The 72,089-nt window shown below is 36.4% G+C and overlaps 1 protein-coding gene, 2 long non-coding RNA genes and 1 other non-coding gene across 5 annotated transcripts; 3 read left to right on the forward strand and 1 right to left on the reverse strand.

The window, feature by feature from the left end:
• Positions 1-16,507: 16,507 nt before the first annotated feature.
• On the reverse strand, positions 16,508-17,960 carry LOC113329672. The gene is made up of 2 exons (XR_003349969.1): positions 17,671-17,960; positions 16,508-17,581 (listed from the first exon to the last, which is right to left on the reverse strand). It is a non-coding gene; the product is annotated as an uncharacterized LOC113329672 (long non-coding RNA).
• A 3,035-nt stretch (positions 17,961-20,995) lies between these two features.
• LOC113288954 (thioredoxin H-type-like) lies at positions 20,996-22,222 on the forward strand. The gene is made up of 3 exons (XM_026538117.1): positions 20,996-21,155; positions 21,603-21,725; positions 21,925-22,222. Exons 1-3 carry the CDS (start codon positions 21,000-21,002, stop codon positions 22,054-22,056), a joined length of 411 nt encoding a protein of 136 aa, XP_026393902.1. The 5' UTR covers positions 20,996-20,999; the 3' UTR covers positions 22,057-22,222.
• A 2,701-nt stretch (positions 22,223-24,923) lies between these two features.
• Positions 24,924-27,012, forward strand: LOC113329680. 2 transcript variants are annotated; one of them, XR_003349970.1, is made up of 3 exons: positions 24,924-24,977; positions 25,087-25,287; positions 26,885-27,012. It is a non-coding gene; the product is annotated as an uncharacterized LOC113329680 (long non-coding RNA). The 2 variants fall into 2 exon arrangements; XR_003349971.1 differs by having other exon boundaries at positions 26,892-27,012.
• Positions 25,574-25,656, forward strand: LOC113342448. The gene has a single exon (XR_003356666.1). It is a non-coding gene; the product is annotated as a small nucleolar RNA U36a (small nucleolar RNA).
• Positions 27,013-72,089: the final 45,077 nt, after the last annotated feature.

Consider the following 72,089-nt stretch of genomic DNA (forward strand, 5'->3'; position numbering starts at 1 on the left):
GATGCTCGACTCGGAGAGGTTCCGCGTCCAACCACTTGGTGAAATATTGCTTAGGTGAGGTTATGCATTCATAGCATTTTGCAATAGCTAAGTTGTTGGTGGAGTGAAGCCCTCGGACCAAAGTTGCATGTTTGAAATTGATAATATGGACGCATGAGGAGGAATAAGACTTGCCTGAGTGAGGAACCTTTTGATGAAAGCATGCACATTTTCTTCGGGTTTTTGTGTCAGCTCCATCAAGGTTTTGACTCCCTTTAGATGCTCGAACGATGGAGTATCCTCTATTCTTCCGAATCAGAGCTTTCCTCAACAGAGAAATGTGCAGTTGAAGGTGTTGGAATTACCTTTTTAGCATGAATCCACACACGTCCAATGATCATATCATATCTTGGATCTTATCGGATTATGTAGAACTTGGTTTATGTCCAGGTCGAGTTTACCTTCATTTTGAGAGTAATGTAGCCATAAGCATCTCTGGGCGTCCCTTCATGATCCATGATTGGGGTTGGAGCATGAATAGATTCTTGCCGAGTGATACCAACAGCTCTGAGAGTTTTCAGAGGGATAACATTCATAGCAGTGCCAACATCAATCAACACTCGTTTGAATTCGTTTCCTTTGAGATGGACTGTGGTGAGAAGTCCCCAGTCACACATTTCTTTGTCTGTTACTGAAGGCTCATGGAGTGTCTCCTGAATCGATAAACACTTCCCTGACACGATGTGATTCAATGCAGCAAACATGTCCTTCCTTTGAGCCTTTGATAAGTACAACAATTCACAGACATGCTCGATTAAGGATTGAACTTCTTCCTTGACAGGTGGTTCAGAGAGAGTGAAGGTTCTGACTGGGAGAGGGTCTTTATGTACTCCTTCAGTCCCAAGTTAAGCTCTCCTAATTTGACTTTTTCTTTGAATATGCGCTTCAAAATTCTGCAGTCACTTGTGGGATGATTGACGAATCTGTGAATGCGACAGTAAGGAGGAATTTTTATATCCTCTTCAGTTGGTTCTTTCTTGACATACGATAACTTGATTGCGCAGTCTTGGACCCAGACATCCAGTAGTTCAATCACCTCTTCAATGGGAAAAGGGAAATCAAGTGCTTCTTGATCAGTTCCTGTGCGTTGGGCAGGAGCTTGTGCGTCTCGGGTTTGATTATCCTTTCTTTGTGCTTTCGAATGAGCTGGAGAAGTATGCGTGTATTGTGGATTGGATTTTTGTTTGCTCCCTTATGCAACAACGTTTGTGGAAGGTTGTAGGTTGTACTGTTTGTTGATCAAACGTCTGCTACCTCGAGTTTCTTGTGGTTCTTCAGCTTTTGTAGCTTTAGCTCGCTCCAGTAAAGCAGGTGAGGTAGTTTCTGATCTATAAGCTGCTTCATGAAGTTCTGAGAAATTCTGGAACCAGAGATTTTATAGTAAAGCTCTGTAGACCGGGATCATTCCATTGATGTACAATTCTACAAGTTGCTGCTCTGTGACATTTGGATCATGACAGTCCAGTGTAGGATCAGATACTCGCAGCAATAATGCCTCAGCGAAATCATGACGTCAACAACACAACACAACAGCGTCGCAGAATAATTCCAGAAATGACATAATAAATGACGTCAGCTAAAATCATGAGAAAAATGTGATGATTCTGCGAAAATAAGAGAGTTTGCGAGATTAACATTCGTAAGGTTGCGAGAATGTCGCAAGCCATATCCGAAAATAAAGGACAGATTAGCTGTCATCCACTATGTATTCCCTATAAATAGTCGTTCAGTTGTAAAGGAAAGGGAGATCTTTTCTGAGTGAGAAGCAAGTAAATAGGAGAGAGAAAATCTAGAGCAGTGGTTATTCTTGATTCCTTTATCTTTTCTTGTAAGATTGTTCAAAGATTCATCAATAAAATTAAGATTGTTAATCTAAAATGAGTTGAATGTTAATGAAATCTTGTGAGAGGGTGTAGTGTAGGATTTCCTGCAACTACATAATGGCGCTAGAAACAGGGAGATTGAAGATTATTCTAGAAAAAATTGAAGATTAATATTGAGATTTGTGAAGATTTGGAGTGATTGATTAAGAATTTTACATAATCTCTTGCAATTCATTAATTGAAGAAATGGCTAGAAGAAGAAATACATCAGAACAACCAACTACTGTTAGAAGAAGCAAGAGAATTGCTGGAAGGGAAAGAAGTGAAATGGGAGAATCTACTAGAATGAGAAATAATGGAGAAAATCAAATTCAACCACCAGTTCAACAAACACTAACAAGGAAGGAATACAGATTATGATAGGGTGAGTATACACACTTGGCAATCAAATTCAGCAGAAGAAGTAAGAAGAGCAACAAACCAGAAACCATAGACAGGTAGAGAGAAATCAAGAAGCAGATGAAGGAATAATTCATGGAGATGAGGAAATTGGAGCGTTAGAAACGTTGAGACGAAGAATACACGAAGAAAGAAGAGCTGAGGCAGAAGAACGTGCAATTTAACAAGGCAAAATCACGAATTGAGGATGGAAAATATGAGACTACAGAGTAGAAGATCGAGAAGTATTACAAAATCATATTCAAGATCGACTAGAAGAGAATGAGGCGAAACTCACCCACAATTAATGCTGGAAACAATATTCAAGAAGAAATATCAAATCCTAATGAAGAATATCGCGAAAATGAGAAAGAACTGATGATCGTTACGTTCCACAAAATGAAACTTTTGATGATAGGCAAAATGGTAGAAATCAAGAGAATGGACAACGTCAGGGACGAAATGATCAAGATGGCGAAGGAATCGAGAGGAAGGAAGGAGAATTTTACATGAAGAGAAACTCAAAGAAATCAACAACGATTGAAGAAGAAATTGAAAGACATTATGCTGAACAAGCACGTTTAATTTGCGAACGTGAAAGATTGAGAGCGGAAATGGAAGAACAAGAGCTTCAGGAACAATTCGCCAGAACAATCACGACAACGAGAAAGAAGGCGTACACAAAACGGAATAACGGTAATATCAATGAAGAGTATGATAGAATACAGAGGATGGCTGAAAGACAGCGAATGGAATTAATAAGAAATGAACAAAATCATGAAGGGGAAAATGAGAGACATCATCATATGCGAATTCAAGATAGAGATGAAGAAGAGACTCGCAGAAGAAGACGAGATGAGGATAATGAAGAAAAATGCAAAATTTCGCGAGAGAAGAAAGACATGAACGCAGAAGAAGGGAGGCGAAATTAAAAAGACCAATGGATCAAAATTCAGGTGTAAATAAACAAATCTTGAAAGAGTTAGAAGAAATGAGAGGAATGCTAAATAATAGAGGAGAAGTAGGCAGAAGACAATTGGATGAAGCTATAGAAGAAGCTGCGAAAACTCCATTTACAAGGGAAGTACAACTAGGAGGAATACCGAAATGCAATTTGCCCGCATTAACCAGCATTTTTGATGGAACAACTTGTGCAATTCAACACATTAAAGCCTATGAGGTATGCTTAATGGGAAAATCATGATGCCGTATTATGCAAGTATTTCGCATCCAGCTTAACAGGGGAGGCGTTAAAATGGTTCGAAGGTCTACCAAAGAATACAATAACATCCTTCAATCATTTGCAGACTACATTCCTGGGGGCATATATAAGTAATAATTCTTCGCGACCTGGTATTGAAGACGTGTTTGGATTAAAACAAAGGATTGGCGAAAGTTTGAAGCACCTAACTAAAAGATGGAGGACTATGTGTAGCGAAATGGCTGGCCGTGTAGATGAGAGATATCTTATCTTATCATTTATCAATGCTATGTTTGCAACCAACCTATTGTATATCCAAATTTTCAGAGTCAAGAATACGATCACAATGACTGAATTGCGAGAACTTCAAGAAGAATATATTGCTCTAGAGGAAAGGCAAAATGAAATGGAATCATACCCAGTTGCGAACACCAGTTCACAAACAGCGAATGCAAGCTTATTACCCAAGCTAATAAACACAGTGGAATACTTCGCAAGTACAACAAGAAAGGTGACGTAACAATCAACAGAAACTGGTGGCTATGGGAAGCCGAGATCAAGAGGAGTATGAAGGAGAAAGAAATTTCTACAATCGTGGTGGAAATAACAAGATTCAAAGACTCGATCAGCCACAAGAAACTTATGGAGGTCAAAGACAAAACTATAATAGAGGACAAGGAGGTCACAAGGTAGTATGGGAAGAAATCAAGATGCCACCTCTAAATGCAAGTGTGGAGAAAATATGGGAAGCTATAATTTTGATGGAGAATATACCAACACCATGGAACATGGGAACGGAACCACCTCCAAACCACAGAAGTCATGAGTTTTGTTCTTATCATCATTTTCATGGACATACTACAAATGATTGCAGAAATGTAAAAAGAATTATTCTGAGAATGATAGATCAAGGAAAACTAAACCACTTTTTGGTAGGGCACCCACAATCTCAACCATTGCCACCACCACCAGAACATCACAAAGTAAACACGATGAAAAAGAAGGAAACATTCTTCATAGAAGTTGGTGCAAAAGCAAAGAATCTATTTGTCACTCTATCGTACATTCATACAAGACAATTGAAGATTTTCATGACAATGTTTTGAGTAGAGTGTTCGCAAGAGATAACGATGGAAGAGAAATTATGAATATTGCGAAAATCTCGCCACTAGAGGAATGGCAGAAACAGATTATTTCTTTTACCGCAGAAGAAATCCCCGAAGGTGAAGAGGTACATGATAATCCATTGGTAGTAAAATTAGAAATTAATCCAAAACCGAAAGAAGATGAGGATGATGAAGCTGAAGATTCATGGGCAATTAATAGGATTCTAATCGATACTGGAAGCTCTGTGAACATCTTATTTTATCATACTTATAAAACTATGGGAGGAAGAGATGATGATCTTATACCATCAACATATAAGATATATGGTTTTAATGGTACTGCCAACAAGCCTAAAGGGGAGGTTACTATGTTCCATTGAAGGGAATATCTTCTGAAATCCTATTCTGTGTCGTTGATGTAGAATCACCCTACAATGCATTAATTGGTCGACCTTGGCTACATGGGATTCTAGGTGTAGCTTCAACTTTCCACCAGTGCATCAAATTCCCTCACCCCAGCGGTGTAGGAATCATAAAGGGAGATTGGGTTGAAGGAAAGAGGTGTTACGAAACTGAGATAGAATCTTGCGAAGGAGAGCAAACAAGAAGGAAAATTGGCGACACAAAATCAAAGAGACACAAAGAAGTGAGAGGTTGATGGTGGATGCAATCGAAAAAAAAAGAAGAGATGTTGCGAAACTAATGCTAGCTCAGAATAAAAAATGGTGAACATACCACTACCAAGGAAACAGTAACAAAAATAACAAAGAAGCAGAGGATAGCAAAGGTAATGTATGAATGATTGATTTGTTGCGACACTCTCGCAATAAATAAAATTCTCAAAAATACATTTTATTGAATGACAAAATTGAGATTGCGAAATGCAAATACAATATGATGATGTCCAAGAATCTCGCAGAGATAATGAATTCTACAAAAGACAATCAGAGAACAATGATAAAAGAGAAAGGGGCGAACCTTTATGGCGTACACCCTAGTTCGCGAATACAATTTCGCAAGAGGAAAATGTAAGACCTAAAGTACGTCATATAAGGGGGTACCTGTTGCATGGCACAGAGAAAGGCTACACCGCCACCGGAACCTGAGTCATGGAGGTTTGGGGTCAATAAAACCCATCCGGGAGAGGCACCTTGTATTCTCAGCTTAAGCATATGATTTAGGTTGGGCGACTAAGATAATAAGGACTCTCCCAAGGAGTGCAGAATCTGATCAAGGCGCCGAGGTACATGGTTGAGTCAAGAGTGCCACGGGCTTTTGAAGTGTACCTTGCCATTCTTGACAAGTCTTGGCTTATAATGCACTCGTCCCGAAGAAAACCCCACTTAGGGTGCAGTATCGTAACCATAATCCCTATAGGTAAAAGGGATAAGAGGCTGCGAAAACAACTGGTTATTGTTAAGACTGGATGGGAGGAGATAACCTTGTATGGTAGAAGTACGCCTCCTTGAAGGGGCAACCAGGGGGAAGATAAGGGCCTCACCCTCCATTAGGGAGCTGATAAGTGTCTTAAGACGCAAATGTCATGAGGCTTTTTACTCGCAAGGGTATTAAGGCTTGTCATATTTGTGCAACAATCCTGAAGAGGCAATAATACAAAAGAAAAAGATAAGACGAGATCAATGGGTTTTCGCATGAAAGTGCGAAGACGACCTGCGATTTCGTCGCAAGACGGCAATATCATGGGGCTTTATTTTCGCAAGAATATTTAGGCCTATCATATTTTCGTAACATTCTTGAAGAGGCCATAATACAAAAGAAAAAGTTAAGGCAAGATCAATGGGTTTTTGCATGAAAGTGCAAGAACGTCCTGCGATTTTGTCGCAATGACAAGAGGTGGCATAATAAGACCTTTAATTAGGAAGGCAAAATAAGACCACACAGGAATAAGATTTTGAAAATAATCGAAATTCACTTCGCATAAGATTGCAAAATTATAAATAAACAACTGCGAAGTTGAGTCCCCAAAGAAGAAAAATCTACAAAATCTCTCATTTGAGTACAAATAACAGAGGCAAGTATGGGAACGAATGAAATTAGAATATGTTATTTGTCTCCACATGATAGATTTACACAAAAATTAAAAAATTAATGATTATATTGATTAACCATATTGCAAGGAAGAAATTGTTTAATGAATGCAGGTCAAAATGAAAGAAACTCATATATTAAGGAATATGTAAAACCAAAAGAATTTGCAAATATACAGAAATGAGGAATAAATGTACAAGTATTACGGAAGATTGAAGAAAGAAACAAAGACTACTTCTTAGTTGATCCTTCATCATCTTCATCAGACTTGTTCCCTTCTTCGTCTGCATCAGAATTTTCATCTCCACCAGAACCTTCATCACTATCAGATTCTTCATCATCAGCTTCGCTATCAGAAATAATTATACTGAGAATGTTCTTTGGGATCTCCTCCAAGAGACAAGGATAATAAAAATGAGGAATATTATAGTCATCACAAACCATTTGAATAGTTTGATTGCGAAAATGCATAGCATCATTCTTGAAGTTCGCAACAGTGATCTTGATTTGATTATTTAATCTAGAAGTCGTTGCGAGAAGAAAGATTCTTTGCGAGTTCTACTTTTTCAGCTTCAAGTTCCTCAATCCTTTTGCGATATCTACTTTCAGAATCTGCGAGCAAAAGAGAATCAATTAATAACTTGATGAAAATTCATAAGAAACAAAAGATTAGTGTTGGAGAACAGTTAATAACCTTCTCTGTCAGAAATCATATCTCTAATCAAGGATGTATGCTCAACTTGGAGACTAACATTTACACCTAAATCTTTTCTGGCATCGTCTAAGATTTTCGCAGCCCAAGCAAATTCATCTTCATTACTTATAAGAAGACGAGAACGAATTTGGGTTTCTCTTTCACAGAGCTCAGTATTCTTGCGGTTAGCTTCATCTCGTTCAAGTTGAACTTCAAGAAGGGTCTCTTGGAATTTCGCCAAAGCTTTAGCACCTTGATCAGAGATGCGATCCTTATCATCTATGAGACTGCTAATTTTGGTTCTCAACTCATTGATTTTATCTTTAGAATTAAGAAAGAGACGCTTAAATCGGTTGGCTAAGCCTAAACTAGATCTATGGTCAATTTCTAAGAGGCGAAATTTGGATCTTAGTTCATTCAGGGAAAGAGATGAAATTTTATCATTTGAGAAACTATTTAAAGATTTATTAAGACGCTCAAGAAGGGTATCATTATCCAAGGCATTAGGAAATGAACGAAGAATGGTAGCTTCATCAGAAAGACCATAAATGTCCACAAAAAGGATCAATTAAATAAGAAACACCATTTATCATCTTTGGATTAGCGAGGAGTTGTGTTCTTACCAGAATTCCAATCAATGTCTTGCATGAGTATTTTAGCTTCATCAATGTTATCTTTCCTTTTCAAACGAATACCCCAGCGAGTATTCTCTTTCTTCATGGAGATCAATTCATAATTTTCAAAGAAACTCGCTACTGTGTATTTCTCAGCAATTATCTCTAGGTCTGCGAATTTAGGATCCCTAAGTTCTTTGGAGTACAGAGATCCTTTACCAGCACCACGGTTAGCGAACTCTAACATCAGACGGATGCAATCCCCACTCAATTGGAAGATAGCTCGCGAAAATCCCGAGTGAGCGAGAATTTCATAGAATAGAGGAATATCTGGGTCATAAAGAGGAATGGGGAGACCTGCGAGAATCTGACCTAGCGAAATTATGATTGATTGATCATCACAATATTGATTAGAGAAAAGTTTGATAGAAATAATTGACTTGGCACTTTCACCAGAATGGTAGAAAGTGTGAAACCTTTCTCAACAAGATCTTTTTGGACGTCTTTTAAATTTTTCTCATGTCTATGGCCACTTGGAGGCATATTTGAATATAGAGTATGGGAATGAATAAAAAGTAAGAAGATTAAAGAGGGAAGGATTACAGTAGCAGAACTTGCAGAAGAACAACAGAGTTGCAGAGATGAGAGAATAAAAAGAGAAGAGAAAGTAAAAATAAAGTGGAAAGAAGAGTATATAAAGAAGATATTTTACTCGAAGAAATAAACACCATTAAGACGAAAAGACGTGAGCGGTTTAAAAGCAGCGGTTACAGAAGACGTGTCAAGAAACAAATGGAAGAAAGAATACGTGTGATAAATGCAGAATATGAAGAGATGAACAGCTGCGGCATTTCTCACATCATTCTCTACTTTGCAGAGAAGATATGAGAAGAGGCAAGATGTAGGATCAGAATCTCGCAGCAATAATGCCTCACCGAAATTATCAACAACACAACACAACAGTGTCGCAGAATAATTCCAGAAATGACATAATAAATGACGTCGGCTAAAATCATGAGAAAAATGTGATGATTCTGCGAAAATAAGAGAGTTTGCGAGATTAACATTCGTAAGGTTGCGAGAATGTCGCAAGCCATATCCGAAAATAAAGGACAGATTAGCTGTCATCCACTATGTATTTCCCTATAAATAGTCGTTCAGTTGTAAAAGAAAGGGGAGAGATGTTTTTTGATTGAGAAGCAAGTAAATAGGAGAGAGAAAATCTAGAGCAGTGTTTATTCTTGATTCCTTTATCTTTTCTTGTAAGATTGTTCAAAGATTCATCAATAAAATTAAGATTGTTCATCTAAAATGAGTTGAGTGTTAATGAAATCTTGTGAGGAGTGTAGTGTAGGATTTCCTGCAACTACATCCAGGGCTTGAACTCTGAACCTTTTCACATAATCATTAGTATGTTCATTGTTACTTTGAAATATCCTTCCAAGATCAGAGAGAGTGACTTGCTCTGACACGAAGAAGTATTTTTTGTAGAAAGCATTAATCATTTTTACCCAACTGGTGATACTTCCTGGTGCGATGTTGTTGTACCAGGTGTATGGTGTGCCTTTCAGATACTTTGAGAATTCCTTCAAACAGACGACATGGTTGTGCTTGTGTTCACCCAGTAATTCCAGAAACCGAGAAACATGTCCTTGAGCATTGCATGTTCCATCATAAAGAGTGAACGTTGGAGAAGTATAAACTTTTGGCAGAGGAATCCTTTGTGTAGCAGCAGGGTATGGAGGTTGATGAAGGTGGACAAAGGACGTCCTATCTCTTCCACGATTATCCAAAAGACGTTCCAAGTATTCACGAGTGATGAAACTGGATGGCTCCTTCGCCGGTGGGTTGTCTGCAGCCTTGTGAACTTCATCATCATCTACTACATGAATTGGAGTGACTTCAGGATCAGCGTCCGAAGATGTTTCTTTAGATTTTCCCTTCTCCTGAATTTTCTCTGTCATCTTGTCTGTAAGAGTCTTGAGATAATTTCATAACTCCTTCTGAGTGGCAGCCATGTCAATCTGATTCTTGGCAAGAGTCTCTTGCACCTTCATGTGATCACCTATGACAGGCGAATTTTCTCTAATTTCTTTAGGAGATCGGCCGAAGATAGGATTGCTTCCGATGTTGGTTTCAGTAGGAGTGGTACCTATAGTGTCGTTGTTAGAAGCGGGAATAGTTTCTGGAGTCCCACCAGTATTGTTGCTAATGCTAGCATTGTTTGGGTTATGGTTTGTAACTGAACCTGACCTAAGATAAACCATCTTTGTGATAATTGGGATTGCAACCGAGAGATTAATCTCCCACTGTGGTCGCCAATTTGTAGATGGGGCAAAACGATTTGCTGGTTTTTAAGGAATTGAGGAGACGACCGTGCAGAGGAGACTTCTCGAACCGAGAAGACTGCTTAACCTCACACAGATGCACTGCAAAGGGAGTGCTTAAACTCGAGAGATCAATCTGTAAGATTGCAGCCTAAACCTAGACAATGGCCGTTGCAGAGTCAATTCGGTCACAAGAGAGGATGGGTCGATCTGTAGGAGGGAAGCTGAGAAATGTGTGAGATCAATGGTGATCAAGGATTGTGAATGTGTTTAAGATTTATGCAAGTTTTTTGTGAACTGTTGAGTTTGGATAAGTTCTGGTTGATTGATTGAATTCTTGAGAGTGATTGCTCGGATCAGAATTCTTCTGTTGTTTCAATCATGGGTTCAGAGACTTATTTGTATTGCAAGAAGTAGTAGACACATCGACCCCAGTAAGTGTGACGGTTTCTGAAGTCAAGGAGTGGTAAAGTGGAAATCGTGTTAGAACCAGTTACTCACCGTGCAGAGACTTGGTTGATTGTCCACCCACTAATTTGTTAACTCCTTCAACCGCTTGCACGACTTAGTCACATTCTCATCGTGGATGAACACACATGTCGTAGGCAGCCAGACCAAAACCCTAGTTAATATCCCCCATATGACACGATTGATGTCTCGTGGTTGTTGAATTGATGAGATGATGAGTCTTTGTATCGCTGAGTTGAACATGATTTACAAATATTCTAGGACTCATGAATTGAACATGTCTGTTGAGACAGAGGTATAATTTTCGAATGAATGTTGATAGTTAAGGTGAGCAAATATTGCTCATTCGATGAACTGTTGAATATTGATAGTTGAACCAATATTTCTAATCTGAAAAAATATTGCTCATCTAAGCAAATGTTGCTCGTTTGATGATTATTTGGTAGCGGGACCAAATAAAATATTAATTTAAGATACTGGAAACTGGACCGAGTATAATAATTGAAGTGTTGATTACGGGATCAACATAAAATTATTAGTGTTTGAATCTTATGAACCTTGGATTCGAAATCCTAATTTTGATCAATTGATGATTTATTGAAAATCAACCACTGAGTGAAGGAGGGACCGGCTACATGGGATGATGGGATAATCATGTAGCGCCCAGATGCTCGAGTGAGCAAAGACCAAAGTCTCTTGAAGACAAGTTAGTGAAAAGATGATTAAATGTCGGTTTAATCATTTATTAAAATAATGCTCGTCTGAGCGTTAGGCAATAAAACCTAATTATGAAGAAATGAGGGACCGACCAAGGGGTCATGGAACCGTCCCTGGTTGGTCATGGGACCGACTGACGATCGTTTGATGAAATTCCAAGTTATTTGGAAGAGTTTGAGCCTAATGCGAACAAATTAGGTCAAATGATGAAAATTTATGGGACCGGACTCTTGCAAGCCAAAGGGCCAACCTTGGTTGGTCAAGGTAATATGCTCATGTCACCATAGTATCTGTGCCTCAGTCCTGAGAATTTTGATATTTTCTGATGCGTATTTGAGCAACATTTAAGAAAATATGAAGAAATCAGGGTTTTTCTCAAACTGAGGAACTTCATAAGATGAAGGAAATAATAAAATAAGGAATTACAAGGTGTGGGACCGACCATGTCTAAGGCATGGTCGGCCGGCTAATGAGCCCGGTCCCATGACACCTTTCCTAATTTTATATTATTTTCATGATGTGAAAGAAATATCATGAAATTAAGGAGTTTGTTGAAACGAAGGAGTTTCCTTAAAACAATGGAGTTTCCATGAGATGAAGGAAACAATAATAACAATAATAAAATAAGGGGTGCAAGGTGTGGGACCGGACATGGCAATGGCATGGTCGGCCGGGTAGTGGCCCGGTCCCGTGACACCTTTCCTAATTTTATATTGTTTCCTTGATCTGAAGGAAATATCATGAAACTGAGGAGTTTCATAAGATGAGGGAAATAATAATAATAAAATAATGAGGAAAGATAAGGTATGGGTCCGTCCATGGCTAAGGCATGGTCGTCCGGATAATGATCCCGGTCCCGTGTCACCTTTCCTAATTTTATATTATTTCCTTGGTGTGAAGGAAACACCATGAAACTGAGGAGTTTCCTTAAAACGAAGGAGTTTGTTCAAATGAAGGAATTTTCATGAGATTAAGAAAAATAATAAAATATGGGAAGAGGCGTGGGTCCGACCACGGAGGCATGTTCGGCCGGCTGGTGGGCTTGATCCCTTAGCGCCTCAATTAATATTTTATTATTATTTTCTTTCCTATTTTGCATAGGTTCATCTTTCCTTCGTAAATTTTGAATGCTCGTTCGTGCATTTAGGTGCTCGTTAGTGCATTATTGCTGAGTACACTTGCACCATTTTGTCGGAGCTTATTCGATTGTGACTCAGATGCCCGTACGTTGAATATTTATTACTAACCCATGGAATTCTGCAAGGAAGATCCATAAATTGAAGTAATGAAATATTATGAAGAACGTAGAATATTTTCTAGGGATTCAGCTAATGAATCTAGTGACTAGAAATAATTAATTAATGGCTCTATACTAGCACGTTGTCTAGGAGCATTAATTATTCGAGAATTAAGCGACATGAGCTAGTTGAAGCGTCATATTTATTATGTATAGTTAGGGAAAACGTTGTTGCATCCTGAAGACGTTATTGCTCTATACTAGCAGGCAAGCTGTCTAGGAGCCGTCCAACCATTAAGATTCATGTCTTTTACATAGTCAGGAAAAACATTGTTGAATCCTGAAGACATTATGCTCTATACTAGCAGGAAAGTTGTCTAGGAGTCGTCCAATCGTTCAATTATATATAAAAGAGATTACTGAAATTGTTCAGTATTCATGAAATGTGTCGTTGCCTCAATTGAGAGACTGCATATTCATGTATGCTCTGAGAGACAGTATGCTCAGTCAGAGGTTCTTGTGGCATGAGTTTTCATGCTTTAATGAGAGACATAAGTCTCAATATTCATCTGACTACTGGATCAGGAATATGTAAGGTTACGATATCCCTTGCCAAAAATCCACCATCAACATCCGTCAACTTTTTTATTTTCCATTGGCTATTCGATTTCCTGGTGATCATTGTGAGATTTTCTGTGGGAGAGAGCTACATTATAGCAATGATAATATTTGGGGGTTAGCTTGTCTGCTACAGTTATTGAAATTGATTTCAATAGTGACAGAGCTTGTAGAGATGAATGTAAAGATTTCTTTTGAGAAATTTGGTTCAACAAAAATGTAGTTTCCGTCAAGTTATTTTCTCTACGTAGCATGAGAAGACAAACACAACCGCGTCTTGAATTGCTTGGAGCTTGAGTAAGTTACTAAAGGTTTCAAATTATGGTTGTATGTGATTGGGTCTTTGTGTGAAGGACGAATTACCAAATTTCACAACATTGGTGTATGTTTGAAGCAAGATTAGGAAATGGATATGCACAGGAGAGAATGTATGACATTGTGCATTTATTACGAGGGTAACAATGATATCTTCGACGATAGTCACAGTTCTATCCGAGTCCGAATTGTATTGTGGTTTGACTACAATGAAGTTGAAACTACATGCTTGCTAAGAAATTGGTAAAAGACTAGATTGATAATTTTGTCAAAGCCCGTTGAGGTTGCTGAAGTGGTGAAGAAGATTAATGTGTCAGCTGTCGAAATCTCTGTGAAGCTGGACATATGTTTTTGTATGTATGCAATGGTTCAAGATTTGATGAGATTTTATGGATGAGTAAAACTCAGTTGGTGATATATGTTCGTAGAATCATGATCCAATTGGATAAAGGCTCGATAAATCAAGATTCAGAGAGATGAGATTGAGATTGGCACGCAGTGGAAGCGATCCGTGGATTGGTTGTATTTGGTGCACAATCAGAGTCAGGCTCAATATACTTTGGTACATACAAGATGGTTAGTTTATTGGAAGCTAATATGGAGGCTGGTTTATTATAAACTAACGTAAAGTATCTCGTTAACTAGCTTTGGAGAACATGCTCGTGGAAAAGAACAAGTGTATGATCAGTTGTTTGAAGAAGCAATTGACTCAGCTGGAGTTTATATACGAAGATGAAGATTGTGGTTCTGCTAAGGTAATGCTTATACAGACGCTCAGAGACTACTGTGTTAGTTTTTCACTTGGTTATCGAGTAGTTATGGATGTCATCCCTGAGTATGGTGCACAACTTGGATTTAGTGTCTTAAGTAGAGCGGGACATTAACTCAGGTGGACCAAGGCAGGACAAGACGGAGCTGGTTTCATATGGAGCAAGCTTGAAGGGGCATCAATGGCTCAAGTGCGCATGATGACTGTAACTAAGTTCGATTGGTAGCATATGAAAAATTATCGTGTATGGTCCGATTGATTTGGCATGCAGTACACGTGGAATGGTGCCAATCAATATGGAGTTGTGAATATAAAATAGTAAGGTGTATCTCAAGATGTTGCATAACGAGTAATTGTATGATGATGGATGGTTGTTGAGATAATCAGAAATTTGTCACTGAGGTAGAGATTTGTACAATCACCGATAGGTTGGATTGTTGAGTCATAAGTTGGTGATGATCAACTTTGGTTTGCTCTCTTCTGGTAGAGTTCTACAGAACAATTTGAGTGAACTACATTTCGGTTTGATTCCTATTGAGGATATATAGGCAACCAGTGATGGTGCAATCGATTTTCATAATATGGAGGGAAAACAAGTTGATCGTCTCATGCATAAATGCATGATATGAGGTGGAGAATTGTGGGTTCCGTTGGACAAAGAGTTTGTTTTTTGAAAAAGTCCAAACTGGGTCGGTGAATGGAATTTTGGTTTGTCCTAAATTTAGCCGGTCAAGAGTTTATGGTAAATTTGTGTTTACTTATACACAAAGTATAGGAATTTAAACCAATTTAGGAAACCCTAACTTGTAGGATAAGTAATGTGAATCCTATAAAAGGAGGTCTAGGCTATGAGTTTTAGCTATGGAGTTCTCAAGGAAATTCTCATTAGAGATGTGAGGAATTTATCCCACCTTTTGGGGTGGATGTGAGAGATCATTGATGGTGGAAGGAGTAGATCATGATGGTGCTTATGGAATACTTATCGACGTTGGAAGATATATCGTTATGGAGTATTCGTATGGAGATGTTGGTAAGACATCTTGTTGAGGAGAAGATCATCTTGGTGGTGTTGGATTAGATTATTGTTGGCGTCCATTGTAATCTATGTCAGAGTGTGCAGAGAAGATTTTCTCGTTGTGATTGATAATGTGGTAAACATTATCCCGTATGGGTGAAGACACTACTTTGGATTTATAGGGCGTTTGTGAGAGTTCTTGTGTTCGGTCACATTGTGGTGAGTTGATTAATTGATTATTCAATTCTTGTGTAATTCTCAATTGGTGGTTTTATAATAAAGAAAGATGTTGTAGCCGTTTGGTGGATGTGGGCAATATACACACATTATGTTTATTGTTGAACCACGTTAAATCTGTGAGTACTTTACTTCATGTTGCTTTTGTTTATGGATTGCATCTGTGTGGTTCTCTTTCTCTTCTTCTTATCCTAGATCGTAGTGAGGTTCATGAAACAATCCGAGAGATCAAGTGTTTCTTGTTAGCTATTTTGTTTTTGCAGTATTAGCATGTAGATGTCGCTGAACCCCAACATTACGTACGTTGGGAAGCTTGATCTCATCCGTGTTGTAGAAGTTCCAAATGTCTTTTACTTTAAATTTTAATAGTTTGCAAGTATCTTGGGGTTTCTCAGGCCCATTTCCTTTAAATTTTGTTGTAACAAAAGTATTTCTCTTAATTTAATTTGGACCGGAAAGAAAACCAAGTTTGCCAATACGACGGCCAATACTTTGAACCTTTTTGTACCACTAGTCTATGTGACCGGTAAGATTTATGTTTTTTTGTAATTTTCTTTTTGTTACATCGAAAAATAATATAAAGAAACAAAAAAAATATCCGTGAAAACTTATCTTTTTCAAAAAATATAATAACATATAAACTAAGTTTTATTAACAATATCTTTGTTTTAAGAAAAGACATATTTTTACTTTTTGATTTTTACCTATAAAAGCCAAGTTGAAAAAACTAAAAATGTCACTTTTGAAGAAAAAATTCGGATCCATCTTTAAAAATATTTTAATAATTCTCGAATTTTTCCAAATAAAAAACATAGCATAAAATATTTGATCAATTACCTATTTTGCTGGGCTGGCTTCCAACCCTAATGATTTTAAAATTTTGATATTAAAAATGGGATAATTGGCTTTTGATACTCAAGTTTTGTCCGACTCTAAATTTTGGTCTAACATTTGTCCAACGTTAGGGCTTGGTACCTGGACCCAACGTTGACTCAAATTGACTGTCTATGACCTGATTTTAATTAATTTTGTAAAATAAAAAACAGTAAAAATACAGAGTTTACAAGTCTATCCCTGTAGCGGGACTAAGATCCAGCGGTTCAAAAAATAAAAGTCTACGGCTAGGATGACCAATTAAACCTCCGTCTTCATCCCCAACTCGATGTTCTTCTTCTGCAACAGTCATTCGCTTCAATTGCAGCTCTACCATCACTGATCAATTCCAGTAACACCCACTCTCTTCAATTGCAGAAACTTCTAAGTTTCTTCGTTGTAATTTATTAACTAACTACAAAACCATAGCAGTAACTTGATCTTCCAAATCCCTTGATTTCAATATCAAGGGAAACGACAGCTTTACAGATTCACCCAAATCCGTTTTTACCCCTGAAACTTCATTAAATACAACTACTTCTGATCCTTGACTGCCGATTCCAAACTCAATCAATCCCACCTTACAAAATTAATTTCAAAACTCCAATGGAAGTGGTCAGGTTTCTTATACATCTGTTTTCTCTAAACCCAACATCATTTCTTTCTCTCACAAAACGCTAATTTTCCGAATCAAACAAAACCGGAATTACTGAACCCAACAAAATCTCAATTTACCGATTAAATCAAACCCACAATTTGACTAAATGGAAACCTTAATTTCTGAATCAAACAAACCCCCATTTTCACTAAATGGAAAGCCTAATTTCTGAATCAAACAAAACCCCTATTTTTCGAATTAAATCTTCACTGACTACAACAGAACCAAATCCATTCTTTTTCTCGTTTTCAAGATCTCTGCCAAAAACTCCATGGATCGAAACTCTAACCAAATCTCATTTAAACTTCCCTTGAGTTCATCCATGCCTTGTCTTCTCAACAACATCATCCGGAGATTTGCAAATTTCGTTCCGAAATTTTACCCTACAAGTATAAATTTGTATTGTAAGTCTGAAATTTCAAAAGTTTAATTTCAATACTTTAACCCAAAATTAAGAGAGAGTATTACAAACCATTAAACATCCACATCGCTTCTCCAAATCATCTCTTGCGTAAAACCCATCAACAGATTCATGTTCTTCGCCGACCGAAAAAAATCAAAACCCTAATTGTTCGATTCAGTCGTTTGTTGATATTACCCAACTACCGATTCCACTGTATAAAAGATTTATTAGGTTTTTGGATGGAAGAGAAGTTCGTTTTTGTGTTGGTGATTGCAGTGGTAGTGCCGGAGAGATGGGGAGTGCAGAGAAAGTCGTGGTGATAAAGGTTTGGTGAAGGAAGAGAGAAAGATAAAGATAAATTCTTTTCGTTCTTTGCTATGATAATTCTGTAAATATTAAAAATACTAAAGGGTGCGATAATAAATGTATTAGTAATTATAAATTTTTTAATAATTATTAAACGGAAGTTAAGACTTAACCTAGTCAACGCGGGTCAACGTCCATTCCAGATACCAACCCCTAACATTGGATAAATGTTAGACCAAAGTCTAATGTTGGACAAAACCTGAGTACCTAAAACTAATTATCCCATTAAAAATCTATTTGTGCCTAATGGTCTAGTCTTTCTTGTAATTTTATTTTTGTCTCCCATGATAAGATTTGTTGCTCTGAATTAAGTCCAGCTGAATGGATAGATTAATCGGAAATCAAGTTTGATATTAGGAGTGTGTTGTTGGTTCCTGATGCAGAAGATGAGATCATTGGAAATTGTTCAGCTAAAGCTATCTACACCTTGCTCACGGATTCTGAACTAAATTGGGATTGCTCAAATGCCTTATTAAGTAAGTATGCTCCTCCAAAAGTGTTAGTATGTCTTTTTTGGGCTGCTTTGTATTATTCAATAGTCAATACCAACAAGAAGCATGCTGCAAGATAGAGGCGTAGTGATTCCTTCTAATCTCTGCTTGCTCTGCAATTTAACTTTGGAGACTACGGATCATCTTTTCATTCACCGTGAATGGGCTAAATATCTGTGGGACTTCTTTGTTTCTTTTCTGCATATTTTGTGGGTCATGTCAGGCCGTTTTAAGGATTTAATGTTGGGATGGAGGTTGCAGAGTAGGTTGAGGAAAATAAAGATGATTTGGCATCTATTTGATCGTGCAATTGGGGATACCAAAACTAATTAGGGATATAGGAAAAAGACAAAACCAGATTTAAATAGTAAATCAGAGTCACCCCCTATCCATATATTTCAACTAATTCATAATTTACCCCTCACTAATCATATTTAGTGGTTAATTATAATTAGCTAAGTTAATAGATTGGTTTGATAATAATTAGTATAAATCATAATCACTTCACTTGGGTGAGAATAGAGACAAATTTTTTGAGGTAATATGAATATGGTTAAAAAATGAGTACTCCTAACTTACAAAATGCCGACAAAATCAATGCCAACAAATGTTACAAAATATACATAAAATGGGTACTCCCAACTTACAGTGCCGTCATTTTAAGTTATTTATCTAGCACGTCGGCACTATTTTTCCATGGTCTTCATCATTTCCGGCATGGTCTTCATCACTCCGACATGGTCTTCATCACTAATACAATGCCGATGATGTAAAAAAAAATTACTTCCGGCATGATCTTCATCACTAATACGATACCTGCGATGTAACAAAAAAAATCGTTTTCAAAATGAGGAGCCGACAGAGAAGGAGAAGAGAATTTAAAAAGAAGTGGAGAATATTTAGGTTTAATTTAGTTTTTTAGTATTTTCGCACCTAAAAAACATTCCTTAGCAGGAACTATTGAACGAAAATATTAATTCATATCCCATAATTAATTTCCATATCCCCAATTCCACGTTCATCTAAATTCCCGTTACCATCTGTTGGGAATTATGGTTGAAATGTAATCGGAGAATGCATGGGGGGAGGACTAAGTCTAAGGATAAAATCATTCATTCAGTCACGCTGGATATCCATCTATGGAGCTTAAATTCTGAGACCTTTAAGTATGTCTCAATGATAGTCCTTTAACATCTGTAATTTTTGTACATATTTTTTCTTTTTAATATATCCTTCCTTCCTTTCTCAAAAGAAAAAAAAATAAAAAATTACCGCTCCGCCAATGAGACTCAGAACATCACCTACATTACGCGCGCACGACTGACCTCAGCACGACAAGGCACGAAGTATTTTTATTCTTTCACCGGTGCTGGTGGATAAGCTGGGGAGGAGTTAATACAGAAACGTGGATACCTATAAAGAGAGCATAGCGAACACGTGAAACACACGTCCGCATGTAGACGTATCTGATTACGTCGATGGTTCTTAGGAATTGGGTGCAACCACCGACATATCACAATGCCATGAAACACCATTTCCACTCAAAGAAGCGTCCGAAACAATATAAGATATGATTTTGATGAAAGAAGAATTGAAATATGAAATATTCAAGAAAAAGACAAGATACATTCTCAAGGACATGCCACACATTCTCAAGGACGAATAAGAATAACCTTTTATTCACTGATCCAATTCCAAGCAAAGCCTCGACATGGACAACAACCACCAATAAAACTTGGACGTGATGAAAGGAAGGAAAGGTGATCGAGAGTTCCATTTGCCAAAACAGATATTCTGTTCTTCAAGTGGACATTTTTTAAGATCAAGACAGCAGAATAATAGTAAATGGTCCCGGAAAATAAAGAAAGAACCAGCTGCCCCCGGCCGAATTCGATTCACTGAACGTGGTCAAGGCGAAGTTTTTATATCTCAATTTGAATGGAACATTTTTAGACCTCATCAGCAATGAAACAAGGGCCAATACTAGTTCGTCAAAAGAAAAAACTTCTTCTTTCTCTACTTCAACGGATGATAATTAATCGTTTTCAAATGACATATGCTAGTTGCTTGGGGTGTATTGTTTTACTTCCATTTTTTGCATTTCTTCATAGAGAAGAGAAGGCGTTAATATCAAATGAGTTCACACACAAAAGGAAAGTTTCATTCAATATTCACAACTACAAATTAGGTAGGCAGCTAATGGATAACATTTTTGCATCATTCCTAAAGGGAGTTACAAATTTGCTTGGGGGTGAACCAATTCAACGCTTGGAGCAATTTTGTCTTAACTGGATGTTGATGTACCCCTAAACAATCATGGAAATGCCTATAGTAATCTTCTTGTTTTTTTCTTGGGTGTGGTAATAATGTCGTTAAATTGACCGTCCAGTAGAAAAGCAATACGAAGGGATATGCTTTCCGACTTTTAGAGTCGGTCTCTTCTCTAGGAATTTAATATTTGTGACTCATTTTAATTAACCTGTTTCTGATGTACCATATCATCGAAACTTTTCTATATAAACAAGTCTCCGCTGCCTAGAGATGAGCAACAAAGCTAAAAACATTCAGATTTTAAGAGAGAAAAGAAAAAGAAGAATCATGGCTGCCGCTGCTGTTGAAGAAGGACAAGTTGTTGGATGCCATACTTTGGAGCATTGGACTACCAACCTTGACAAAGGCAAAGAACAGAACAAATTGGTATACTTTCTTCAAACCCTACTTTTTTACTCTTTTTTACTCTTTTTTCTATGGATTATTCTTAATTTCTGTGTTGAATTAGCTTTCTAGAGTATGGATTTTGAGCTAATGGTTTAGAATTGGTAGACATGAGCTTATTTGATTGATTTCTCTTTCTTGATTATGATATACTTGTTCAATTAGGTCAACTTTTCTAGTAAAATTTGTCTTGGTAGAACTAATTAGGGTTATTATAGCCCTGGTTTTGAATTTTAACATAGCTTAAGGTCGTTTTGGAAAAGCAAAACAAGGGTTTCTGCACCCATCCGATTTTGAATTTTCTTTTAGTCTGATTTTTTAACCTTTAAGTCCGATTTTGAACTTAAAAAATGGTTCATGTTTTGTTTTTGGTGCTTATACATGTTACTTCTAGGTTTTTATGTTGCTCATAATCTTTATGTGTTGTAGGTTGTGATCGATTTTACTGCCTCATGGTGCGGTCCTTGTCGCATGATTGCACCTATCCTAGCTGAAATCGCCAAGAAGCTCACCAATGTGTTGTTCCTCAAGGTGGATGTAGATGAATTGCAGGTGAGTTCAATTTTGAAACAAATTTGTTATGATGATGTTTTCATGAAATCGTGTTTATGAATTAGCACAGATGATGTTGGTATCCTTGATTAGAAAAACCTAAAGGAACATGTTTTATAATCGTCATCGAATATATTTCTCATGTGACTGACCTTAGCTATAAAACACAGAAATTGAACAAAGTGGTATACTTTTGCAGGTTGTTGCTCAGGAGTGGAAAGTAGAAGCAATGCCAACTTTTGTCTTCCTCAAAGGTGGAGTTGAGGTCGATAGGTTTGCTGGTGCAAACAAAACCAAGTTGGAGGAACTGATCGCAAAGCACTCTTGTTAAGTTTAAGCTGATTACAATAGACTTATTATATATATGTATTTGGAGTTTGCTTTTAAATTGCCATCCATGTCTGAGGATGTGACTTTGCTATGCATGAATCTGTAAGAACAGGCGGGGTTTCTGTCTTTCTTTTTAATAAACTCCAGTTTATGTTTGAGCCTTGCCACATTTTCTGTTTGAATTACTACTAGTAACAGTATGCATATGAATCATATGATACGAACTTGGCTGAATCTATAAATAAAATTCTACCAAAAAAGTGCAAGGTGCAAAACCCGATCAGCGCATATGTTGTGTATGCTGTATCCACAGTGCTAGTGATCAACTCTGCTTTAAAAATAAATGCATCAGGTTACAAAGTAATGCAAGCCTATGTTGTAAAAGGCGCCCTGGGCGCGAGGCGCCTAAGGGGCGTCTAAGAAAAAAAGCACCAAAGGCGCCAAATTAGGCTTACTGCTGTTGTTTTCTAATTTTTAGGCACTCGCCTGGGGCAAGCTAGGCGCTGGGCTTGGCGCCTCGCCTTGCCTAGCACCTGATACAACATAGATGGAAGCTACTACTTCCACTGCAACTGGATCAGACTCTTGAAGCAGTAGGTACCAAGACAAACCAACCAACAACAATGACAGTAGTTAAGAATGTCCAACCCTCAAATGTTACCCCTAAACCGAACACTACAGGAAAGGTAAGCAGGAAAATCAAAACCGCTAAATTCATTCCATTCCATATCCCAACATATTGAGATTATTGGCAACAAACAAGTCAGGGTCCAATGGTTCATGAAACCGGTTCGCCAACCCTACATGACTACAAAACTCAGTTAATCACGGTTCGTGAATCGGGTTCGTCAACCGCCATTCTTTAATACGAACTTTCAAATTTCAGTCCACACTGGTTCGTAAACAGTTCCCAACTGAACTTGCAGTTTGTGAATTGGTTCCCCAACCTAGCCTGAGTACAAATATCAGAAAATTCAATATTTATCTCTTATAATGTTTGAAACATTCCCGTATGATAAAATTATTTGTATGGGCAAGCTTGACTCGAAATTTATTCTTTGTAAATCTACTAGAAGTCATACAACATCGTTTCAAAAACATAGAATGGTAAGATCGTAAATAAAATAGAATGTAAGATAGTAAGTAAAATAGAATGGTTCAGTCTTCACATACCTGATATAGAAATTTTCCAATTGCCTTCTTCGATCTTCAGTCTTCAAGGGTGATGTCTGATACTCAACTACCAAATTCTAACCTAGTCCGAGACTTGACTTAGTAGACTAGAAATCAAGATGTAGTTTTGATCATCTAATGCTGAGAACAAGCTTGAGATAACAAAACTTGTGGGTTCAACCGAGTAATGCTCTAACAACCTCATTATCCTTTGGGCTGAAACCTGGTGGGTAGTCCTTAGCTTTTTTGCTCTGGGTTGGAGAAATTTCCATGATATCAAGAGCCTGAGTTTTTATTTTAGTTTTAGGGGGATGGGAAACTTCATGGTGCTTGTCTGTTGATGCTTTCTTTTCGAATCTTCTCTTATCTCAAAGTTGTTTCTTATGAATCTTGTATTCAACATTTAAACGTCTTGAATATCAGACAAAGTTGGGATCTTAGGAAATGGGTTTGGAATTTCAAGGGTAGTCTTTGGGAAGAAATTCTGCTCAAGTATGTTAGAAGATTCAAGATTTGTGTTGTTACGTCTGGTAGCCTCCTTGATGTGAATTCTTTTTTTCCTTGCATTGTGCTCCTTGATTTTACAAGCAGATATGATTTTTTTATGTTTCTTTTGGAAAGCTATAACTTTAGGGTTAAGGGTGAGAATGTTTTCCTGAGGAGGTCCATGTAATCCAGTTTTGAAGATAATGAAGTCATTTGAGCTATCAAGATCAGGCGTGTTGTTGGCTAGGACGATCTGTCTTTGAGCATCGTGAAGTTTGATTGCAAATTCAGTGGTTGCCTTGTCGGTATATCCTCTTATTTTGTTGATTATATGTGTTGAAGTTGGTGGTGCGGTGAATGGGTTTTGAGAGGTAGGGTTTGATTTCCAGGATTAAAGTTTATTCTTTCCTCACAGAGCGGACCAGGATGATCAAGGATCCTACGCGCTTTACAGAATTATAAGCCATCCAGAGGATAGGCGATTTCAAGCCAATGGGAGGTCATATGATCTTCATATGCGTCAACATCATAATTTAGAGCTTTAGTAACATCAATATCCAGTAACACTTCAGTGTTTTTGTCACCCGAGTCTCTGTTCTAGGCCTTTTTAGTTGCTTGATAGTTGCCAGCAGGTCTCAGCATGTTGATAATGTCTGGCAAAATGTTTCTTGGTACCCTTTTGACAAACATCCATATCTTGACAGTATAGAAATTAGCTTCATCCATAAATTACGGTCATAATTGTGGAACTTCATTAATAGCCCGTTCGTTTCAGGTAATTGGGAACCCAGTAATTGGATTCCAAGGGAATAGGCCCAATTCCCCTGAACCGAACAGCCCAAAAAAATTTAGAATTGGATTGCTAAGGAATCCAATTCCCTCCTATGGGCTCTATTCTATTGCATTGGTGGGTGGGTGGAAAGGAATTTGATTCCGTAAAAAACAAAGGGAATTGAGCGAAAATTACGAATCTGTCCCTCTGAAAATCTGGTTTTCTTTTTTCATTTTACTGAATAACCATTCGTATAGGTACTGAAATCGATCTGAGATCGAGAGAGAAGAAGAGATCGAGATTTTCTAACCATCTGAGATCGAGAGAGAAGAAGAGATCGAGAGTTTCTAACCATTTCGTTCGATCTGAGATCGAGAGAGAAGAAGAGATCGAGAGTTTCTAACCATCTGAGATCCAGAGAGAAGAAGAGATCGAGAGAGAAGAAGAAAGAAACCACTGAAGAATGAGAGATGGAGAAATACGATGATTAGGTTAGGGTTTTAAATTCTCGTATTTTCTTTCTTCTCTATCTGTATGTAATTTCATTTTTTTTAACTGCTCGTTTTGTTAGGGTTTTGATTTCTTTTCAGTTTGTTGCAGGAATGATTGATTAAAAGACCAATTATCATCTCAATTGGATTTTCGGCTTTGTGATAATCGATCATCAACTAAGGAACAATAATTTCTTCCACAAGAACTCTAACTTTCATTTTCAACAGTACCTATTTCTTCTTCTCCCGACTCAATCAACTACAGTATTATCAGCGTTTCCCTTTGATTCAACTAATAAGAACTTTCAAGGTATAATTCGTTCACCAATTTCATTTAAATTGATTTCGGTAATTTTTTAGTTTTATGATAAAATTAGCTTATGCATGTGTATGTTGGGTTTATGATATAATCCATGAAATCATCTTTTAACTGTCTCTTGATTGTGTTACGTTTTTTTTTACTTACTGATCTAATTACAGCTTTAGTTTTTCGTTGGTTTTTGCCTTTAAAAGTTCTGGCTGCACTTTTAACTATTGAATCTAAATTTGTGTTAGATTATGAGTACATGTTTATGTTTAGTCTTTGATCGTAAAGTTGGCTATGATTACAAAATACCCGCGCTTCTGAGAGTTATCTGTGAAGCTAAATAAAAATGGTTGAATTTCTTGATATGATACATTATTTATAGTTCTGCTTCAGAAAATTCTTGATAGAGAGCTGAAATGACTAGTTATTTTTATCTTTTCATAGATATGTGTATAAAATTTCCATAAGGTTTAATGAGTTGAATCAGTGATGTAGTGGAACTGAGACCCTGTTTACAGGGAGAACCTCTTGGGGAAACTATATTCATATGACCATAATGGATGTAGCGGAGGCACTGAGGGTATTTGTCTTTTAATTTATTTTCGAAGTTTCTATCGCCGTGATTTGTAAATAGAAATTCTGTGCTTTGATAGGGTCTTCATTGTTTTATGATGATATGGCTGGAAATGAATACCAAATTAGGTGAGAGGAAATTCCATCATGTTTTGTGATTATGAACAAAATCAGCAGCAGCACAGATCAGGGTTTTGAGTTATTATAAAATGATCCCATCTTAATGTGTATGTTTATGGTGTATCTGATTTTAGTGATCTGTTTAGGGACTTGTATGAATAAGTGTGTTAATTGAGAAGCCTATGATAATGTTATCCAATTAGTTGAGATGTAGTGGAACTGAGATCCTGTTTACAGTGAGAACCCCCGAGGTATTATGGCATTTTCATAATGATTTGGCCTGTAATGCTTTTATTTTTCTTAATTCTGTGGTGTTTCAGAGCCTTAGATAATGGTCTGTTGAAACCCTGTGACTGTATGATTGTTAACATAAGTTTGATAACATGTCCTTCAAATGATATTTGACTTGAGACACCCTGTGGCTGTATGATTGTTTACTGTTTTATCATCCGTGTATGTATAGTCATGTATGGTTGACCATTTTGTTCTTATCCTTTTCAAATTCAGACCCACTTTCAGTATGGCACCTCTAGTCTTGACAAAAAAAAGAAAACTTGAAATGATGACAGACAATATCCGAACAACGATGGATGATGTAACTTTATTTTACATTTATTTTTATTCATATGTCTTGCGTCATCAAAGCTGTGTGTTAAGAGCTAATGATCGTTTTGAATTAACTATGGTACGATTGTGGGTGATGGAAGATTTGGTATACAAAAGTGACACCAAATGTAAATCCCAACTTCGTCTCGATAGACGCACTTTTAGAATTCTTTGTCATAAGTTGCGCACTGTTAGTGGACTAGAAGATAATAGGAATTGTGATGTCGAAGAAATGGTGGCGATATTTTTATATGTAATTGCGCATCACCATAAGAATAGAGTTGTGAGTTTTCAATTCAAGCGATCAGGAGATACGATTAGTAGACATGTGAACACGGTGTTGAAAGGAGTTATTAGGCTTCAAGGAGAGTTGTTAAAAGAACCGGTAGCAGTCTCTACAAGTTCTGTTGACCAGAGATGGAACTGCTTTAAGGTATGAGATTGTCTCAAATGAAATATTATAACCTTTTTAATCTTATATGTCATGAATATCACTAATGAACTATTAACATCACCTTGTTTACCTTTAGAACTGCCTAGGGGCATTAGATGGAACACATATTAGTCTCCACGTTGCAACAGCAGACAAGCCTAGGTATCGTACAAGGAAAAGCGCAATTGCTACCAATGTCTTAGGTGTATGTTCTCAAGACTTGGAGGTTATATATGTATATCCTGGATGGGAAGGATCAGCTGCTGATTCTCGTGTTCTTAGGGAAGCCATTTACAAAAAAAATGGCTTAAAAGTTCCACATGGTAAGTTTGTTAGAGTATTATAACTTGAATCTGCGGATTAGCAAGTGTTTTTCATGTTTTTTATTAAGATAGTGATGTTTGTTTACATGCTTACTTGTTTAGGTTACTATTACCTTGTTGATGCCGGTTATCCAAATAGTGGAGGATTTCTTGCTCCCTTTAGAGGTCAACGTTATCATTTGAAGGAATGGGGGCGAGATCGTCTAGAACCCAGGACAGCTGAAGAATTGTTCAATATGAAACATTGTAGGGCTAGGAATGTGATTGAAAGAGTTTTTGGATTGTTGAAAATGAGATGGGCAATACTTAGGGGTCCCTCATGGTATCCTGTGAACATACATTGCCGTTTTATCATGGCCTGTTGTTTGATACATAACCTTATTAGGAGAGAAATGCCTATGGATGAATTTTTACCGGAAGATGAATATGAAGATGGACCAATTAATTTGGTTTCTCCTCAAGAAAGTCGAATGATCGAACATGTCGATTCCTCGAATTATTGGGATGTTCAGAGAAAGGAGTTAGCTGATCAAATGTGGGAAAGATGGACTGCACTTAGACGTAGGCGCATAGTTAGTTAAAATGATTTCATCATTTTCCTGTATTAGCTTACATTTTTTATAACTTTCATTTGTACTGAACTGGGTATGGAATATGCGCTTTCCTGATTTCGGTTCAACTTCAAGAACCTGTTTCCTGTATTAGCATGTAATCGGAAAAGGTATGTTGTTTAAGTTCATTTAATTGTTTTAGTAGACTTTTCGGCCTCTTAGATCAGGTATATTTTGTTGAGTGCTACTTATCCTCTTGATACGCGAACAATTTTAACAAGGGTGTGAGTTTTGAAACACTTCATAATGGATCGTTTTGTGTCATTATAGCAGGCACCAATAATATCATTTCATGATCTTGAGAACAATTATAAATTGAAGTGTTATAACTGTTCTTTAACTTGTGTATTTACTATTGAGGCTCCTTGTCAAACCTGGAATAACACTTCAGCTAAGAAACCTTGAACCTCGAATCAGTCATAAATTCAATACTGGGGAGCTGATCTAAGGAATTGCATACGGACACCTACTAGCCTTTAAGCAATATAAGTTTAGATGCTTGATAACCTAGGACCTTCGTATACCAGATGTCTCCCCACTTAACCCATTTGTTTGCTTTGAATGTATGTAATCATGTTTTTTATCTTTCTTTTGCTTATATTGTTCAGTTTAAAGATTCTTGGTTTCATTCTCTTCCGCTTGTGTCTCAAAGAGTAATAGCATTCACAGACACAGTAACCGAACTTCATTTTTTGATACTGTTGTAAGCCGCATTGCCTAGTATGGTGCACCTGTGGACTTGATATGAAGAGTTGCAACTTTATCTTTTAACTTCTTAAAAAATAATTTTGCTAGTGTCTGGTGTAAGGAAAACATTTGGAGAAGCACTTTGCTTTGGTTACTCGACTGAAAATTTCAGAGGTCACTACGCTTGAATTGAGGTATCTCTTTTTCCATTTTGGAAGAGAACTTTTTAGAATAAATAATTATTTTGTAATTTCCAGCAGTAGCAGTGTATCACACTAAAAATTTAGTTTCTTCACTATGCACATTCTTCCCAATCTTAACTATGTTTAAAAGAAGAGTTTTTAATTAACCATTAATATTTTTGGCATCATAGATTATTACTATATTCAGTTGATTCATATTTCAGTTTTTAATTAACCATTAACCTTTCTATGAAAACGTACTAATACGTATTACTATATGTCTATTATTCAGTTGATTCATATTTTTTGTGGGGATGCAGGCAACTTGCATTTCCTACCTTTCAGGAATTCAACCTTACAAAATTTTGTTGTAAACAGGCAGGTAATGGCACCTCATCGGATTTGGGTACAAGCTGAAGATGACATATTGGTTGATGTTTTGACGGAACTTGCACTTGATGGCAAGTGGAAGAGTGATACAGGATTATGAGAGAGATGCAGATCAATTGCCACCTCTTTTTTGCCTTATGAGAGAGAGAGAATGTGTACTGAGGTGTTTACATTAACCTTTCTATGAAAACGTACTAATACGTATTACTATATTCAGTTGATTCATATTTCAGTTTTTAATTAATCATTAACCTTTCTATGAAAACGTACTAATACGTATTACTATATGTCTGTTATTCAGTTGATTCATATTTTTTGTGGGGATGCAGGCAACTTGCATTTCCTACCTTTCAGGAATTCAACCTTACAAAATTTTGTTGTAAACAGGCAGGTAATGGCACCTCATCGGAGTTGGGTACAAGCTGAAGATGACATATTGGTTGATGTTTTGACGGAACTTGCACTTGATGGCAAGTGTACCATATCCGTAACGTGTCTGCTGCGTCAGGTCTCTAAACAAATCTCTTGATGGCAAGTGTACCATATCCGTACGTTTTCTATGAAAACGTACTAATACGTATTACTATATTCAGTTGATTCATATTTCAGTTTTTAATTAACCATTAACCTTTCTATGAAAACGTACTAATACGTATTACTATATGTCTGTTATTCAGTTGATTCATATTTTTTGTGGGGATGCAGGCAACTTGCATTTCCTACCTTTCAGGAATTCAACCTTACAAAATTTTGTTGTAAACAGGCAGGTAATGGCACCTCATCGGAGTTGGGTACAAGCTGAAGATGACATATTGGTTGATGTTTTGACGGAACTTGCACTTGATGGCAAGTGTACCATATCCGTAACGTGTCTGCTGCGTCAGGTCTCTAAACAAATCTCTTGATGGCAAGTGTACCATATCCGTACGTTTTCTATGAAAACGTACTAATACGTATTACTATATTCAGTTGATTCATATTTCAGTTTTTAATTAACCATTAACCTTTCTATGAAAACGTACTAATACGTATTACTATATGTCTGTTATTCAGTTGATTCATATTTTTTGTGGGGATGCAGGCAACTTGCATTTCCTACCTTTCAGGAATTCAACCTTACAAAATTTTGTTGCAAACAGGCAGGTAATGGCACCTCATCGGAGTTGGGTACAAGCTGAAGATGACATATTGGTTGATGTTTTGACGGAACTTTCACTTGATGGCAAGTGTACCATATCCGTAACGTGTCTGCTGCGTCAGGTCTCTAAACAAATCTCTTGATGGCAAGTGTACCATATCCGTACGTTTTCTATGAAAACGTACTAATACGTATTACTATATTCAGTTGATTCATATTTCAGTTTTTAATTAACCATTAACCTTTCTATGAAAACGTACTAATACGTATTACTATATGTCTGTTATTCAGTTGATTCATATTTTTTGTGGGGATGCAGGCAACTTGCATTTCCTACCTTTCAGGAATTCAAACTTGAGATGCAGATCAATTGCCACCTCTTTTTTGCCTTATGAGAGAGAGAGAATGTGTACTGAGGTGTTTACATTTGAATTATTATGGGTTTGGTATATCTTGATGTATCTCTGTGATTTGGGATTATCATTTTGGTAAAAAATTGCATTTGGTGATTTTGTCCTGTTTATATTACATGATGAGTAGTCATAGTTTATCAGAAATACTGTTATCTATTGTAACTGGTTTGCTAATGAAAAACGTAATACAACAATACACTACAGAGATAAGTAAGAAGTATCACCATATGAAGAATTGTCACAAGTATTTTTGGTTGAATAGACGGTGTATGTTTGGTTCCCAGTTTCAACTCAAGTTTTCTTTTGTGACTCAATCGGATCTGAAATGGGTAATCCTCTTATCTGGTTTCAGCTCCATTCACTTGTGACCTAATCTGATTTCTTGTGATTGTTCTGCATTCTTCAGCTTTACTTAAAATAGTGTTTTGCTTGTGTATTATTGGCTGGTAGTCAAATGGAACAGTTCCTAATTCATACAATTATTGTTAGCTTAGAGTCTCTTCCGCCTCTTGATTTAAGCTGTAATTCTCCCACTGGTGCTGTTCCTAATCAAATGGGTAATCATAGAAATCCTGGATTGAATGACATGATTTAAAACTTGGGTGTTGAAATAGACAAGACTAGAATAAAGTGTTATTAATTGTGTTCTGACCTTTCTAAATGGAATTAAGTCGCAGGCATTGGTCTAATATCTTTAGTTCTAGGTCTGCAACTCTCAGATTACTGCACTGTTATTGCACTGATACTCAGTGCACTGTTTATTTTAACTGCACTGTTACTGCACTGATTCTCAGTGCACTGTTTATTTTAACTGCACTGATACCCAATTTGTGGATTTTGCAGTCTCATACAAGTATAAAGGGAGTGTATGGGAAAGTTTTTCCTCATTTGGACGCATTGGTTGAAATATTTGCTGAAGATAGAGCAAATGGTAAAGGAGCTGCTTCTTTAGCTGAAGAGTTGGAAGAGATAGATAAAGAAGATGAGCAAGAAAGGGAGAACGAAACAAAACAGGAAACTGAACAAGAACAAAGTAACCAATCTGGATCAGTGGACGAAGCCAATAACAGTAATGATAAAGGTAGGAGGAGGAAGAGGGTTAGATCATCTTCTTTGGATGTTGTATCTGGTGAATCAAGTGGTGATTCGAATGGTCTTAATCTGATGGCTAATTCTTTCAGCAAGTTTGTATCAGGCACTCTTTCACATTTTGAAGCAATTCGTAGTACATTGGCCCAAGAATCAGACACCAACAAACAGTTGTTTGAGGAGCTACAGAAGATTGATGGTCTTACTGATGATGATGTGATAGATGCTGCTTCGATTATACTTGATTCATCTACGAAGACCAAAATGTTTTTCGGGATGGAAGAAGGGAAGAGGGCTCACTATGTGAAGAATAGAATACTCAAGTAGTAGTGAAAAAAAGAAGCTTCAGAAGATGGCAAGACCTCTTGATGACAAATCTAGGTTCAAATTTGTTTTGAAATTTGTTTTGAAATTTAACTCTTCATACACAAGTGGAACAATAGTCATCCATGGTTCAAATTTGTTTTGAAATTTTGAATTCTTAAATTTTTGAGTTTTAGCTTTATTAGAACTTTCAAGGATATTTAAGTAAATAATAGATTTGAATTACAATGGAATCCAATTATCCCAACCAAACAGATTTTGTTTTACCATGTAATCCTTTTCTTGGAATCCAATTCTAGGAATTGGATTACCCTGTAATCCAATTCCTGAGGTTTGAAAAACTTGAACCGAACAAAACATAAGATTAATAAGCTTGCCTAAAATACCTCTAGTGCCTCCTTGTTTGAAGATTTTGGAGTCATCCATGCTACCTAACTTGATAGAATCTTAGTTTTTTTTGTTTTCCAAAGCTCCATCGTAGCATCTCTCCTAAGTTTCATGTTATAGTTGATGAATCGTGATATAGTCCTTGTTTGATGAGAAGTTCTTTCATACAATCTTCCAACAAAACACCATTTCCAGCTAATTTCTTTTTTAGGAAGGATATTCTCCTTGTTGATGAACACTTTTGGGAATAAGTCCTATGTGATGTTGAGACTGAGAATTGCTCATTTGATTAAGAAGGTTAGTTATTGATTCCTCTGGTTTGGAGTTGGAGGTAAAAGCCATGAGAAGAATATAGTAGGTTTTTGGAGAGAGTTTATTGTTATGTTAAGGGGAATAGGGAATTTTATCCTAGAACTGTGAGTAACTTTAATTAATTTGATTTTTTTTTTTTGTTTTGCGTTGACTTGTTATGAGATTTGTGGTACATCACGGTCTGGGGGATCTTGAGCTTTAGGCACTTTTCAGTCTGATTCTGGTGCTTGGCCCTCCTCCAATGCTTCTGAGGCAACCGAATAGGGAGTCTTAAGCCCATGTGCATTTTTTTTGTAGGGGATATCACATGGGACCGGAGGTTTGGGGTAGTTGACTAATAGCATAACCTTGATGGTGAACCTGCTTTTGGACTTAGAGTAGTATATATTCAAATAATAGTAAAGAGTGTTAGGAACTGTGATGGTTACATTTGTTTTTAAGATAATCATATGTCATGTCGTGATCATAGATCGCCCTACGAACACAAGCCATATCCTGATTAGTAGATAAAATACCCCAAGTGAAGGTATATACCCTAGTTGTTTCCTTGATTTGATAGCGGAGGTTTGATATGTTCATTGCTGGGGCTAAGATGTCCAGATAGCGCATGTTTTTTATATGCTTGCTAAGATTGACGGTTCTGATGATGGACATGTTTGACTCCCATCCAAACTTCAGGCACTTCATCTGCCCATAAACTATTAGAGGATATTATTGTTGTATTGGTAGGGACAAAATTGTTGGAGAGACTGAGGGGACAAATGTTTTGGAGAAATATGTCATCATCTTGGCTTGTGTGAGATATACTACTGGGTATGATCTCTAAATGGTCTCCACTTGTCGCAACTCCCCCTGCATACACAAGACAGTTGATTAAACAAAAGATATCATTAGATTTATTTATAGAGAAACGAAATGACGGGAAGGGGTAGAGTAAGATAAGGGCTTTTCTCAACAAAACAGTGAGAATGCATTGGGAATTGACCCAACTAAGACCTAATGAGATGTGTTTTTCTCTTCATTATCTCAAATTCTTTCATTGAAGCGCAATTTAGAGACCCTATTTCATAATTAAGACTCATAGAGATTTAATGCTTCATCTTGTGAACTATAGAAAAAATTGATATCCATCCTTTACAAACAAATTTCAACTAAGAATCAGATAACACTCAATGGATACTTCTCCAAATGCAGTTGAGAGTAATATTTTTGAAGCACCAGAAAGAGACATTGGAGAATGTTATTGATGCTCATAGTACAACAACCTCCATTTCTCGAATTCATCCGATGCCCGCTAGGGGGGGAGAAAATCCTCCATTTCAAAGCAACATAACTGAAATTGGAGAAAGTAATAATGGCGGAGGAAGTGGTGCAGTCGCAAGAAGTAGGGTGGCTACAGAGTATAACGAAGAGGTCGTATCTGATGTAGATTCTGATACTGAGGATGTTGTTAATGATGAGTTCGTAATGCAGCTACTTTCGGACCAGGACCCATCAGGGGTTGGTGTTAGAGCATAACTCGGTTGAACCCACCAAGCGTTGGTATGTCAAGTTTGGTTGTCATATTTTAATGAACCAAAACTCATTTAAGAGTCGCTTGATTAAATGTACTAGAGTCAACTTTGTATAGGTTAGCTTGAAAGTATCAGGATATGAGACATTACAAGTATTGCGAAGAATTGAAGAAGTGAAGAAGTACGGAGCTACAACCACAACATCATCCTTCCACTTGAGGTTAGTGATATTTTACTTGAATTTTTCCATTCCCTAACGTATCTTTCAATTCGTGCATATTGAAAACAAAACTGCGAAGCATGAACACTCTAGACATAGCATTAAGGAATTCAATACGAGGTTTATTGCTTAACCATTAAACTTTGTAGATAAGACATCAACATAATCGTAAGAATGCTATTGTGATTATGTATGGGTATGAGGTGAGGATTTCATCCTAGGAAACAATGTTGTTACATGTGTTTTAAGAAAGTAAGTTCATGAACTTTGTTTGTGAACCGAAAAGGAAATCGTAAGGCGTTATTGTGGCTGTTCTTCATTGCATATCTTATGAACGACCAATATGCATGATTAGTATAACCGCTCATGACTTGTTTGTGTTCTTGGTAAAAATATTCACATGAGGCCTTACTTTTGTATTGGCATGACTTTTATTAGTGAAACCGATCTTAAGTAATCACCTGTTGGTATGATCGAGTTTGTGCAGTTTGTAAGACCTAACACTGGGTAAAGGGGAACCGATCCTAGTAAGAGGTGTAACACGACACAAAGGGGAATCGATCCTTGTATGGGGTGCAACAAGGTTTATAGCAGAAAGGGAAACCGATTCGATGGACATGTGCAACACGTTTTTAGGCAAAGGGGAACCGATCCTATAAACATGTGCAACACATATGAGTTAGATACCATATATGTGTGGGGAACCGATCCTTGTACCTAGTCAACCGAATTTTGGGAATCTAGTGTGACTAATCACAATACTCACATGGAGGTAGAACCGAAACTTGTTTTGGTGGAACCGTTAAACACATGATTTGTGATTGAGAAGTTCTTAATCAATCGCGTAGCTCTTGAAAGTCAGATGAACCAATTCTACACTTGTTTGGAAGTGTGGTAAATCGGTTTCAAGTGAGTAAGTATGAAAGAGGACTTACAAAGAAAGGATGTCGACTTACTTTGAACACATGCAGTAATGCGTATATTTTTTTATTGTTCAAACATATTCCTTAACGGCTAAGAAGGAAGTAAATCCCAGTATCGAAACTCAATAAGTTAAGAATTTTTTAATTAAGGTTTTTAATTATATGGAAAATAAGAATTAGTAATGTGCATTTGCTAGTTAAAAATTTTTCAAGGAGATTTTCGATCATTATTTTGGACAGAGCATTCTCAGGAATTATGAAAACCGAATATGGAAATTATTATAGAATATCTTGAGAATATTTTCGGTTTTGAAAATCCCTTGGTGTCCAAACTTACTTGTCTATAAATACTTGAAGTTTGCATTTCGGGCAAACTAATCCTTCGTGACAGTAAACTTCCTCTGTTGTATTGTTACTGGTGAAGCCGCCTATTCGGAGAGGAGAGTAACCTAATTAGGCGAAATCTCTTACGACTGCTCAGTTTAAAGTCTTCTTTGGGATTGAGAATCTCTAGCGCGTACCATTGGTGGGAAACTAGATAATTGCGGTTTATCTTTTGTTTTCATATTGATTTGATTGACTAACGGTGGTTGAACTTTGATTGTACCTAGTTTGTTTATGCTTGAGAATCTTCTCTTCTGATATAAGATTCAATCAAACTAGTTCAAGGTTTCGACATGGATCTTTAGACTGTAGTTAGTGCTAAAGACGATCTTGTGATAATCCATTGTTAACAGACTCCGTTCTGTGTGTGATTGATCACAAGAGATTCAAGTAGTTGTGTGCAGGTGTTTATTGAAGATCTAAGAAGATTTGAAGACAAAGAAGAGATAGAAGATTTCTGACTTGGTTATATAAATCTTTGGTGTTCACAATACTTGTTTCGATAAAAGAGGATCCAACTATAATCGATCTATCCTTGTGGTATTTTGCTAGAATAGTTGTGTAGCTTTCCTTGGGATTAAAAGTATTGATTGAAAAATCTTAACGATTACCTTTTGGTAATTGAACATAAGATAGATCTTGGAACCTGGAAAAGGAGTTTATGTTAAGATAAACAGAAGAGCCTTTGTCCAACTCATATCACTTGGTTGAATAGAGTTGATACCAAACAGATTTGTTGTTCCTTTATTGATTGGAATACGAACTAAAGGAATTGTTCCAAGTACGTGACTTGTTTACAGGTAGGAGGCGTGGGAATACAGACGGAACTAGGTGAACTATAGGTTTTGTTGCTTGGTCTCGACTATACGAAGTTGGTTTATTTTGTATAGCGGCTTAATCCTGAGAGTATTCAATTCTGGACAAGGTCCCGGGGTTTTTCTGCATTTGCAGTTTTCCTCGTTAACAAAATCTTGTTGTGTCATTTACTTTATATTTCCGCATTATAATTGTTTTATTATAATTAAAGTAAATTACACAAATGTTAATTCATATTTACTTGATAAGCAATCCTATTATGTTTGGTTAAGTCCGTACCTTTCTATCAAGTAAACGTACTTCGTTGTTGTATTGTATCGATCTCGTATCCATAGACGATCACACGAAGTGTGAACCGATTTGTTGTATTGTCTCGACTCAGACCATAGACAATCACTTTCGGAGAAAGGAATTATAGGAAGGAAAATTTTTAGCTTGAGGTATATTTGGGTACCCTCGCCTTTTCAATTGGTATCAGAGCAGGAAAACACGAAAACATCTAACAATCTGGGTTTGGTGCGATCCATCCTATAAGAATTGAATCTATGATTGATTCTGTTAATGTTATGCAAGAGTTTGAATGCTCAAAAATTGAAGATGTTAATACTTCGTTAGCTCATGATCCAGGAGTTGCACAAACATTTATGTCTTTTTCTAGACAGTCAGACTCAATCTAGGTAAAAGTATATCAAAGAGTTAATATCTCAATCTCCCGATTTGATCTATACTCAAGCAAATGGAAATCTGCGAGTCTTTATCAAATACTAGAGAGATAGACTTTGATGGTACCAAAGACCAATATCTAAGTGTCAATCAATTTAAATCAACAACCAAAGGTTGGATATTCTAATTGATTGATCTTAACGCACAACCTGTGATATTTCAATTATATAAAAAAATATAATGCGGAATAGAAATAACACAGACACCAGAAATTTTGTTAACGAGGAAACCGCAAATGCAGAAAAACCCCGGGACCTAGTCCAGATTGAACACCACACTGTATTAAGCCGCTACAGACACTAGCCTACTACAAACTAACTTCAGTCTGGACTGTAGTTGAGCCCTAATCAATATCACACTGATTCAAGGTACAGTTGCGCTCCTTACGTCTCTGATCCCAGCAAGATATTACGCACTTAATTGCCTTAGCTGATCTCACCCACAACCAAGAGTTGCTACCACACAAAGTCGAAGACTTTTATAAACAAATATGTATCACACAAAAAAGTCTACGATGATAGATAAATCTGTATCCCACAGATAGACCTAAGATTTTTGTTCCGTCTTTTGATAAAATCAAGGTGAACAGAAACCAATTGATAACCCGGACTTATATTCCCGAAGAACAGCCTAGAATTATCAATCTCCTCACAATAATCTAAATCGTATGGTAGCGAAACTAGATATTGTGGAATCACAAACGATGAGACGAAGATGTTTGTGATATCTTTTTATCTTGCCCTATCGGAGATATAATCTCAAGTCAATTATTCAATTGAACTCGTACGATATAAAATGGCAAGATCAGATCGCTCAACTACAAGAGAAGTAGTTTCGTCTGGCTCCACAATCCCAATGAAGTCTTTCAGTCGTTAACCTACAGGGTCTCGAGAAGAAACCTAAGGTTAAAGGAGAATCGACTCTAGCAAAACCAACTAGTATCATACATGAGGTGTGGGGATTAGTTTTTCCAGTTGCTAGATATCTCATTTATATAGTTTTCAAATCAGGGTTTGCAGTCCAAGTTACCTTGGTAACAAAGAATTCAATATTCATTGTTAGATGAAAAACCTGATTTAACCAAGCTAATATCTTTCAACCGTTAGATCGAAACTTAGATTGTCACACACAAATGAAATGTATTTCATTTAGTTTTGAGTAACCGTAACTAAACGTGTACACTTAGTTGGTTCACAAATAGTTAACTAATGGTTAGTCACATGGGCACTTTCATATTAACCGTATTCATCTTCTTCACATAACTAGTTCAAATGACTCATAAGAACTAGTTGAAGAGTTGTTCAATTTCTTAGGTCTTTATGAATAGACACAATTGAAACAAAATCGGTTTGATTCACTTGAATCAATTCATGAACAATACAGTCACGGTTTGCAAAGATTGCATTCCTTATGGATTTATTGTTTAACTTCATGATCTTCTGATTTGAGAAATATAACCAGCTTGGGTACGCGTACGGGTACATGTACCATAGCTACCGGATTTGAGTTTAGAAACTCAGCAGAAATTTTTGGTCGAAAACTTTCGTGGGTACGCGTACGGGTATGCGTACCTAAGGTGACTAGTTTAATAGTTTGCAAACTTACAAACTCAGCAGAAATTTTCGGTTCGAAAACTTCCGCTGGTACGCGTACCCAACCTGTCTCCTTCACCAATACCATATGCACACACTTGGTTTCCGGCACATGGATTTATACAATAATGTGCGAACACACTATATATCACTAGTACACAGAGACCCTTTTGCCACGCCAAATTGGCGTGTCCATAGGGGATTTGTCACACCACTTCGGTTTGGACTAGGCGTGACTTCTGCTTGCATGGTTTTAGGTAACATGGCATGGTTATAGGCAGCTTATAGCCACGCCTGCCATGCGTGTCTATTTCTGCATGAAATAGACACGCCAGAGCCATATAGGCGTTTCTATATAGGGTCCCAAAAACTTAAGTAATGGTACTCTATAGACACACGATTTATTGTTTTGGCATGGCTATTTGGTTCACTATAGACACGCAAATTTCTTTTGGCGTGGCTATTTGATTCACTATAGACACGCAAATTGCTTGATTCATTATAGACGCGCAAATTGCTTTTTGGCGTGGCTATTTGGTTCACTTTAGATACACAAATTGCTTGTTGGCGTGGCTATTTGGTTCACTTTAGACACGCAAATTGCTTTTGGCGTGGCTATTTGATTCACTATAGACACGCAAATTGCGTTTTGGAGTGCCTATTTGGTTCACTTTAGATAGGCAAATTGCTTTTTGGCGTAGCCATTTGTTATCCGATAGACATGCCATATAGGTTTAACGTGGTTATATGTTATGTTTTAGCCACGCCAATTTCACTTACTTTCATCCACGTGGATGCATTAGGAACCGTTGAATACCATCCACATGTAACGTGTGAACCGTTCATTGGATATCCTATAGACACGCTCCATAGAGCGTGGCTATATGTGATATTTAGCCACGCCAATTTCCAATTACCATGTCCCATGTAGCCGTATTACGAATCGTTGGATCTCATTTAAGATGATGCAATATTGACCGTTAAATTATATGCATTCTTCACCGTCCACATGTAATGTTGTGAGCCGTTGATTGGACATCCTATAGCCACGCATCATATAGCGTGGCTATATGTGCTATTTAGCCACGCCAATTTACAATTACCTTTATCCACGTGGACGTATTAGGAATCGTTGGATCTCATTTAAGATGATGCAATATTGACCGTTCAATTATATGCATCCTTCACCGTCCACATGTAACGTTGTGAGCCATTCACTGATTTCCTATAGACACGCCCCAAAGAGCTTGGCTATATGTAGTTGCAGGAAATCCTACACTACACCCCTCATATGATTTCATTAACATTCAACTCATTTTAGATTAACAATCTTAATTTTATTGATGAATCTTCGAACAATATTATAAGAAAAGACAAAGGAATTGAGAATAACCACTGCTCTAGATTTTCTCTCTCCTATTTACTTGTTTCTTACTCAAAAAATGATCTCCCCCTTCCTTTACAACTGAACGACTATCTATAGGGAAGTACATAGTGGATGACAACTAATTTGTCCTTTAGTTTCGGATATGTCTTGCGACATTCTCGCAACCTTACAAATGTTAATCTCGCAAACTCTCTTATTTTCGCAGAACCGTCACATTTTTCTCATGATTTTAGCTGACGTCGTTTATTATGTCATTTCTGAAATTGTTCTGCGACGCTGTTGTGTTGTTGATAATTTCGCTGAGGCATTATTGCTGCGAGATTCTGATCCTACATCTTGCCTCTTCTCATATCTTCTCTGCAAAGTAGAGAATAATGTGAGAAATGTCGCAGCTGTCCATCTCTTCATATTCTGCATTTATCACACGTATTCTTTCTTCCATTTATTTCTTGACACGTCTTCTGTAACTGCTGCTTTTCAACCGCTCACGTCTTTTCGCCTTAATGGTGTTTATTTCTTCGAGTAAAAAAAATCTTCTTTATATATTCTTCTTACTCTTCTTTCCATTTTCTTTTTACTTTCTCTTCTCTTTTTATTCTCTCATCTCTGCAACTCTATTGTTCTTCCGTAAGTTCTGATACTGTAATTCTTCCCTCTTCAATCTTCTTACTTTTTGTTCATTCCCATACTCTATTTTCAAGTATTCCTCCAAGTGGCCATAAACATGAGAAAAACTTAAAAGACGTCCAAAAAGATCTTGCTGAGAAAGGTTTCACACTTTCTACCATTCCTAGTGAAAGTGCCAAGTCAATTCGTTCTATCAAACTTTTCTCTGATCAATATTGTGATGATCAATCAATCATAATTTCTCTAGGTCAAATTCTTGCAGGTCTCCCCATTCCTCTTTATGACCCAGATATTCCTCTGTTCTATGAAATTCTCGCTCACTCGGGATTTTCGCGAGCTATCTTCCAATTGAGTGGGGATTGCATCCGTCTGATGTTAGATTTCGCTAACCGTGGTGCTGGTAAAGGATCTCTGTACTCCAAAGAACTTAGGGATCCTAAATTCGCAGACTTGGAGATAATTGCTGAGAAATACACAGTAGCGAGTTTCTTTGAAAATTATGAATTGATCTCCATGAAGAAAGAGAATACTCGATGGGGTATTCGTTTGAAAAGGAAAGATAACATTGATGAAGCTAAAATACTCATGCAAGACATTTATTGGCATTCTGGTAAGAACACAACTCCTCTCCAATCCAAAGAAGATAAATGGTGTGTTTTCCCCTTGATGCTAAAAGGACCTTACATTGCTGGGTCAAATGTTCTTCCTGAGAATCTCGCTACCTATCAACCTTGGGTATTATCTTGGCCCGAGAAAGAGAAAGAAGTATGTTTCTTCCAGTTTTGCTCACTTTATATTTCTTTGTTTGTCTTTATTATTTTGTTCGTTGACTCTTGCGACATTCTACAGATCCAAAAACTGAAAGATAGTTATAACAGGACTGGGAAGACTAGTACCTTGTTAGCTCTTCGCTCATACACAGATGAGGTAAGAAATATTCTCTTATGATTTTAAACAATATACTGTTGATTCCATTTCTTATTTCTATCTGTGTGTGAAGATTATTGCTGAAATAGAAGAACCTGCCAATGTTGCAAAGACTGGTGATAAAGGAAAAGGTGCTCTTCGCAGGGAAAAACCAACTGCTCCTCCTTCAAAGAAAATAAAAGTCCGTTCTTCCTCTCCTTCAAATATTCCTTCTCATAAAAACTCCGAGAATAATGAGGATGATGAGGATAATGATGACCTTGCTGCAAATGAGGATTCTCCATCTGAATCTTCTATGGCTAAGCTCTCTGGCCCCTTTTCTGATTCTTTGCAAGGAATGGGAGATAGTCAATTCACTAACACCTGTAAATCTCTCGCTACAATTTGCGATGTTCCTTTGTTGGATGGTGATAATTCTCTTCGTGGAGTTTCTAGATCAGTGACTCCCAATTTCCTGCATTCTCTTAATAGTCTGGTATGCTTTCATCCTTTTACTTCTTCATTGTTGTAACTCAAAATCTCTTTCTATTTTAATACTTTTTATATTCTCTCGCAGGCTGGAAAATCTTCTTTCGCTGTTGCTTCAGATATAGAGAGGAGATGCGAAAATCTTAGAAAGAAGAATCTTTAATTTCACATAAAGAATGAGGAACTGGAGGCTGAAGTCAAATGTCTTCGCGAGAAAAACAGACAACTAGAAATTGATTCTTCTTCGTATAAAAACAAAATCTCTAGTCTTCAGCAAGCTAATAATCATCTCTATGGTATGTTACTTTTCTCCTTTCCTTTCATTCATTCATACTATTGTTTTATCTTATTTAATTGACCCTTTTTGTGGACATTTATGGTCGTTCTGATGAAGCTACCATTCTTCGTTCATTCCCTAATGCCTTGGATAATGATACCCTTCTTGAGCGTCTTAATAAATCTTTAAATAGTTTCTCAAATGATAAAATTTCATCTGTTTCCCTGAATGAACTAAGATCCAAGTTTCGCCTCTTAGAAATTGACCATAGATCTAGTTTAGGCTTAGCCAACCGATTTAAGCGTCTCTTTATTAATTCTAAAGAGAAAATCAATGAGCTAAGAACCAAAATTAGCGGTCTCATAGATGATAAGGATCACATCTCTGATAAAGGTGTTAAGGCTTTGGCGAAATTCCAAGAGACCCTTCTTGAAGTTCAACTTGAACGAGATGAAGCTAACCGCAAGAATACCGAACTCTGTGAAAAAGAAAACCAAATTCATTCTTGTCTTCTTATAAGTAATGAGGATGAATTTGCTTGGGCTGCGAAAATCTTAGACGATGCCAGAAAAGATTTAGGTGTAAATGTTAGTCTCCAAGTTGAGCATACAGCCTTGATTAGAGATATGATTTCTGAAAGAGAAGGTTATTAACTGTTCTTCAATACTAATCTTTTGTTTCTTATGAATTTTCATCAAGTTATTAATTGATTTCCTTTTGCTCGCAGATTCTGAAAGTAGATATCGCAAAAGGATTGAGGAACTTGAAGCTGAAAAAGTGGAACTCGCAAAGAATCTTTCTTCTCGCAACGACAAGTATTCTAGATTAAAGAATCAAATCAAGATCACCGTTGCGAACTTTAAGAATGATGCTATGCATTTTCGCAATCAAACTATTCAAATGGTTTGTGATGACCATAGTATTCCTCATTCTGATTATCCTTGTCTCTTGGAGGAGATCCCAAAGAACATTCCCAATCTGATTATTTCTGATAGCGAAGCTGATGATGAAGAATCTGATGATGATGAAGGTTCTAATAGAGATGAAAGTTCTGATGTAGACGAAGAAGGGAACAAGTCTGATGAAGATGATGAAGGATCAACTAAGAAGTAGTCTTTGTTTCTTTCTTTAATCTTCTGTAATACTTGTACATTTATTCCTCCTTTCTGTATATTTGTGAATTCTTTTGGTTTTCCATATTCCTTAATATATGAGTTTCTTTCATTTTGACCTGCATTCATTAAAACAATTCTTCCTTGCAATATGGTTAATCAATATAATCATTAATTTTTTAATTTTTGTGTAAATCTATCATGTGGAGACAAATAACATTTTCTAATTTCATTCATTCCCATACTTGCCTCTGTTATTTGTATCCAAATGAGAGATTTTGCAGATTTTTCTTATTTTGTGCCTCAACTTCGCATTTGTTTATTTATAATTTCGCAATTTTATGCAAAGTGAATTTCGATTATTTTCAAAATCTCATTCCTGTGTGGTCTTATTTTGCCTTCCTAATTAAAGGTCTTATTATTCCACCTCTTGTCATTGCGAAAAAATCGCAGGACGTTCTTGCACTTTCATGCCAAAACCCATTGATCTTGCCTTAACTTTTTGTTTTGTATTATGGCCTCTTCAGGAATGTTGCAACAATATGATAAGCCTAAATATTCTTGCGAAAATAAAGCCCCATGACATTGCCGTCTTGCGACGAAATCGCAGGACGTCTTCGCACTTTCATGCGAAAACCCATTGATCTCATCTTATCTTTTTCTTTTGTATTATTGCCTCTTCAGGATTGTTGCACAAATATGACAATCCTTAATACCATTGCGAGTAAAAAGCCTCATGACATTTGTGTCTTAAGACACTTATAAGCTCCCTAATGGAGGGTTCTGCCCTTATCTTCCCCCTGGTTGCCCCTTCAAGGAGGCGTACTTCTACAATACAAGGTTAGCTCCTCCCATCCAGTCTTAACAACAACCAGTTGTTTTCGCAGCCTCTTATCCCTTTTACCTATAGGACTTATGGTTACGAGACTGCACCCTAAGTGGGGTTTTCTTCGGGCCAAGTGCATTATAAGCCAAGACTTGTCAAGAATGGCAAGGTACGCTTCAAACGCCCCTGGCACTCTTGACTCAACCATGTACCTCGGCGCCTTGATCAGATTCTGCACTCCTTGGGAGAGTCCTTATTACCTTAGTCGCCCAACCTAAATCATATGCTTAAGCTGAGAATCCAAGGTGCCTCTCCCGGATGGGCTTTATTGACCCCAAATCTCCATGAATCAGGTTCCGGTGGCGGTGTAGCCTGTCCCTGAGCCATGCAACAGGTACCCCCTTATATGACGTACTTTAGGTCTTACATTTGCCTCTTGCGAAATTGTATTCGCGAACTAGGATGTACGCCATAAAGGTTCGCCCTTTCTCTTTTGTCATTGTTATCTGATTGTCTTTTGTAGAATTCATTATCTCTGCGAGATTCTTGCACATCATCATATTGTATTTGAATTTCGCAATCTCAATTTTGTCATTCAATAAAATGTATTTTGAGAATTTTATTTATTGCGAGAGTGTCTCAACAAATCAAGCATTCATACATTACCTTTGTTATCCTCTGCTTCTTTGTTATTTTCTGCTACTATTTCCTTGGTAGTGGTATGTTCACCATTTTTTTTTATTCTGAGCTAGCATTAGTTTCGCAACATCTCTTCTTCTTTTCTTTCGATTGCATCCACCATCATCCTCTCACTTCTTTGTGTCTCTTTGATTTTGTGTCGCCAATTTTCCTTCTTGTTTGCTCTTCCTTCGCAAGATTCTATCTCAGTTTCGTAACACCTTTTTCCTTCAACCCAATCTCCCTTTATGATTCCTACACCGCTGGGGTGTGGGAATTTGATGCACTGGTGGAAATTTGAAGCTACGCCTAGAATCCCATGTAGCAAAGGTCGACCAATTAATGCATTGTAGGGTGATTCTACATCAACGACACATAATAGGATTTCAGAAGATATTCCCTTCAATGGAATTCGCATAGTAACCTCCCCTTTAGGCTTGTTGGCAGTACCCTTAAAACCATATATCTTATATGTTGATCTTATAAGATCATCATCTCTTCCTCCCATAGTTTTATAAGTATGATAAAATAAGATGTTCACAGAACTTCCAGTATCGATCAGAATCCTATTAATTGCCCATGAATCTTCAGCTTCATCATCCTCATCTTCTTTCGGTTTTGGATTAATTTCTAATTTTACTACCAATGGATTATCATGTACCTCTTCACCTACGGGGATTTCTTTTGCGGTAAAAGAAATAATTTGTTTCTGCAATTCCTCTAGTGGTGAGATTTTCGCAATGTTCATCATTTATCTTCCATCATTATCTCTTGCGAACACTCTACTCAAAACATTGTCATGAAAATCTTCAATTGTCTTGTATGAATGTACGATAGAGTGACAGAATAGATTCTTTGCTTTTGCACCAACTTCTATGAAGAATGTTTCCTTCTTTTTCATCGTGTTTACTTTGTGATGTTCTGGTGGTGGTGGCAATGGTTGAGATTGTGGGTGCCCTACCAAAAAGTGGTTTAGTTTTCCTTGATCTATCATTCTCAGAATAATTATTTTTACATTTCTGCAATCATTTGTAGTATGTCCATGAAAATGATGATAAGAACAAAACTCATGACTTCTGTGGTTTGGAGGTGGTTCCGTTCCCATGTTCCATAGTGTTGGTATATTCTCCATCAAAATTATAGCTTCCCATATTTTCTCCACACTTGCATTTAGAGGTGGCATCTTGATTTCTTCCCATACTACCTTGTGACCTCCTTGTCCTCTATTATAGTTTTGTCTTTGACCTCCATAAGTTTCTTGTGGCTGATCGAGTCTTTGAATCTTGTTATTTCCACCACAATTGTAGAAATTTATTTCTCCTTCATACTCCTCTTGATCTCGGCTTCCCATAGCCACCAGTTTCTGTTGATTGTTACCCGTCACCTTCTCTTGTTGTACTTGCGAAGTGTTCGCCACTGTGTTTATTAGCTTGGGTAATAAGCTTGCATTCGCTGTTTGTGAACTGGTGTTCGCAATTGGATATGATTCCATTTCATTTTGCCTTTCCTATAGAGAAATATATTCTTCTTGAAGTTCTCGCAATTCAGTCATTGTGATCGTATTCTTGACTCTGAAAATTTGGATATACAATAGGTTGGTTGCAAACATAAAATTGATAAATGATAATATAAGATATCTCACATCTACACGGCCAACCATTTCGCTACACATAGTCCTCTATCTTTTAGTTAGGTGCTTCAAACTTTCGTCAATCCTTTGTTTTAATCCAAACACGTCTTCAATACCAGGTCGCGAAGAATTATTACTTATATATGCCCCCATGAATGTAGTCTGCAAATGATTGAAGGATGTTATTGTATTCTTTGGTAGACCTTCGAACTATTTTAACGCCTCCCCTGTTAAGCTGGATGCGAAATATTTGCATAATACAGCATCATGATTTTCCCATTGCAACATGCACCTCACGTTGGCTTTAATGTGTTGAATTGCACAAGTTGTCCCATCAAAAATACTGGTTAATGCGGGAAAATTACATTTCGGTGGTATTCCTCCTAGTTGTACTTCCATTGTAAATGGAGTTTTCGCAGCTTCTTCTACAGCTTCATCTAATTGTCTTCTGCCTACTTCTCCTCTATTGTTTAGCATTCCTCTTATTTCTTCTAACTCTTTCAAGATTTGTTTATTTACACCTGAATTTTGATCCATTGGTCTTTTTAATTTCGCCTCCCTTCTTCTGCGTTCATGAATTTCTTCTCTTGGGAAATTTTGCATTTTTTCTTCATTATCCTCATTTCGTCTTCTTGTGCGAGTCTCTTCTTCATCTCTATCTTGAATTCGCATATGATTATGTCTCTCATTTTCCCTTTCATGATTTTGTTCATTTCTTATTAATTCCATTCGCTGTCTTTCAGCCATCCTCTGTATTCTATCATACTCTTCATTGATATTACCGTTATTCCGGTTTTGTGTACGCCTTCTTTCTCGATTGTCGTGATTTTTCTGGCGAATTGTCTCCTGAACCTCTTGTTCTTTCATTTCCGCTCTCAATCTTTCACGTTCACAAATTAAACGTGCTTGTTCAACATAATGTCTTTCAATTTCTTCTTCAATCGTCTGTTGATTTCTTTGAGTTTCTCTTTCATGTAAAATTCTCCTTCCTTCCTCTCGATTTCCTTCGCCATCTTGGTCATTTCGTCCCTGACGTTGTACATTCTCTTGATTTCTACCATTTTGCCTATCATCAAAAGTTTCATTTTGTGGAACGTAACGATCATCAGTTCTTTCTCTATTTTCGCGATATTCTTCATTATGATTTGATATTTCTTCTTGAATATTGTTTCCAGCATTAATTGTGGGTGAGTTTCGCCTCATTTCTCTTCTAGTCGATCTTGAATATAATTTTGTAATACTTCTCGATCTTCTACTCTGTAGTCTCATATTTTCCATCCTCAATTCGTGATTTTTCCTTGTTAAATTCACACGTTCTTCTGCCTCAACTCTTCTTTCTTCGTGTATTCTTCGTCTCAATGTTTCTAACGCTCCAATTTCCTCATCTCCATGAATTATTCCTTCTTCTGTTTCTTAATTTCTCTCTACCTGTCTATGGTTTCTGGTTTGTTGCTCTTCTTCTACTTCTTATGCTGAATTTGATTGCCAAGTGTGTATACTCACCCTATCATAATCTGTATTCCTCTCTTGTACTAGTGTTTGTTGAACTGGTGGTTGAATTTGATTTTCTCCATTATTTCTCATTCTAGTAGATTCTCCCATTTCACTTCTTTTCCTTCCAGCAATTCTCTTGCTTCTTATAACAGTAGTTGGTTGTTCTGATATATTTCTTCTTCTAGCCATTTCTTCAATGTTAACGTATTGCAAGAAATTATGTAAAATTCTTAATCAATCACTCCAAATCTTCACAAATCTCAATATTAATCTTCAATTTTTTCTAGAATAATCTTCAATGTTCCATGTTTCTAGTGCCATTATGTAGTTGCAGGAAATCCTACACTACACCCCTCATATGATTTCATTAACATTCAACTCATTTTAGATTAACAATCTTAATTTTATTGATGAATCTTCGAACAATATTATAAGAAAAGACAAAGGAATTGAGAATAACCACTGCTCTAGATTTTCTCTCTCCTATTTACTTGTTTCTTACTCAAAAAATGATCTCCCCCTTCCTTTACAACTGAACGACTATTTATAGGGAAGTACATAGTGGATGACAACTAATCTTTCCTTTATTTTCGGATATTTCTTGCGACATTTTCGCAACCTTACAAATGTTAATCTCGCAAACTCTCTTATTTTCGTAGAACCATCACATTTTTCTCATGATTTTAGCTGACGTCGTTTATTATGTCATTTCTGAAACTGTTCTGCGATACTGTTGTGTTGTGTTGTTGATAATTTCGCTGAGGCATTATTGCTGCGAGATTCTGATCCTACATTCCACATGTAATGTTGTGAGCCGTTGATTGGATATCCTATAGACACGCCCCATATAGCATGGCTATATGTGCTATTTAGCCACGCCAATTTACAATTACCTTGATCCACGTGGCCGTATTAGGAATCGTTGGATCTCATTTAAGATGATACAATATTGACCGTTCAATTATATGCATCCTTCACCGTCCACATGTAACGTTGTGAGCCGTTCACTGATTTCCTATAGACACGCCCCAAAGAGCGTGGCTATATGTGATACTTAGCCACGCCAATTTACAACTACCTTGATCCACGTGGCCATATCATTTTAGATGATGCAATATTGACCGTTAAATTATATGCATCCTACGCCGTCTACATGTAACGTTGTGAGCCGTTCATTGAAGAACCTATAGACACGCCATATGGCTATATGTGATATTTTTCCACGCCAATTTACAATTGCCTTCATCCACGTGGCTGTATTAGGTACCATTGGATCTCGTTTAAGATGATGCAATATTGACCGTTCAGATGTAACGTTGACCGTCCACATGTAACGTTGGGAGCCGTTCATCGGAGAACCTATAGACACGCCATATAGCGTGGCTGTATATGATATTTAACCACGCCAATTTGTATCTGCTTAATGCGTCTTTATGTTATGTTTAGCCATGCCAATTAATATCGAAGCGTGTATATTACGCGTGTGACGCCTCTAAGCCGTTCAGATATGGCGCATCTAAACCATCCACCTGGCACTATCCAAATTCTCTTATATACTTTATAAATTGTGGTTAAATATGAAATTCATATATGCCAAAAATTCATATTATTATTAATAACACAGTAAAAAATGTTGAGCTTTGGTCTAACAGTTTGCAAAAAAAAAATCTTAAAGAGCATTTATCCAAAAATCATCAGTTTTTCTTCAACTTTTTGATGGTGGTGTCTCTGCATGCAATGGATCAGGTTGTGACATTCTCGACGCGCCAAACCTTGTCTTCCTCTGTTGCCCATATGAAAGTTGGTATGCCTTCTGCACAGTTGGTGCACATAACCTTCTTTGCGCCTTTTTAGTCTTCTGAGAAAGCTTTTCAGAGGCTGCATGCATGACTCACCGAATGTGGATTGACTGCTAGGTGTTCCTCATTCAGTTTATCACTGTCCAATTTCTTCTCAAAATCCAAAACTGGTTCTGGTTCCTTATGAGGTTTTCCATGTTGTGGAGTTTCCTGCAGCAAGAGATTAAATGTATTATATATATATATATATATATATATTCTAATTCCAAGGCGAATTCGTCTGTCATATGAATTATTCGTCTGTCATATGAATTCTCAACAAGAGATAGAAAAAAGTCATTTTTCCAACAATGTGATAAAGCCAACTTCACTGAAGGCCGCGCCATTTTTCACAGCTGACGCCCATAATAAAATCCGTAACCAAATATCAATTTTCTAATTTACACTGGCATTCATGTTCCATTAGGTGTTAATATATTTTTATCTCGTACTTATTCTTTAATCAAACTGAATACACGATTGATTTACGTAAAATAATTTATATACTTGATTAACAAAGCAAAAGAGCTAAGAAACTAAACTTATCATCAGAGATAGAATAATTATCTTTCGGCCATGCCACAAAACCATCTTTAGCTTCCCCTAATAACTTAAACTCACCACTTGGTTCCGTTAACACGAATGATGGATCTATGACCTCCAGAATATTGGCAGCATAACAGTGTTCAGGAAGCTCTTGTCGATGTATTTTCTGGTTAGGCACCTTAGGAAAAATACTGCCTCTAGCAACGACGTTTCCCCAAGATCCATTCCAAAAGTCGTATTTTGCTTTCTGCGGAGATACGGCATATTAACATCATATAAAAAGAAGATGCTAAGATTAGCAATATAGATTTACGAAGAAAAAAATAATTAAAAAAAATACTCCATTAGATGTCTTATCCATAGGTTCTGCCATAGATGTGCATGACTTCTCTAGAGATATTGAAGGATTTGGTTGGGAATTACTGGTAGAGTTCTGCATAAGATTAGGAGACTGCTTCTTAGACCATGAATACGAAGACACTGATGAATTGAATAGGTAACAAATATACAAGGTTCTCCAAAATATACCCTAGCATCCGTGATTCATATAGTTGATATCATATTTCAGACATATGGTTTAAGAGCATGTAACTGGTTTAAGACAACAAACTTACTAATTTTAGTTTAATCCTGAGTATCCTCCTCGTCCTGTCCGATGTGGGAACTTGGATTGTGATATTGCCTCTGTTCCCTTCTCCGAATTTTTCTTGCATAGGAAATAAAAATAATTTCATTAGTATGCTAGGATAGACAATAAGAACGAAACACAAATTAGAAAAACCAATGTGTATTCCATACCTTAAATATATGCGATTCTAGTACATACTTAAGGTATTCGTCCCAGTCTTCTTGGTACATTACCGTTTCGTACTTTCTAGGGAAAGTTTTTAGTTTGTCCGGTCTTTCCAGGAAGGGTTTTACATGATTATTGTATAATTTCCTTCTGAAGTCCCGCAGCTGAACAGCTAGACGCTTCATGACCGCTTGCTTATATTCATGGGACACCTCATAATGAAACTGCAATAAAAACTAATTTATGTTCATCACAGACTCACAGTTGGACAACAAAAACGACGAATTGATAACCGCATATGCATACCGTAATTTCCTCCCACATATTTTGTTTTGTTGTTGCAGGGACTTCCTTCCAACATAAATGTTTTATGCCAACCATATCATGGGCCAAATAGCCTAGGTAACTACTGAATTTAATTCTATGTCCACCATCAGAATCCACCTCATCATCCCATTGGTCCTCCTCTGGGGGCACGTTGTAATCATCTTCTGCCATGACAAAAGCTGTGTAGGTACGTGCATCTCAGTTAGGAATTTGAGCCTATTTTGGAAAATATTAGCTAAACCTAACAGGATAGGCTACATGTATTACACCTCTTTTATATTATATGAAAAGAAAACAAACATGAACTCATTGATGCATATAACTTGAGGCTAAAACATCACTGCAACACACAAAATATCCTCATGAATATTGTGTTATCCACAAAGCGAAAGGTACCGGTTAAACGGTCTTATATAACTTTTTGTTACAAAAGCCAAGAGTACTAAAGCACCACATAATGATTATCCATTTTTAGCTTGAAGATGATAGTCAAATTGGCCAACTAGCAACATGGTATCATTAAAAGTGGCAACTTAAAATGCAGACGTTACAGGCTCGCCAAGTAACAGAGACTCAAATGATTAAATCTTGAGAAGCCTTATATATATATATATTGACACAACATCGTCCATCAAAGTAGAGTTATATCTAAATCAAACCCAAACAATAACAAAAACCCGAGAAAACAATTAGCATCGTTAAGTTTTGTAAAACCTAACTAACTAGTAAAGCCTAACTAAGTAACATGAAAGAAAGATCCTTACCTAAATCTTATAATAGTTCATGCATGTAACTTAAGCCTAAAACAGTATTGTTGTAACAAAATAAAATCACCTCTCATCGTCATTAACTTGTTCTTTGATACAGCCGAATAAAAACCCTAGTCATGCTTTAACTAGTAAACCTATAAGATCTAACATCTGATTCCATGAGATCGAACAAAAAATCTAACATCAGTTTAATATTCATTCGATAATGGGTTGTATAAATAATACCAACAACAAAGATCGAGTCTGAAAAGGTAGGTTCCTTGTAAAGATTAGAGATAGTAAAAATAGAATAAAAACCCTAATCATGCTTTAACTAGTAAACATATAAGAAGTAATAGAATAAAAACCCTAATCATGCTTTAACTAGTAAACCTATAAGATCTAACATCTGATTCCATGAGATCGAATAAAAAATCTAACATCAATTTAATATTCGGTTGTAGAAATAATACCAACAACAAAGATCGAGTCTGAAGAGGTAGGTTCCTTGTAAAGATTAGAGATAGTAGCAGAATTATGATTTCAAAGAGAGAATGAATCGAGTAATAAAAACTGAAAAAGTAGATCGAACTCATCTTTCTTTTTCTTTTTGGTTTAACCAAACCATCAGGCGGGAATTGATTTTCCTTTTGAAATCATCCCGCCCAGTAAAATTCATTTTCATCACGCCAAACAAAAGATTTTTGGTGTTTTTCTTTTTTATTTCCAAATTTTTGATGTGTGACCAATATGGTTAGTTTCCTTTATTTTATGAGAGAATATATCGTAGACAGTTATGATAAAATTGTTTCCCAAAATTTTCGAAATTTAGTTTCCTATCTCTAACCAACTCGAGAAAAGGCCATAGAAAAAAACTTTCCTATTTCGAATAATATTTTCCTTAAAATTTTAACCTGGGTTGTATCCTGTATTATTCTTGGTTTAGGGAGGAAACGTATGAATTATTAGTGGCACCTATGTAGGAAACGTATTCTTCTAATCATACAGTATTTTTTTTAATAGGAAAGAATAAATATATTGATAAGCAAGCTTACATATTGTTTTTATCCTGTTGAATCAGAAGATTGATCCATACAGACAGATTATTAAACCAACAAAAGCAAATTGTTTGAGTTCTTGCATACTTTGCTATAGAGTCTGCAATATGATTTGCATCCCTATGGGCATAAGTGCAAACCCAAGAATCAAAATAACTTAATATAACTAATGCATCATGGATTAAATTATATGTTGTCCATTTAACTGTTGTAGCCTTCCCATTCACAGCTGCTATAACATTCTGACAATCTCCTTCCAAGTGAATTTTTCGCCATCCCTTACTGTGAGCCCATTGTACTGCTTCTAGGAGAGAATGCGCTTCAGCTTGCTCTGGATCAATGGCTAGAGATGCACCTCCTCGCAGTCCATGTGTGTTTCCTGCAGAATCTCTACAAATCAGTCCCCATCCTGATAATACAGTTTTATCAATATAGGAAGCATCAAAATTCAATTTGTATATCATCTATAGGAGCCTTCCAGTTCTTATCAATTATTCTCAAAGCACTGTTGCTACTAGTTTGCATACTTTTAGCCCTTTTCCAGTCCTCAATCTGCCTGACAATATTGTTTATAACAATGTTACTGTTAAATGGCTTGTTTTCAAAAACTGTATCACATCTAGCCTTCCAGGTTAGCCACAAAATGAAACTGGCACTCTCATACAGACTAAAATCCTTGGGCATACCATTGTTTGCCTTTAGAAAGAAACCACTTATCCAATTTTGTAAGTCTAGACCCTGGAGGATAGTAGATAATATAGAGTCTACTGAATCCCATATATGTCTGACATGATGACAATCAAAGAACAGATGTTGAATAGTTTCAGGGTTACCACTACAAATAGCACATCTACTATCTTTATGTTTAGTGAACCTAGCAAGTCTATGTTTAGTAGTAATGCAACCATGTAGGAATTTCCATATAAAATACTGAATTCTGGGAGGTAGCTTATATCTCCAAAAGGATTTCCAGCAGATGTCTAAGTTGTTCTTAGTTGGCTTAGTAGCTAAGTTTTCATTCAAGATGGCATTGTAAGCAGATTTTATAGTAAACATTCCATTGCTGGAAGGCTCCCATCTCAGCTTATCTTTACCTGCAATAGGAATTCTTATGTCAGTAATCCTTTTAACAGTATCTTCATCAAACAAAGCATTCAAAATATCAGAATTCCAAGACTTAGAGTCTTGGTCAATGAGCTGATTCACAGTTTTCATATTAAAAGAGCTAAAATGACTATCTGGAGGTCTGTGCATATTTGGAATCCAAGTATCTTTCCAAATTTGCACAGAAGTACCATCACCTATCTCCCATATGTAGTGTCTTTTAATTATATTCAAACCTGTGCATATGCCTTGCCAAATCCAAGACCCCTGTTTGTTCACAATATCAGTTAAAGGATTAACAACATGAAAATATTTTTCCTTCATAATAACAGCCCATGGTTCATCTGGATTGGTAATCAATCATACAGTAAGCTACTAAAGATAAATAAACTAAACCCATCCATTTTCATGTTCATCATTTCCAGAAAACATAAAAATTCAGCGTGAATCATTCATCACATAAATGTCAACCTATCTATCAGCGTAAAAAGCATGCATCTAGTGCAGTACTTAAAAAATACGTAAACTAAAAGTTCACACATCAAAAACCCTGTTTAAAAAAGCAAAGAACTTGTTAGATGAGCATTTATCCAAAAATCATCAGTTTTTCTTCAACTTTTTTGATGGTGGTGTCTCTGCATGCAATGGATCAGGTTGTGACATTCTCGACGTGCCAAACCTTGTCTTCCTCTGGTGCGCAGCTGAAAGTTGCAATGCCTTCTGCACAGTTGGTACATATAACCTTCTCTGCGCCTTTTTAGTCTTCTGAGAAATCTTTTCAGAGGCTGCATGACTCCCCGAATGTGGATTGACTGCTAGGTGCTCCTCATTCAGTTTTTCACTGTCCAATTTCTTCTCAGAATCTAAAACTGGTTCTGGTTGCTCATGAGGTTTTCCATGCTGTGGAGTTTCCTGCAGCAAGAGATTAAATGTATTATATATATAATCTAAATCCAAGGCGAATTCGTCTGTCATGTGAATTCTCAACAAGAGACAGACAAAAGTCATTTTTCCAACAATGTAATAAAGCCAACTTCACTGAAGGCCGCGGCATTTTTCACAGCTGACGCCCATAATAAAATCCGTAACCAAATATCAATTTTCAAATTTACACTGGCATTCATGTTCCATTTAGGTGTTAATATATTTCTATCTCGTACTTATTCTTTAATCAAACTGAATACACGATTTATGTAAAACTATTTATATACTTGATTAACAAAGCAAAAGAGCTAAGAAACTAACCTTGTCATCAGAGATGGAACAGTTATCTTTCGGCCATGCCACAAAACCATCTTTAGCTTCCCCTAATAACTTAAACTCACCACTTGGTTCGGTTAACACGAACGATGGAACTATAACCTCCTGAATATTGACAGCATAACAGTTACTAGGAAGATCTTGTCCATGTATTTTCTGGTTAGGCACCATAGGTAAAATACTGCCTCTAGCAACGACGTTTCCCCTAGATCCATTCCAAAAGTCGTATTTTTTTCTGCGGAGATACGGCATATGAACATCATATAAAAAGAAGATGCTAGAATTAGCAATATAGATTTACGAAGAAAAAAAATCAAAAAAACATACTCCATTAGATGTCTTATCCAGATGTTCTGCCGTAGATGTGCACGACTTCTCTAGAGATATTGAAGGATTTGGTTGGGAATTACTGGTAGAGTTCTGCATAAGATTAGGAGACTGCTTCTTAGATCCATCAGAAGGGTTGCTACGTGAAGGAGACTTCCGCAGAGAAGTAGTTGGTTGTGAATTACTGGTAGGGTTCTGCATAAGATTAAAAGAGTTATTAGTTACTTTTGAAAGTTACACATGTTTCTATTTTTCTAGGTTCTCTAATTTACACTTGGATCGGTGATTCATATAATTGATAGACTGGTTTATGTATATTCGACTTACAAATCAAACAAGCCAAGCAACTAACCTTCTTAGCAGGCTCGGTAAACTGAACACCATACTTTGGCCAAGGAATCGCTTTTCCAAAAGTTTGCCCTAATGTTTCCATACCAGCAAATCGTACGGGTAGACAGAAATTCGGTTTTATTACTTCATCAATCAGGATTTTGTGGCAATCAACCTCCAACCCATCCTTTCCATGTAATTGTTGTTTTCCTGTTAACAGAAAAGCTCTACCTCTAGCAAGGACGTTTGCCTTAGACAGCTCGTCAAAAAGGTTGCACCTTCTACCCTGCGGAAATATATGGCATATGAACATCTTCAAGCGAAAACTTCAAAAAAATTGAGATTTAAAATGCATGTAAAAATAAAACAGATACCGGAGAAACTGCTTTAGTTGTCGTGATCTCAGATTGGCTCCGACTAGGTGGATCTTTTTGTCACATCCAGAGTATGTTTCCCCGAATTTTGTTGACTTACCTGCAAGTAGAGTAATATTCCATATTCGGGTGACAAATATGCCAAATTCCACCGTGAATGCGAAGACACGGATGAATAGGTAACAAATATACAAGGTTCTCCAAAATACACCCTAGCATCCGTGATTCATATAGTAGTTGATAGCATATTTCAGACTCATATGGTCTTAAGATCATGTAACTGGTTTAAAACACATACCTTCGAACTTTTTCAGATATTGCGATACGAGATTGGCTTCCGTTGAGTAGATCCGGTGATTTCACAGCCTCAGAATGTTTTGGTTGACTTACCTGCATCAGAAAATTGAAATGAAAGTTGTACCTTGTTTTTGCAGTGAAACCATTTAAGCAAAATGCACAACTGACTCACAATCAAATAGCTAACCACATATCTCGTTCTATAAGGTTCTCTAAAATATACACTAACGTCCGTGATTCATATAGCTGATAACATATTCGTCTCTTATATCAAACAAGATATATATATAAAACTGGTTTGTGTAAAAACATATCCAATGAGTTAATAAAGCAAACAAGCATAGCAACCAACCTTTTGATCCAAGATGGTTTGATTTGATGGCCAACAAATTTCAGCATCACCAACATCTTTTAAAGTTTTTATCCCAGAAGATGTGCCAAAGGGTAATTTGATGGTTTCATTTAGTACTTCACTAACCATGACGCTATAGCATGTAACCTCACCCGTCATTCCTGACTTCATTTTATAAGATACCTTCTTTGAAGAGTAAGCTCTACCAATGGCAACAATGTTGTCCTTTTCTCCAAACCAAAGTTTGCATCCTGTGCCCTGCAGAAACACAAGGCGCATGAGAGATAGTAAATGGAAGATTCAAAATTTAAACGCGTTGGAAAACCATACATCAATGGTAACTTTTTCAGATGGCACATTCTGAGATTCCCCAGTGGATGAAGGAGACGAAGACTTCTTTTTTGATACTAAAGACGGCTGGGATTCAGTAGAAACGGTCGGCGTTTTAGTACAAGGAGAGACCCGCTTCGCGGACCCTTTGGTGCTTTCAGATGACTTCTGCGGACCGGATTTCCCATGTTTTTTTTGAAGTTGCTTAACTGATTCTGGACCTATGTTATTCTTAGATCGATTGGAGGCGTTGATAGGTCCTGCATCCTGTGACTGTAGTTGAACACATTGTTTGAAAAAATCAGATACTGTCTGCCAATTTTTTCAAAAAATTACACAATCTAATCAAAACTCGGTTCACTTACCTCTCCTCCAGACTTGCTGATACTGTTGCCCACAATTTTCGCAATGTCGACTCCTTGAGATAACAAGTTATCTGTCAATCTCTGATACGCATTTTTAGTAGACTCTAATTCTTTCTCCTTAGCTTTCAGCTTTTCACGCAGTTCATCGTTCTCTTTCGAGTGTCTTGGTTTTCTTCCATTTGGAAAGTAAAGGGTTGCCGTCACTCCAAAGCCAGCCCCCTTGACACGTCCACCCTTATCCGGGCCGATCGCAACTGTTAGGGCATCCTCGTTATGACCAACCGTTAGAGTTCCCTCTTCAATCATCTTCCGCTTCTCTTCCTGTTCAAATAATGTGTTAAATTCTGATTTAAACCTTGCGCAATTACTGTGCACTTACTTTGGTTAAAAACATGAGGACTGTAAAGTTTCTTTTTTCTCACAACTTCAGATGTCTTCTTCCTGACAAACTCGTCTGGAACAATTCCGTCTTTGTTTTCGCGTGCTCTTGCCCACATGAAGCACCGGTCTTCAAGATCTTCTTCGGCAACATTTCCGCTTTGGACCTAGTAGTTACCAGAAACAAGTAAGGATTTACATCCGCACAGATATTAACTGTGTAAAACAGAAAACCTATTCCAAAGCGTCTAATGTGACAAAATTACAGATTGGTGTAAGAGGACACATCCCTATACCGTTTTAAGTTTCTGCATATATGAGACACGCAACACGACATACAAAACAGAAGTATCTGATATGGCCGGTTTTACTGTGCAGTGTATAATAAATAAGACAACAGACTTAAATTTTAGTTTTAATCCCGAGTATCCTCCTCGTCCCGTCCGATGTGGGAACTTGGATTGTGATATTGCCTTTTTTCCCCTCTCCGAATTTTCTTGCAGAGGAAATAAAAATAATTTCATTAGTATGCTGGGATAGACAATAAGAACGAAACACAAAATCAGAAAAAGCAATGTGTATTCCATACCTTAAATATAGCCGATTTTAGTACATGATTAAGGTAATTGTCCCAGTTCTCTTGGTCCATTACCGTTTCGTACTTTTTGGGGAAAGTTCTTAGTTTGTGCGGCATTTCCAGGAAGGGTTTTACATGATTGTTGTACAATTTCCTTCTGAAGTCCCGCAGCTGAACAGGTAGACGCTTCATGACCACTCGCTTCAGCTCATGGGGCACCTCATAATGAAGCTGCAATAACATCTAATTATGTTAATCACAGACTCACAGTTAGACAACAAAAACGACGAATTGGTAACCGCATATGCATACCAGAATTTTCTCCCACATATTTTCTTTTGTTGTTGAAGGGACTTCCTTCCAACATAAATGTTTTATGCCAACCATATCACGGACCAAATAGCCTAGGTAACTACTGAATTCAATTCTATGGTTACCAATAGGCCGGAACATTTTGTCAAATTCAATATCCCTTCTTTTGGCATCTTTTATCGAGAAGTCTCTATGCAGCTTCAACATTCTTGTCATTCCCCTCTCTTTTATGATCATTCTGTAGAGTCTTCTTGTTGTGGCTTTTCTTTTCTCTGCTTCTGGAGCATTTTCCAATTCTTTTTCTTCTAACACCTCCAAATCATCATTTTCAGAATCTTCTGACTCTGGAAATAACCGAGGCAACATATGAAACCATGTGATGTTTAAGTAGAAACAAGTAAGTACAAGGTTTCGCACATTACCTGTTAAGTCTTCAAATCTAGCAGTGTGGAGCATATCTCCACCATCATCGTCATCTGATTGTACAATGTCATCATGACTCTCATCTAAATCCACCGTTTCTTCATCAGAATCCCCCTCAACATCTGATTCCCTCCATTGGTCGTAATCATCATCTTCTGCCATGACAAAAGCTGTGTAGGTACGTGCATCTCAGTTAGGAATTTGAGCTTATTTTGGAAAATATTAGCTAAACCTAACAGGATAGGCAACATGTGTTACACCTATTTTCTATTATATGAAAAGAAAACAAACATGAACTCAGTGATGCATGTAACTTGAGGCTAAAACATCACTGCAACACACAAAATCTCCTCATGATTATTGTGTTATCCACAAAGCGAAAGGTACCGGTTAAACGGTCTTATATAACTTTTTGTTACAAAAGCCAAGAGCACTAAAGCACCAGATAATGATTATCCATTTTTAGCTTGAAGATATAGTCAAATTGGCCAACCAGCAACATGGTATTATTAAAAGTGGCAACTTAAAATACAGACGTTACAGGCTCGCCAAGTAACAGAGACTCAAATGATTAAATCTTGAGAAGCCTTGTATATAAATATGATTGACACAACATCGTCGATCAAAGTAGAGTTATTAACTCTCAATCAAAATCCAACCCAAACAATAACAAAAACCCTAGAAAAAAATTAGCATCGTTAAGTTTTTTATTTATTTTTTATTTTGTAAAACCTAACTAACTAGTAAAGCCTAACTAAGTAACATGAAAGAAAGATCCTTACCTAAATCTTATATAGTTCATGCATGTAACTTAAGCCTAAAATATTATTGTTGTAACAAAATGAAATCACATCTCATCGTACAACCCGTGATTGTCATTAACTTGTTCTTTGATACAACCGAATAAAAACCCTAATCATGCTTTAACAAGTAAACCTATAAGATCTAACATCTGATTCCATGAGATCAAACAAAAAATCTAACATAAATTTAATATTCATTCGATAATGGGTTGTAGAAATATTACCAGCAACAAAGATCGAGTTTAAAGAGGTAGATTCCTTGTAAAGATTAGAGATAGTAATAGAATAAAAACCCTACTCATGCTTTAACTAGTAAACCTATAAGAAGTGATAGAATAAAAACCCTAATCATGCTTTAACTAGTAAACCTATAAGATCTAACATCTGATTCCATGAGATCGAACAAAAATCTAACATCAATTTAATATTCATTCGATAATGGGTTGTAGAAATAATACCAACAACAAAGATCGAGTCTGAAGAGGTAGGTTCCTTGTAAAGATTAGACGATAGTAGTAGAATTATGATTTCATAGAGAGAATGAATCGAGTAATAAAAACTGAAAAGTAGATCGAACTCATCTTTCTTTTTCTTTTTGGAATTTAACCAAACCATCAGGCGGGAATTGATTTTCCTTTTGAAATCATCCCGCCCAGTAAAATCCATTTTCATCACCCGCCAAACAAAAGATTTTTGGTGTTTTTCTTTTTTTATTTCCAAATTTTTGATGTGTAACCAATATGGTTAGTTTCCTTATTTTATGAGAGAATATATCGTAGACAGTTATGATAAAATTGTTTCCCAAAATTTTCGAAATTTTGTTTCCTATCTCTAACCAACTCGAGAAGAGGCTATAGAAAAAAAGTACTTTCCTATTTCGAATAATATTTACCTTAATAATTTAAGCTGGGTTGTCTCCTGTATTATTCTTGGTTTAGGAGGAAACGTATGAATTATTAGTGGCACCTATGTAGGAAACGTATTATTCTAATCATACAGTAAGCTAATAAAGATAAATAAACTAAACCCATCCATTTTCATGTTCATCATTTCCAGAAAACATAAAGTTCAACGTGAATCATTCATCACATAAATGTCAACCTATCTATCAGCGTAAAAAGCCTCCATCTAGTGCAGTACTTAAAAAATAAATAAAACCACCACTGAAAACAAAATGGTCATCAAAAACCCTGTTTAAAAAGCAAAGAACTTGTTAGATGAGTCTGGTTCTTTGTCAGATTAGTCTGGTTCCTCATTCTCATCCAATTCCACGCAAAGATCATTATCATTAACATCGTCGTATAGCAGTACTTTACTTTCAATAGCACTTTACTTGTTCAAACTCGTATTTTTGTTAAAATTGCAAGGAGATAATAAGATCAGACCTAAATGATAAATTGATTCTTATTGTTTACAGGGGGGAAACTGTATTTTTCTACATTTCCTCCGTTCTTTCAGCTAATTATATTTATTTTTCCAAAAGAATGCACACCTCATAAAAAATAAATTTGCAAGAGTATATTGCATTCTGTAAACTCTATGAACTTGTAAATAATTATCTGATTTATTTCATGATTCCAATACCTAAATAATAAAAGAATTCATAAACATCACCTTCTTCTAAATGACAAAATTAGCAAACGAAACAAGAAACGAAAACACTTTCAAAGCGTCCACAAAATGAAATCGATAAATCAAACCATATCATCAAAAAAAAACATATCAAATGAACATCCCCCATCTTCAAACAATTCTTCTTGAATGCTGAGGTGAACCTGATCACTCCACCAGCAGGCTTGGGGCCTTGTCATCCTCATTCAATTTGTCATTTTCTGCTTCATCAGGCTCCACATGCTTGTTAAGATCATGCTTGTTAACTTTTGGATTATCTGCCATATCCGGAACATCGGGACGATCTTCATCAATAATTTCAATAATAGAAGCAGGAGCATCATCATTTACAGTAGGAACATCAACATAAGCAGGAACCAACATCCTCAACGCTACTGATTACAGCGTCCAGAGGAACACCAGGAATAACATCAGCATAAATAGGAACATCATCATTGTCAACACTACTGAAACAAACTAATTACAAGTCGAGAGGAACACCAGGAACAATAGTTATTCCGTCCACAGTAATGATAATCCTCAATTTACGAGGACCACCATCAGTCGAGGACATTTTTGGATCCTCTCTTCAGTTTCATCTCTACAGTCCCTCTTAGCAGAACTCATTTTTTCCTCTTAATACTTTTATGTTAATTTTTTCTATGCTTGGTGTAATTTATATATATTTCTAAGGAAAACCCTAATTTCTTAGGTTTTCCATCATTATCTTAAATCACCTATTCTTTGGTATTTACATCGAATGTTCTATCAATATAAGAGATATGGAATGAATATTTTCATGTTTATCTAATTTCCTTTTTAATCTAATATACATAACGAACATAACAAACTAAAATAAATTATGATCTCATGAGATATATGGAATGAATATTTTCATATTTATCTAATTTCCTTTTTAATTAATTACCTAGGTCGGTTGGGGTGGCCTGGCGGCTGGACCATAGGTTTAACGCAAAAAAAAAGGAAAAAACCAAATGTTGGCTAGTTAAACAATGTACTCATTGGTACGTTGACAGTATCCGAAACCCCCATTACGTTGTATCGTGGATACCACGAAAGTACTTGATCTGTTGCAATTGGGATGCATAGTTGTGGCAGATGGAGGTGGTCACCAGTTTCTGGATTCATAATATATATAGATCTTGTATGTCGTGGTGTGAAACATAAAAGCAAACCAGCCCATTGCAAGATCCAACTATTGGGTGCAACATAGTCCATCATCATGGGTTCCATCATTCGGGCATCATGATTGTTGGCTGTTACGATCGGGCTGAAATCTTCCTCTCTATAAAAGTTGGGTAACTTATCTTTCCCCATTTTTGGTGTGACACCAAAAAGAAATCCAATTCTTTTGTCCCCAAGGATAGTATTCCATTCTTTCATACACATTTGCTTGCTACAAAAACGATTTCTGTAGTTTGGAGGCGCTGAAGTATCTCGGTAGTTAATTCCGGCAACATATCCATCACTATTATACTGATGAAAGATTATCAAAAAAAAAAAAATTACAAGCTTTTAGGATTTTCTTATTGTGAATGCTACAAGCAATACGAGTATAAAGCTTATATATATATATACATCCAATATACCTGTTGGCGAATGGTCACGTCAGTCTAGGACGTTTTTGGATCCTCTCGTCAATTTCATATCAAATCCCTCTTATACTCTATGTTAGTTTTTTTCTATGCTTGTGTAATTTGAAAACTCTAATTTTTTAGGTTTTCCATCATTATCTTAAATCACGATTCTTTGGTATTTACACCGAATATTTCAATTTCCATATTACTAAAAAATGAGATACTGTAGCAGTATAATGAGATATGTAATGAATATTTTCATGTTTATCTAATTTCCTTTTTAATCTTATATATACATTCCGAACATAACAAACTAAAATAAATCATGATCTCTTAGGAAATACCCAAATAATTTTTCTACTTTTCGACTAATTACCTAGGTGGGTTGGGGTGGCCCGGACGGCTGGACCATAGGTGTAACGCAAAAAAAAGAAAAAAACCAAAGGTTGTCTAGTTAACAATGACCCAAACTAAATTGTACATTCAACATAGAAAATAATCCAAACACCAAAAAAAAAAAAAAAAAACACACACAACCACAAGAGAAAAAAAAGCTACATACCCAAGGAATAAATTGTACATAGGAAAAAAATCCAAATACAAATACAAAAAAAACAAAAAACAACACAACTACAAGAAAAAAAAGCTACATAGATAACCCAAGGAATGTGTTAGTGGCATGGACATCATGAGTACATGTTTCCGATTGTCCACCAAAATTCTTCAACGAGACAGCGCTCCTCATATGAGGAATAATTTCAACCTCGCTTGTTTCCCACAGTTGTGTCCCTCAAATTTCCGTCCAAGTTCTGGTGAGTGCATTGTAACGCAATGAACGCCCATTCTGCCACAATAGGAGGTCCTTGTTTTTTCCAAAATCTATCGGGTAATAGGCCGGCCACCATTCATCCTCATCCTTTTCTAAGAAAATGCTTATCTTATGATTCCAATTCCATTCCCCACCAGGTGCCCATGTATGAATATTTTTTTTGGAAATGGGTGCCCAGAAATCTATCCGGGGCTGATTAATCCCCTCATCATAGCAGGCCTCATGGATGTAGTAAAATAAAAGGCGAACTCTGAACATAACCATCCCAACTTATGGGAATTCACTACTAGGAATATGATGCGGGGGTCGCGAATGTTGATGAAATGTCTCAGTGTCCAAATTGAAAGAAACTATGCCACTATCCCAGTGACAACAATCCTTCCAAAAAATACAACCATGTGTGTACACACCTGAACTCTGAAAAATATAAGGAATCTCCCATGCTATGTTCCTCCATCCTTTCTTGTCTCCTAGAGTGTGTATTTGAACTTTACCATCCATGTGAATTCGAACTAACTTGTACTCATCGGTATGTTGACAGTATCCGAAACCCCCAATTACAGGATACCAAGAAAGTACTTGATCTCGTGCAATAATTGGGATACATAGTTGTGGCAGATGTAGGTGCTCACCAGTTTCTGGATTCATAACATATACATGATCTTGTATGCCGTGGTGTGAAACATAAAAAAAGACCAGACCATTGCAAGATCCAACTATTGGGTGCAACTTAGTCAAATCTTCATGGGTTCCATCATTCGGGGCGTCGTGATTGTTGTTTATTACGATCGGGATGAAATCTTCCTCTATATAAAAGAGTTGAGTAACTTCTTTCCTTATTCTTGGTGTGACACCAAAAAGGAGTTCAATTCTTTTGTCCCCGAGGATAGTATTCCACTCTTTGGAAACACATTTGCTTTCTAAAATGCTTTCTGCAGTTTGGAGGTGTTGTAGTATCTCGGTAGTTAATTCCGGCAACATATCCATCACTATTATACCGATGAAAGATTATCAATTTTTTTTAAAGCATTTAAGATTTTCTTAATATTGTAGAATGCTACAAGCAGATACGAGCAATGCTTATATAGACATCCAATACACCTGTTGGCGAATGGTTGCGTCCTTGATGAGCAGGCATTATTTGAAAGGTCGCATCTTTAATGAGCATACAAGTAACGCATATTTGCATATTTAATCTTTGAAAGGTCGCGTCCTTAATGAGCAGGCAAGTAAAGCATATTTGCCCGTTTTATCTTATAAGCGGTTATAGCTTAAACATATAACTGAATTTTTATTTAAAAGGAAACAAAATCTAAAGGATAACCATTACGTCATGAAGTAGGTATGAAAAGACACCAATTCACTAATGCTGACCTCCTGGAATTAGAATACCCGTCACGACAACATCTTAATATTTACAACGGCATTGGTTGATAATATAAAACAGGAACTATCCATAAAATACAAAACGTGAATTTATCACTACAAATATGGGCTAATGGTACCATAATTTATGTATCTCTCTTTTTGCCCATTTATGTTCTGGTTTTGTGTTTTGGTGTCAAACACCAGTTTCAAATCAATAATTCGTCTACAAAAAGAATCCCGATTAGTCACAAAATCTTTTTCATTCGTGTGCATTTTCAAGAATATCATCATTGATTTGTCTATCAATCAATTATACCATTTGCATCTCAAATTCTCACTTCTTTTTACATTTTTCTTTTCCCCTCTCGGATTTTATTATAATTGTTGAAGAATAAACCAAGATACTATGAAGAATAAACCAATATGGTTGAGTCAACTGGTATGGTTGAGTCAACTGGTACAGTTGACATGAATTGAATGGATCAACAACTCTTGTTGACATGGTACGGTTTATAGAAGTTTATTTGGGTTGCAAGTATTACCGGTTTTAAGAGTTTATTTACGTGAGAATTGTCTAGAAGTTTCTTTGTTAGAGTTTGATTATGTTTGGAAAGTTATTTTTCTTGAGAGTCAAGTTTGTTACTCATATAAATAGGTTGTTGAGCCATGAGTCGAAATACATCAATCCATGAGTCGAAATACATCAATCAAGAGAAGTTTGTTTGAGTTTTAGTTCTGTGTTCCTTTCATCAAGTCTTTGGTATCAAATTTTCTACAATAATGAACACATGAAAGTCTCCTTATAGATTCGCAAAATTTATAACCATAAATACAATTGGAATACAGAAAATGCCTCCATATATACCAAATTGACCACCATAAAAGAAAATCCCCCTCTAAATTAGTCGGGAATATGTTTAAAAGCATTAACTCCATTAAATAAAATACCAACCATTAATACCCAAAATAAGACCAACTATGATTCTTCAGATTTCAAAAACAACTTTTAGTCCAAACAAGATACGAAAAAAAAAATCAAAGATGAGAAATAGTACTTTTAAAAATATATAGTATATATATATTGAACACCAAACTACATTACTCTAATCAAAAATAAAACAAAAACAAAAACACTACACTCGGAATATGTTTGTGGCATGGTCATCGTCAGTACATGTTTCCGATTTTCCTCCAAAATTCCTCAACGAGACGGCGCTCCTCATGTGAAGAATAACTCTAACCTTTGCCCACCTTATATCCGCAATTTCTTTCAAAGTTTTGGTGAGTTCATTATAACGCGCTAAACAGCGGTTGTGTTGCAATAGGACGTCGTTGTTCTTTCCCAAGGCTATAAGCTTATAAGGCGACCACCATAGATTCGAAGGCTCTTCCAAGACAATGCTCCTCTTAAGTTACCAATTCCATTCTACACCGGGTGCCCGTGCATGAATATCATTATCCGAAATGGGTGTCCAAAAATCAATCCGGAGATCATAAATATCGTGAATGTTGTAAAATAAAAGGCGAACTCCAGACAAGACCATTCCAAGTTTTGGAGTACTGAAACCACCATTCTCATAAATATGATGCGGGGGTGGCGAATGTGACTAGAATGTCTCATTGTCCAAATTGAAAGATATATCTGAATATTGTCATAAAAATAATGATTTATCCAAAAAATACAACCATGTGCGTACACACCTGAATCCCAAAAAGTAAAAAGAAAATATTTGATGTTCCTCCATCCCATGTTGTCGTCTAGAGTGTGTACGTCCACTTTACCGTCCACTAGAATTCGAACTACTTTGTATTCACCGGTATGTTGACAATAGCCGAACCCCCTACGACGGATCGTGGATCCCAACTAATTTGTGGCGTTGGTGTTGGATCGCATATTTGTGGTAGATGGAGGTGCTCACCCATTGTTGGATTCATAATATAGGTAGGATCTTGCATGTTGTGGTGTGAAACATAAAAACATACCAGACCATTACAAGATCCAACGATTGGGTGTGACATGTTTTCATCATAGGATCGGATAATATTCCAGGTACCATTGTTTCCAAATAACATCTGATATAAATCTCCCATCATCGTGTAGTAATCTTCCTCCTCAATTTGTTCTCTGTAGAAGAGTTGCGTAACTTTTTCTTCTATCACTTTTTGAGTGAAACAGAAAAGGAGTCCAATTCTTTTGTCTGCAAGGACAGAATTCCACTCTTTGCATACACATTTGCTTTCCAAAATACCTTCTGTACTTGGGAGGAGGTGTAGTATCTCGGGAGTTAAATCCGAAAACATTTCCATTACTATTACTGGTGAAATATTTTTTTTAATGTAAAAGTATTTAGGATTTCGTTTTTGTTGAATGCTTATATAGACATCCAATGGATGCAATATGTGTCCCCACACAACACACCTGTTGGAATTTTCACGTCTTTTGGTGTTTCAAAATCTATTCAGTCAATGTGAAGCGTAATACGAAGGGGTGCGAACCGTTACACCGTTTGGCCAATGGTCGCATCCTTAATCAGCATGCCTTATTTAAAAATCCATGATCCAAACAAGAAACGGATATTTTCACGTGTTTGTGTGAGATTTATTCCATTTTATCAACATTCTATTTATGTGTCCATTGCAAATTTAAAAATTAGGGTTATGACCATAGTATATTAATCTTTTGAAGACAAGAAATTAGGGTTATGACCATAGTATATTATCTTTTGAAGAAAAAAAATGATCCCAATATATATTGCTATTGCCAATCATATGTAGATGTAATTTATGGTGTTGACCAATATACGAAAGCCAAAAGAGAATTTGGGCATGGTTATAGCGCTTGGCTGGACGGAATTGTTGCGCATGGCTTTGAGTAGGTGTGAATTACCGAGGGAATTACACCAAAAATAGAAATTTGTTCATAGAAGATTAGGCATGGCGAATCATGGAGAGACATACTTCAGATACCTACAGATTTGGCAAGAGTTTAGCCAAGGGCATGCACATTAGCGAAGAGTACATGATTATGATCTACTGTAAGATAAAGCATATATGTACTCAATCAACATGGTTGTGTTTACGCAATTTTTTTGTGCTATTTTTCCGTATTTATATAAATCATACTATATACTAAAATCAATGTGGTGTTGTACGCGTATATGAGAATATATTTATCAATATGGAAATTGTTATATTTTGTTTATTTGAGAGTGATATGCGGAATACAACTAAATTAGGTAATTGGAGATAAAGCTCCTAACCTAAAAAAAAAATTAGGGTTTTTCTAATACATATATGTATATACTATTAGTTAAAGAGGTCGTACAAACCACACTAGCATAAAAGATAGATTGATATATTAGACGAAGAAAATGAGTTCCAATAAGAACAATACCGAGAGCATTAAAACAATTCCAAGGATAGTAATGGCTGTCCCTAGAAAGCTAAGGATCACCATAACTATTGATGGCGTGTGTAAGGTTCCTGGCATGCCCCTGTTAGCTGAGGAAGTGTCCATGCTCCCATTCCTTCGAATGAGCATGTTGGTGAAACTGTGTCTGGCACACCAGAAATACCCAGGGAGACACCTCTAGAGCAAAAGGTAATTGAAGTTACAGCACAGCCTGCTAATGCTGCAACACGAGTACCAGATTCAGATGTGATGATTTTAGTTGAGCAGATAATCAAAGAAACTTTTGAATAATGTGGTTTTTGTTTTTAGAAATTGTTTATTTTGGTTAATTATTTTTTTAAATATTGAGGATGTTGGTATTATTTTTCTTGGATTAGTTTTATAAAAATATTGGTTCTTTAAATTCTTTGCTTGATATTTGTTTGTTAATCAGTCATTTGTAATTAACTCGTTGATTCAACACAATTCAGTGGTCAGAATACATTCTATATTAGAATTAGATGTGTATATGCCTCCACCAGCACCAAGTAGTTTTGTGGGTCAGTGGAATCATGTAGGTTTCACCGGACTCAATCTTGAGTCAAGTTATTACGGCTTTGACAGATGATCTACTACTTGTTATACCTTTTGTTAATAAACTTAGACTCAGTTATAGTGTTTGGGTGTAGGATATTGTTACCATTAGTGAATCAAGATTGTAGTATGTTTTGAGAAGCAGTTTCTGCACTTTAGATGAAAAACGTCTAGAATTAGGATTAGTACCTTACCTTGTATCAGGATTCTAGTTCTGGATAGAATTCAGATAATCTTTAGTAAATCTAGGAATTACCAATAGGTACTATTATAGTGATACTAGTTAGTGGCAGGTCCACCCACTAAAGCCCAGTAAGTAGTGGTCCATAATAAAAAGAAAACATAAAAATGGACCCAATTTTTTAATCCCAGGTCCTGTACACGTGCGGGACAAATCATGTGAAATTTTCAAATACCTAAACTACCCTTCCAATCCTACATATATTTAAGCAGCCTATTTCAAAGTTTCTAAAAAAAACAGGGAATTCACATCCGGTTTCTGCTCTATTTCTTCTTTTCGCTTTTGGACTAGGGTTTTTGAAGATTTCTTTAGTGATTTTAACAGGTATGTTGCTTAATCTTTTCTATTTTCTTCTTTCTGCTACAGTTTCATGGAGATTGGTTGTGTTCTGTTTGTTTTTTTATGAATCTTGTTCGTATTTGTTCAGTTATTTGGTTAGATTGTTAAGTTTTTAGCTTATTTTAGCTTTCGATTTGATTATCTTTCTGTTTTCTCTTCAAAATCAGGTTTGTTTTCACTTTCAGATCGTATTATCCAGCAGTACATATATGACATACTCATTGTTTCTGCTACAATTTTTGAATCATGTTTAAGATTTGAATTTTGTATCATGGAGATTGGTTGTGTTCTGTTTGTTTTTTATGAATCTTGTTCGTATTTATTCAGTTATTTGGTTAGATTGTTAAGTTTTTAGCTTATTTTAGCTTTCGATTTGATTATCTTTCTGTTTTCTTTTCAAAATCAGGTTTGTTTTCACTTTCAGATCATATTATCCAGCAGTACATATATGACATACTCATTGTTTCTGCTACAGTTTTTGAATCATGTTTAAGATTTGAATTTTGTATCATGGAGATTGGTTGTGTTCTATTTGTTTTTTATGAATCTTGTTCGTATTTATTCAGTTATTTGGTTAGATTGTTAAGTTTTTAGCTTATTTTAGCTTTCGATTTGATTATCTTTCTGTTCTTTTTTCAAAATCAGTTTTGCTCTCACTTTCAGATCGTATTATCCAGCAGTACATATATGACATACTCATTGTTTCTGCTACAGTTTGTGAATCATGTTTAAGATTTGAATTTTGGATCATGGAGATTGGTTGTGTTCTGTTTGTTTTTTATGAATCTTGTTCGTATTTATTCAGTTATTTGGTTAGATTGTTAAGTTTTTAGCTTATTTTAGCATTCGATTTGATTATCTTTCTGTTTTCTTTTCAAAATCAGGTTTGTTTTCACTTTCAGATCGTATTATCCAGTAGTACATATATGACATACTCATTGTTTCTGCTACAGTTTTTGAATCATGTTTAAGATTTGAATTTTGGATCATGGAGATTGGTTGTGTTCTGTTTGTTTTTTATGAATCTTGTTCGTATTTATTCAGTTATTTGGTTAGATTGTTAAGTTTTTAGCTTATTTTAGCTTTCGATTTGATTATCTTTCTG

Source organism: Papaver somniferum, chromosome 1 (genome assembly GCF_003573695.1).
Source record: "Papaver somniferum cultivar HN1 chromosome 1, ASM357369v1, whole genome shotgun sequence".
Lineage (NCBI taxonomy): Eukaryota > Viridiplantae > Streptophyta > Magnoliopsida > Ranunculales > Papaveraceae > Papaver > Papaver somniferum.

Excerpts from the sequence above, each read along its gene's own strand:
- LOC113288954 (XM_026538117.1), top strand. The coding sequence starts at position 21,000 with ATGAGCAACAAAGCTAAAAACATTCAGATTTTAAGAGAGAAAAGAAAA. Across the intron at positions 21,156-21,602 it reads GCAAAGAACAGAACAAATTG|GTTGTGATCGATTTTACTGC; the intron begins GTATACTTTCTT and ends TATGTGTTGTAG. Across the intron at positions 21,726-21,924 it reads TGGATGTAGATGAATTGCAG|GTTGTTGCTCAGGAGTGGAA; the intron begins GTGAGTTCAATT and ends ATACTTTTGCAG.